The following is a 65,524-nucleotide window of genomic DNA, read 5'->3' as shown; positions in this document are numbered from 1 at the left end:
GACAAATAAAAGGGGGAACTGTCAAGATGATGACAAGAATGATGGCATATAGAAATGGAGAAAAGACGGAGAGCGAATCAGTATTAGGACAGTTTGTCGAGGAAGTCCTCCCGCAAAGAGTTATGATTGGGTTTTTAAGCTTTTATGTTAAAGTTAAAGTTAAAGTTAAAGTACCAATGATTGTCACACACACACTAGGTGTGGTGAAATTTGTCCTCTGCATTTGACCCATCCCCTTGATCAGAGCTTACGTTCCACCCCCAGTACGCTGCTTCAAGTGCCAACGCTATGGGCACATAGCCAGTGTGTGTCATGCTAAGTTGAGATGTGGAAGGTGTGGAGGGGAGCATGAATATGGACAATGTGGACATAATGAACTAGTCAAGTGTTGTAACTGTGGCGGGAATCACACAGCAGCGTATGGGGGATGTGTCATTAGGAAACAGGCAACAGAAGTACAGCAAATCAGAGTAGAAAGAAATATTACATACGCAGAGGCAGTTAAAGTAAGAAATCAAGAAAGTGCAGAACAAGATAGAAGTGACAATAGTTCAGAACGAGACAGAAGTGACAATAGTTCAAGTAATAAAAAACAAGAGGCAGCAAATACAGGACTTTCTATGGACCAGCTAGTTGTGTTCCTGGCATATGTCATAAACTGCACAGAACAGGCAAGAAATAAAACTGAGAAGATCAAAATAATTGTCAAAGCAGCAGCAAAGTTCTTAAATTTAAAAGAACTATCTTGGGAACAGGTACAAGGTGAACTACAGAGAGTAGGCGATAGGCGAGACAGAGTCATGTTACCACAATCCAACGCCATGTTAATTGTTCAGTGGAATGCCAGAAGTTTAATAGCAAACGGACAGGAACTAATGAGATATATTAATAATATAAAAATTCAAGAAACCTGGCTGAAGCCAAAATTGAGCTTTATAATAAAAGGATACATAACAATACGTAAAGATAGGAATGATGGGCAAGGAGGAGGATGTGCCATATTTATTAAAGAAGACATGCATTATACAATATTAAAAGAAAAACAAGAACTAGAAATAGTAGGGGTAGAAGTATGGAATAATAAAGAAAGATACAAAGTGCTAAACTTCTATAATCTGTGCAAGCAATTACAAATTCATCAACTAGAAAAAATAGTCGAGCACTGGAGTGGCAATATCATTTGGTGTGGTGACTTTAATGCACATAGCACAATGTGGGGTGAAAGGGATGACTGGAATGGGGAAACATTGGAAGCATTTTTGGAAGAAAAAGAACTGGTGTGTGTGAATGATGGGTCGGGAACAAGGTTAGATGTAGTTACGGGTAAAGAAACAGCAATAGATTTAACACTGGTGTCACAAGGGTTAGCAGGAAAGGTAGAGTGGGAAGTAAATAAAGACAGCACTATAGGAAGTGATCACTACCCAATCTTCCTTCACATAAACATAAACCAAAGGACAGAAAGCACTGATAAAGAAGGAAGATGGAAGTATAATCACGGTGATTGGGGACAATTTAGGGAAAGTACCGACATGACATTAAAGGAAGTGGATATAAATCAAGATATTGAACAACTGAATACAGATATTACAAAGTGCATAATAGAAGCAGCCAAAAAGAGCATACCAAGGAGTAGTATAGGGAAAAGAAGGAAGATAGTGCCGTGGTGGACACAAGCGTGCACAGACTCAATAAAAGAACGGAATAGAGCATTTAGAATATTGAGAAGAACACATAATTTCCAAGATATGATCCAATATAAAAGGCACCAAGCTAAAGTAAGGTACGTTATTAAAAAGACAAAAAAACACTATGGGAGAACGTTTTGTGAATCATTAAATAGAACTACTCCTTTAGGCCAAGTGTGGGGAATGATCAATGTCAAGGATCAGAAGTGAACATAAAAATCATGTGATGAAAGATGGGACACTGTGTGTGGTAGAAAATAAAGAAAAAGCAGGACTTTTAGCAAAGACATTTGTTAAAGTGCACAGTAATGATAATTTGAGAAATGTAGAAAAACAAAAGAGAGAAGAAACAATTAGTTTAAATATTGGGGAAATGGTGGAAGACAATGATAATAGTTTAACCAACACTATAGATATGAAATTTTCTTTGAATGAAATGGTTCGAATATTGAAAAAGGTTAAAAATACAACACCAGGAAAAGACCAGGTGAGTTATCAGATGATCAAAAACTTAAGCAGCATTGGCAAAGAAGTGGTCTTTAAATTATATAATAGGATATATGAAGAAGGGAAATTACCAGCAGAGTGGAAAGAAGCTGTAATAATTCCGATATGCAAACCAGAGAAAGACCCGGAAGAGGCAGGTAATTATAGGCCAATGGCATTGACCTCAAATTTGGGTAAAGTAATGGAAAAAATGATTAATGAAAGACTAGTCTATTATTTAGAGTCAAAAGAAATAATAAAAAACTACCAAAGTGGATTTCGCAAAGCAAGAAACACAAACGACCCAGCAGTGCAGCTGGAAGAGGAAATTAGAAAGGGACAAATAAATAAAGAAAGTATAATTGCAGTATTTTTTGATATAGAGAAAGCTTATGATATGTTGTGGAAACAGGGGTTGCTGATAAAACTAAATATAATTGGGATTAGAGGGAAAATGTAGAGATGGATAAAAGACTTCTTAACAAGTAGAAAAATATTAGTAAAAATAGAGAATGAATACAGCAGAGTATATGAAGTGGAAAATGGGACCCCCCCAAGGGAGTATAATAAGTCCAGTATTAGGCGTGGCGAAGTTGATGGAGTGGCTGTGCCAGCAATTGGAGTGTTGCTGGTTACTGGGGTTCAATTCCCACCTTCTACCTTCCTAGTCACGTCTGTTGTGTCCTTGGGCAAGACACTTCACCCTTTGCCTCTGATGGCTGCTGGTTAGCGCCTTGCATGGCAGCTCCTGCCATCAGTGTGTGAATGTGTGTGTAAATGTGGAAATACTGTCAAAGCGCTTTGAGTACCTTGAAGGTAGAAAAGCGCTATACAAGTACAACCCATTTATCATTTATTATCATTTTCAATAATGATAAATGAAGTTTTTAGTGAAGTGGAAGGGTTAGTGGATGTGGCACTGTTTGCTGACGATGGAGTGATGTGGAAGAGAGGTAGAAATACTAATCATATAGAAAAGAAGATTCAAAAAGCGGTAAATAATGTTCAAGAATGGGGAACGGCGTGGGGTTTAAGATTCTCTGTTGGAAAGACAAAAGTCATACATTTTACAAAGAGGAAAGTACAAAACAAGATCCAAAATAAACTCTATGGAGAAAATATAGAAGAGGTACAAGTATTTAAATATTTGGGTCTATGGTTTGATAAAAATATTAACTGGTCAACCCACATCAGCAAAATAGTGGAGAAAAGTAAAAAGGTGTTAAATATAATGAGGGCTTTGAGGGGTAAAGATTGGGGGGCTGATAGGCAGACATTGAAAGCAATATACATCCGTTTAATTCGATCTGTTATTGATTATGGATGCATTATTTATCAATCTGCTTCAAAAACATTATTTGGGAAAATAGACAGGATCCAATCACAGGCTTTAAGATTATGTTGTGGAGCTACTAAATCAACCCCAGTTGCAGCATTACAAGTAGAGATGAATGAAAAACCTTTAGATATGAGGAGAGATCAACTGTCAGTAGTTTATTGGGCAAACTTAAAAGGGTCCAAGCAAGGACATCCAACCCATTAAGTGCTACTAAACTGCCAAGAAAAAGAGAAGAAAAAATTGAATAGTTTCGGGTGGATAATAGGAGACTGGTGTAATAAAGCTCAAATTGATAATATTAAAGTTAGCCCTACAGTACCAATCACTGCAATACCACCGTGGATGTATGTAAACCCAAATGTAAAGATGCAATTACTAAAGAATAGAAATTTAATAGTTACCAGATAGAACAATGGATTGAGGAAACGTTTTTAGACAACATCATGGTGTACACAGATGCATCAAAAACTATAAATAATAAGGTAGGAGCAGCAGCTGTTATCCCACAAGGAAACATAGTATTAAATACAATAATTAGTGATACATTATCTGTTTTTACGGGAGAATTGGTAGCAATTTATATGGCAATTCATTGGATAGAGAAAAATAAAGCAAGGAAAGCTTCGTGTGCTCGGACTCCAGCAGTGCATTGATGAGCATAAAAAACATAGCATCAGAAACAAGACAAGATTTAGTTTATGAAATAGTTCAGGCAATCTGCAGAATAAATGAAGCGGGAGGTGTGGTAACATTTCTTTGGGTTCCTGCTCATGTAGGAGTTGAGGGGAACGAATTAGCTGATAAGTACGCAAAACAAGCAAGCACTAAAACAGAAGTAAACATAGAGATTAAGCACAGTAAAGAAGAAGTGAAGAACATCATTAAGATACAACACAATAAAAAGTGGCAGGATAATTGGAATAAGGAAACAAAAGGTAGAGAGTATTACAAAGTCCAGAGGAGAGTATGTGTAATGAGAGGAGGAATAGAAATAGGAAGGAAGAAGACGTTATTACTAGAATGAGATTAGGACATACATATCTAAATAGTTCATTGGAATTGATAGGGAAACATGCTACAGGACTGTGTGATTCTTGCCAACAGATAGAAAATGTAAGACATGTTTTAATACATTGTAGGAAATATAATAGAGAAAGGGAAATACTGGGAAATAAGTTAGCGAAAGAGAATATTAGGTTAGCAGTTGAAGATATATTAGGATTGCACTCAGAACACACAGGTTATAAAGCAATACATACATTTTTTAAAAACACTGGGTTAAATAAAAGGATATAGAGTAGGAATCCACCTCGATCCACACTCCATTACAGTAGGTGGCGGTAATGCACACCACAAGGTTGCTTGCCAACAGCCATAAAAATCAAAAGAAGAAGAAGAAGAAGAACCCCCCTCCTCTTCCAGTCTTAAAACCGCCCTCTTCCGGTCTTATGTCCTTCCGGGATAAGTACCGCACTCTTCAGGGTTAAGCTACGCTCCCTGACACATGGCCCCCATTGGAACCCTACAGAGAAGGCTAAACGTGGCCACTGGCCATTATTGTTTCTCTATTTGTATTTAGTGCATACATGTACGCATATATGTCGTGTAGTAGATGAAACATTGTTAGTAATTGTTTGTATCCGGATACATTAGTCTGAGCGCACTTTATCGCGTCTTGTGCTATCTTAGCTTGCTAGTTAGCTTAGCTTGTTAGCTGCTAACAAAGAGACGCGGACGTTATCAACACATCGCCAAGTAGAGATCAAAAGTGAGTGTAAAGTGTTGGGATTGTGTGAAAATGTGCGAAAGAACGATAGCAAAGTATGAGGAGGAACTGTGTCCAACAAAAGAGGAGAAGGAGCGACTACATCAACTACTGGACGCTGTTTTCAAGCAACATCAAGTTGTGTTACACAGAACAGGTTTGTTTACTTCTTACTCTCACATCTTTACTAACTTTATATTTAATTATTAACACTTTTCTTCAATAGGAAGATGGTTTGTCTTGTGGGGATGATGCAATGCTTTGATTTAGATTCTTCATGAAAACGAGACAGTTTGAGGTTGATGTTCCTCTCAGTTTGTAACAATGTGTGATTGATTGATTGAAGGAGTTATGAGAAGTTTGCATAGGAAAGGGTACAATTCCATCACGGTACACTTTCACTGCAATCCCTGTGTAAGTGTGCGTGTGTGTGTGTGTGTGTGTAGGTGTTGATTAATCAAAGGGTAAATGTCGGTCAAATGTCATTCATATTCATTAAAGGCCTACTGAAATGAAATTTTTTTATTTAAACGGCGATAGCAGATCTATTCTATGTGTCATACTTGATCATTTCGCGATATTGCCATATTTTTGCTGAAAGGATTTAGTATAGAACGACGATAAAGATCGCAACTTTTGGTATCTGATAAAAAAAAGGCTTGCCCCTACCGGAAGTAGCGTGACGTAGTCAATTGAACATATACACAAAGTTCCCTATTGTTTACAATGATGGCCGCATGAAGTGAGAGAGATTCGGACCGAGAAAGCGACGATTTCCCCATTAATTTGAGCGAGGATGAAATATTTTTAAATGAGGAAAGTGCAAGTGAAGGACTAGTGGGGAGTGGAAGATGCTGTGAGAGCCGGGGGTGACCTGATATTCAGCTGGAAATGACTACAACAGTAAATAAACACAAGACATATATATACTCTATTAGCCACAACACAACCAGGCTTATATTTAATATGCCACAAATTAATCCCGCATAAAAACACCTAGGTGTTTGTTATGCTAGCTCCTAGCTACTAGCTCGAGCTAGTTATAGCTCGAGCGGGTAATATGGACGGGATCCTGTATATATAACCCGCCAATACAATTCAAACACCTGCACAACACACACACTCTCTCAGCCCAAACAACCGTTCACCTAACCCAAGGTTCATAAAGCTTATATATTTAATCAAAGTTACGTACATGACATGCACGTACTGGCAAGCAATCAAATGTTTGGAAGCGCGCGGGTGGGACCTGATATTCAGCTGGGAATGACTACAACAGTAAATAAACACAAGACATATATATATACTCTATTAGCCACAACACAACCAGGCTTATATTTAATATGCCACAAATTAATCCCGCATAAAAACACCTAGGTGTTTGTTATGCTAGCTCCTAGCTACTAGCTCGAGCTAGTTATAGCTCGAGCGGGTAATATGGACGGGATCCCGTATATATAACCCGCCAATACAATTCAAACACCTGCATAACACACACACTCACTCAGCCCAAACAACCGTTCACCTAACCCAAGGTTCATAAAGCTTATATATTTAATCAAAGTTACGTACATGACACGCACGTACGGGCAAGCAATCAAATGTTTGGAAGCGCGCGGGTGGGACCTGATATTCAGCTGGGAATGACTACAACAATAAATAAACACAAGACATATATATACTCTATTAGCCACAACACAACCAGGCTTATATTTAATATGCCACAAATTAATCCTAATGCTAGCTCCTAGCTCCTAGCTACTAGCTCGAGCTAGTTATAGCAAGCGATCAAATGTTTGGAAGCGCAGCTGTGTACTCACGTTATCGCAACTGTGTATCCAAATCAAAGTCCTCCTGGTAAGAGTCTCTGTTGTCCGAGTTCTTCCATCTTGACTGCATCTTTCGGGAATGTAAACAAAGAAGCGCCGGCTGTGTACGTGTTGTTGCTGACTTCCCCCGCAAAATAGACACTTTGCACCGACAACTTTCTTCTTTGCTTGCTCAGCTTCTTTCTCCATAATGCAATGAACAAATTGCAACAGATTCACCAACACAGATGTCCAGAATACTGTGGAATAATGAGATGAAAACAGAGCTATTGTGTATTGACCTCAATGATGTCCGAATACTTCCATTTCAATGATTGACGTCACGCGCATACGTCAACCCTCAGAGGCATTTCGAACCGGAAGTTTAGCGGGAAATTTAAAATTGCACTTTATAAGTTAACCCGGCCGTATTGGCATGTGTTGCAATGTTAAGATTTCATCATTGATATATAAACTATCAGACTGCGTGGTCGGTAGTAGTGGCTTTCAGTAGGCCTTTAATAACCCATTCATGTTCCTAATACCAATTAATGTCGGGCGTATCCATATTTTTAGCCTCTTCCAAATTAATCCCCCTCCTCTTCCAGTCTTAAAACCGCCCTCTTCCGGTCTTATGTCCTTCCGGGATAAGTACCGCCCTCTTCAGGGTTAAGCTACGCTCCCTGACACGTGGCCCCCTTAGAACCCATCACTACAGAGAAGGCCTAAACGTGGTCACTGGCCATTATTGTTTCTGTATTTGTATTTAGTGCATACATGTACGCATATATGTCGTGTAGAAGATGACACATTGTTAGTAATTGTTTGTACCTGGATACATTAGGCTGAGCGCACTTTATCGCGTCTTGTGCTAGCTTAGTTTAGCTTGTTAGCTGCTAACAAAGAGACGCGGACGTTATCAACACATCGCTAAGTAGGGATCAAATGTGAGTGTAAAGTGTTGTGATTGTGAAAATGTGCGAAAGAACGATAGCAAAGTATGAGGAGGAACTTTGTCCAACAAAAGAGAAGGAGCGACAACATCAACTACTTGACGCTGTTTTCAAGAAACATCAAGTTGTGTTACACAGAACAGGTTTGTTTACTTCTTACTCTCACATCTTTACTAACTTTATATTTCATTATTAACACTTTTCTTCAATAGGAAGATGGTTTGTCTTGTGGGGATGATGCAATGCTTTGATTTAGATTCTTCATGAAAACGAGACAGTTTGAGGTTGATGTTCCTCTCAGTTTGTAACAATGTGTGATTGATTGATTGAAGGAGTTATGAGAATTTGCATAGGAAAGGGTACAGTTTCATCACGGTACACATTCACTGCTACAAAAAAGCCTGACATGGTTTCAGAAATATTTTTTAACTCACACAGTACTGGGTAGAAAGTAGCATTTAAAATACAAATATACTGCAAGTAAATAAAATATAATTTAAAATAGGTAAAAGGCTTTGTACATTATGTAGAAAGTAGACAAAAATACTGCAAGAAAGTCAATGAAAATAAAATAAAATTAAAAGGCTTTGTATATTCCCAGTTATGAGTAGCCGCAACCTGTAATGTCTTTTCAAAGCGACTTGTAAGGAAGGGAGTTCCACAATTTGGTGGTATAGCAGGCAAACGAATTGGAACCTTTTTTGGAGTGAGATCTGGGTTGAATATGACGTGTACAACTACATCTGGTGTTATAATGGTGAATATATTGTGAAGTATCGAGACAGGTACATGGGTATTTTAGTGGTGTGGTGTATCTTGTACACCAGACCAACTGCAAGAAGATGTACTCTGTCGGCGACCAAGAGCCTCCCCACGTTAAGGAAATGGTTGGTGGAAAGGTGAGCCCGAGATGGACGGTTGAGTAGAAGCCCAATCATTTTGTTTTGGCTGTCTGGAGTTAGTTTTTTAGGGCTTTTAAGGAGTGACAGTACCAAACATGAGCTCTGTAGTCAAAGTGGGGTTAAATGAGCGCTTGTGTTTGAGTCTTAAGTGCATTTCTACCCACCAGCGGGGTGATCCTACTATGTAAGAACTAGGGTTGTACGGTATACCGTTATTAGTATAGTACCGCAATACTAATTAATCATATTCGGTACTTTACTGATTCTAAAAAGTAGTACTTCTATGATTACATCAATATTTGTTGGCATCACGACATCTTCTTTCGTTTAAAAAATATATATATTATGTTTATAAACTCAGGAAATATGTCCCTGGACACATGAGGACTTTGAATATGGCCAATATATGATCCTGTAACTACTTGGTATCAGATTGATACCCAAATTTGTGGTATCATCCAAAACTAATGTAAAGTCTCAAACAACAGAATAATACGTTATTATTACATTTTAACAGAAGTGTATATAGCACATGTTAAAACAGAAAAAAGCAGATATTAACATTAAATGAACAAGTAGATTAAGGCTGCAGCTAACGATTATTTTTCTATCGATTAATCTATAGATTATTTTTTTCGATTAATCGGTTAATTTATAGATTATTTTTTCGATTCATCTATAGATTATTTTTCCTTTTACCGATTATTTTTTATTTTATTTTATTTAAAATGAAGATGAAAAAATAAAAGTAGGCCAGTTTTTTCAAAAGGCATGGCTTTTATTTACAAAAAAAAAAGTATGGCCACTCAGTCAACATTGACAACAACATGACAAAATATTCTGTAACAATGTAAACATTTAAAACTTTTAACATTTAACAAAATTAAAAGTAGCTTATTTGCTTTTTAATGTGCAAATATAAAAGTAAACATCCAGTGCAAATCTTAATATTCTGCAATAGTATAAGCATTTCAAAAGTAAAAGTATTGCTTATTTTGCTTTAAAATGTGCAAAAATAAAGATAAACATCCAATACAAAAAAGTGCAAAACGAAATATTCTGTAACAACAGTGTAAACATTTCAACAAAAGTGAAAGTATTGCTTATTTGCTAAAATGTGCAAAAATAAAGATAAACATCCAATACAAAAAAGTGCCAATCTAAATATTCTGGAGCACTGTAAACATTAAGTATTGCTTTTAAAATGTGCAAAATAAACATCCAGTCCAACACAGTACACAATAACCAATTCTACTCATTCCAGTGAGTGACTAACAGTTGTAATGAAGAAAGGTTAGCATGTCTACTTGCTTTGCTTCTTTTCTTGTTTACAATATTCCCAGCAGCTGAAAATAGGCGCTCAGAAGGGGTCGATGTGGCTGGAACTGAGAGGTAATTAGCCTTCACCTCAAACCAGGACTGCGAGTGAGCTGAGCTGCAGTTTAAGTTTCTAGTAGGTCAACGGGCTCATAGTGATGTTACTAGTAGTTGACTGGGAGGTGTTTATTATCATTTGGGGAGAGTCCGCTGCCTGATGCTCACCTGCTAAACACCTATCTGCTCGACGCTGAAGCGCTGACTACATGCGCTATGAATACGCACTGCTGATTGGCTGATAATGCTTCGTGTGTACCAATCAGATGGTTGTGTGGGTGGGACAATGCTGCGTGTGTACCAATCAGATGGTTGTATGGGTGGGACAATGCTGCGTGCTGAGACAGAGGCAGAGGAGCAAAGCAACTTGTTAAGACTTTAGCAGCTAAAGTTAGCTTTAGCTTAGAAACTCGTTCGGTACACCCCCGTACCGAACCGAAAGCCCCGTACCGAAACGGTTCAATACAAAACACATACCGTTACACCCCTAGCAGATACAAATGACACATTCATGTTTTTGTGTAATGATGACAACGTATGCTAACGCGGACGATTGACTAGTTCAGGGGTCGGCAACCCGCGGCTCCGGAGCCGCATGCGGCTCCTTGACCACTCTGATGCGGCTCAGCTACATACATGCCGACCCCCCCGATTTTCCCAGGAGATTTATGGATCTCAGTGTCTCTCATAGATTACTCCCAGGGAAAAAATAATCCTATTTACACTCTAATTACTAAATAAAGGGCGTGCCCTAATTGCACTACAGTAATTGTCCTCTATAGCATTTACATACAGCGTGCCAGTCCAGCCACATGTTGCATGTTGTTATTACTTGCACGCACAGGAGACAGCAAAGCATACTTACTCATCAGCCACACAGCTTACACTGACGGTAGCCGTATCAAACAACTTTAACATTGTTACGTTACAAATATGCGCCACACTGTGAACCCACACCAAAAAAGAATGAAAAACACATTTCTGGAGAACATCCCACCGTAACACAACATAAACACAACACAACCATTACCCAGAATCCCATGCAGCCCTAACTCTTCCGGTCTACATTATACACCCCCGCTACCACCAAATCCCCCCACACATCAACCCCCCCCCCCCTCTCCGTGCGTTGGTTGAGCGGAAGAGTTAGGGCTGCATGGGATTCTGGGTATTGGTACAGTCAGTGTAAGATGTGTGGCTGCTGAGTTAGTACGCCTTGCTGTCACTTACGTGAGCAAGCTAAAATTGCATTCTACGTGTGGTTGAGCAGGTACACTGTTAGGGCAGACTGTAGAGGGCGCCAAATGCAGTGTCATCACGCTCTGATATTCGGGAGTCTCCCGGGAAAAATGAGAGGGTTGGCAAGCATGACGCTATCAAGCGCCATTCATTCAAAACTCGCGGGCTGCACTAACATCAAATTTCCACATTAAAGTGCGTGCCGGTGCGTGTGTCGGAGACCCCTGGTTAACATAGCACAAAGCATTTAAGCTTTGTATGCAGTGTTTTTCATTTTAAAATTTTTTTTGTGGCTCCCATTACTTTATTTAATTTGTGAAACTTGCCAAAATGGCTCTTTGAGTGGTAAAGGTTGCCGACCCCTGGACTAGTTGATGGTTGATGGTTTTCTTTTCAAATGTTCGTTCATAGCCGTTGTGCTGCTATGACAGGCCATTTCCGCTCGACACAGTGTGCATACAACAACATTATTAGGCTGTGTTGAAATACTCTCACACTTTTGACGACTTTTGGCGTGCGTTTTTCCCCTCACTCGCACAGTCTGCTTTGTGCTCCGCCATGACGGTAGTGTGACGTAATTATGCGACGCGTCGACGCACAAAAACGGCGTCGACGTATTTACATAACCAATGACGTCGACGCGTCGTTTCAGCCTTAAAGTAGATTACTATTCCATTTTCTACTACTTGTCCTTAATAATTTTGACAAAATAATAGAATATAACTGACACAATGTGTTACTGCATACGTCAGCAGACTAAATTAGGAGCCTTTGTTTGTTTACTTACTACTAAAAGACAAGTTGTCTAGTATGTTCACTATTTTTTTTAAGGACAAACTTGCAATAATATACCCTAAGATTTTTTGTTAAAATAAAACCAATAATGCACTTTTTTGTGGTCCCTTTTACAGTATTTAGAAAAATATCGAAATACATTTTGGTACAGGTCCCGATACCATAATATTGGTATCGGGACAACACTAGTAAGAACAGAATTCGTTGGTTGATTCTTTAAATACCTTATTAGTCATTAGTCTCTATGATGCAGCCAAGATAGGTAATCTAATTTTTGTTTGTTATAATGTTGTCACCCACTTTGACTGTGAAGTTATTTACTTTTCTGAGGTTAGGAATTTACCCAAAGACATGTGTACTTGCAAGTACAGAGCGAGTCTTAATTTGCCAGTTTGTCATTGAAAGCCTTGCTCGTCTATAGGGTTGGGTATCGTTTGAATTCGAACGATTCCGATTCTTTGTTTCGATTCCGATTCCTGACGATTCTCGATTCCGATTCTTTTAAGAGGCAGGGTCAAAAAAAAAGTTTAGGATATTTTAAATGAGCTAGCTAACCTACAGTCTTTCTGAATGAAATAGTCTGACGTTCTCCATCAATTTTAATTCTATTAACTTTTTATGAACTTTACTATAAATTCCTCACAGGATAGTTCTCAACTAGAATATAAATATCAAATCTATGAACTTGAATATAAATATTATAAATTATGAATACATTTTCCCAGGGGTACACTTTCCTCAAGATAGCTTTATTTTTGAAAACCTCATGAAAACACATTTACACATAAGTGTATGATGCTGCAGGAAACCTCATGAAAACACATTTACACACACAAGTGTATGATGCTGCAGGTACTTAAAAATGTTACCGTGCTCCCACTGATGGGCTAACCTGGTGCAGAAAAGCAAATAAACAATAAGAAACAACTTGCAAAACCCAGTCCAGATTAGCAGCAGGTACAGTATGAAATCAGAGACAGTTTTTGTTTAGGAAAATGACCATATCCGCCTTCTCAGGCAGGATGCGTGAGCGTTCTGGACAGATAGTGTCTCCTGCTGTGGAAAATACACGTTCGCTGGGTGTGGAAGAAGCTTGAACGCATAAATAGGAGAAAGCGAGATATGACAGCAAAGGATAAGTCTTTTGTTGGTTCCACCGGACCACCACCATGCAGCAGGGTCGTCAGACATGGTGGAACGTCCTGGTACATCTGCAGCTCTCTCTCCACTCGTTTCTTGATGGACATGGAGCTCTGTTATTTTGCGGTTATTTCATTTTTTTTTTGTAAAGTAAATCCACACTTTCGACCGCCGACGCCCGCTATCCATGCTTGAGCTTGACTGACTCGCTCGGCTATGCTAACACTTCCGGCGGTGGGCGCTTCTTCGTTGGTGTTCAGCGGCTTCTTCTTCCGGTTCGGCGGACATATTTTTTTCCGGTCGGCGGACTGGTGTCGAAAATAGGAATCGAAATTTAAACTTTTGAACGATTCCGGGAGAATCGGAAAGTTAGTCCCGGTTCCACTCGATACCCAACCCTACTCGTCTAGGTCTTGAGGATTGTAGCCTTGCTTGTTTTGTGGCTGTCAGCCTCGGCTCTATGTTCTTTATGGGTACAGAAAATCATGGAATGATCACTTGAGCCGCATACAGTAGTTCCACTTGTGGTGATCTTAGACTGGTCAGAAGTAACAACAAGGTCTATGATGGTTTAAAAGGACTCACCCTGGTAGTTTGCTTAATGAGCTAAGTGAGGCAATGTTGGTGGCACAGCTTAGTGAATGTTTTAAAGGCCTACTGAAATGAATTTTTTTTATTTAAACGGGGATAGCAGATCTATTCTATATGTCATACTTGATCATTTCGCGATATTGCCATATTTTTGCTGAAAGGATTTAGTATAGAACGACGATAAAGATCGCAACTTTTGGTATCTGATAAAAAAAAAGGCTTGCCCCTACCGGAAGTAGCGTGACGTAGTCAATTGAACATATACGCAAAGTTCCCTATTGTTTACAATGATGGCCGCATGAAGTGAGAGAGATTCGGACCGAGAAAGCGACAATTTCCCCATTAATTTGAGCGAGGGTGAAAGATTTGTGGATGAGTAAAGTGCAAGTGAAGGACTAGTGGGGAGTTGAAGCTATTCAGATAGGGAAGATGCTGTGAGAGCCGGGAGTGACCTGATATTCAGCTGCGAATGACTACAACAGTAAATAAACACAAGACATATACAGTGGGGCAAAAAAGTATTTAGTCAGCCACCCATTGATTGTCAATGGGTGGCTGACTAAATACTTTTTTGCCCCACTGTATATACTCTATTAGCCACAACACAACCAGGCTTATATTTAATATGCCACAAATTAATCCTGCATAAAAACACCTCAGTGTTTGTTATGCTAGCTCCTAGCTCCATATAAGCCGCCAATCCAATTCAAACACCTGCACAACACACACAATCACTCAGTCCAAAAGACCGTTCACCTAACCCAAGGTTCATAAAGCTTATATATTTAAACAAAGTAACGTACGTAATGCGCATGTACTGGCAAGCGATCAAATGTTTGGAAGCGCAGCTGCTACTCACGGTACCTGGTATCCAGCTGGGAATGACTAAAACAGTAAATAAACACAAGACATATACAGTATATACTCTATTAGCCACAACACAACCAGGCTTATATTTAATATGCCACAAATTAATCCTGCATAAAAACACCTACGTGTTTGTTATGCTAGCTCCTCTGCTAGCTCCTAGCTCCATAGAACACGCCAATACAATTCAAACACCTGATCAACACACACAATCACTCAGCCCAAAAGACCGTTCACCTAACCCAAGGTTCATAAAGCTTATATATTTAAACAAAGTTACGTACGTGACGCGCACGTACGGTCAAGCGATCAAATGTTTGGAAGCCAAAGCTGCATACTCACGGTAGCACGTCTGCGTCTTTGTCATCCAAATCAAAGTAATCCTGGTAAGAGTCTGTGTTGTCCCAGTTCTCTACAGGCGTCTGTATCGAAGTCAAAAGTCCTCCTGGTTAGAGTCTCTGTTATCCGAGTTCTTCCATCTTGACTGCATCTTTCGGGAATGTAAACAATAAAACACCGCCTGTGTTGTGTTGCTGCTGACTTCCCTCGCAAAATACGTCCGCTTTGCACCGAGAACTTTCTTCTTTGCTTGCTCAGCTTCTTTCTCCATAATGCAATGAACATAATTGCAACAGATTCACCAACAGAATACACCCAGAATGAGATGAAAACAGCTATTTCGTATTGGCTTCAATGTGGAAGCCATACCCGTGTTCCCGGGCTACGTCACGCGCATACGTCATCCTCAGAGGCGTTTCGAACCGGAAGTTTAGCGGCAAATTAAAAATTGCACTTTATAAGTTAACCCGGCCGTATTGGCATGTGTTGCAATGTTAAGATTTCATCATTGATATAAAAACTATCAGACTGCGTGGTCGGTAGTAGTGGGTTTCAGTAGGCCTTTAAAAATGGGTGCATCTTTTCGGGACATATGTTTTCCAGTCCCCAAGAAGATGTAAACCTGTATCAACAACATGTGTACACAAAACTCACACAGTCACTAAATACATTTTACACTGTAATCAAATCTAATTAAAGTTATAATTTCACTTCCTGATTCTGACCTACATGCAACAATAAGTAAAAGTAAACATTTATTTTCAAAAACCAAAGTAGTCAACACTTGGTTTATTAAAAGAACATAAAGGCGACTGACTTTCCTTCAGCGCGTCGTAGATGGTCTCCAATTCCTAAAGAGGAATTGTTGATGGAGATACTCCATAAAACACCACTTAGTAAAACATGTTTTGGTAAAAGTTCCTTTTGTCCCAGCCAACAAAATGACCACAAAAAAAGTATTTTGCATGATGACAATAACATACTATTTAAGTGATTTTGGAATTACATTTTTTATTTCCATGATGTGGAAGTTATGGTAATGACTTAGTCATTACAAGATTGTGGTTGAATTTAGAGATAAAGTTTAGGTGTCATAGACCGTATACAGAATAAAACATTTACACACTTTACATCAGTGATGTTCAAAATGCCTCAATCAATGCTGCCTCGTACTTATAAAAAACTTTTCAAATTGCCCCCAATCCAATTTCCAAGTCTGTTTCTGTACTCATTGTGCCACTTTTGATTTGATTTTTGGAAACAAGGAGGTATTTCCTGTGTTTTTATTAACACACGAAGGAACACAAATAATGTCATTGTGTTAACAGTGTCAGTCCAAAACTATTTCTATTCTCTCTTTATCTTATTTACTTATTTACCCAACAGACGTCCAGCAGCCCCCCCACATTAAAGAGGAAGAAGAGTATCCACAGCACCCCCACATTAAAGAGGAAGAAGAGGATCCACAGCTCTCTCACATTAAAGAGGAAGAGGAGGGTACACATCCCCCTCACATTAAAGATGACGGGGAGGAAGTGTTGATCACTCAGGAGGGAGAGTGTCTTCTAGGGCAGGAGGAGGATGATCTCACCAAGTTTCCACTGACTGTTGTCTCTGTGAAGACTGAAGAGCATGAAGACAAACCACCTGAGTCCTCACAGCTTCATCACAGACCAAGTAAGCACAACATCCACATATAATTTTATTCTCAGGGCATTCAATCCATCACAACTGGACTGTTCACTTTGTCTTAGAAGACGTTTGTCCTCTCATCCAAGTAGGCTTCATCAGTTCATGCTCATAGACTTAAAGTCTTAACTCTAATCATTTGAATTTAGAGGGGAACTGCACTTTTTTGGTGAATGTTTTCTATCGTTCACAGTCATTATAAAAGACATGACGATGGATATATATATTTTTTAAAATCACATTCTCACTCATAAATGTAAATAAAAGTCCACTTGCAAAGGAGCCAATGGGAGGTCCTCAAAAACCATCCAAAAAGTGCCAACAATACTCCATTTGCATTTTGTGGCTTGAATACTAACCAAGTATTAGTGATATTGTTATTTTAAGTTCTAACGCAGACAAACTATTTATAGCTTGTGTGTCTATGTTGACATCACCGGCTGTTGAGCTCCTTCCTCGTCTCGGTGCTGGTGAAAGATTATTCCAGATCATGAATCGTGCCTCTCACCTGGATAGTAGAAGGATGAGGACATACTCTGACTAGTTGGTACTGTTTGACAGCCATTTTAGACCCGGCAATGGCGAACGACACAAAAAGACGCTAGGCTTCACCACCTTTTCCGTGCGACAATTATGAGTCATTCTTCATCTAAACGAGAATATAACAACATTCTATCAGTCTGGGTCATAGTGACAGCAGACCTTGTACAGTAAGTGATATTTTATTATGTTTGTTGGCTCATGAAGTCTGCAGTGTGTAATATTCAGTGATGTTAAAAAAAAAAGCAAGCATTGTGATGCGTTTTTAAAATGAATGTGCTAATGAGCAAATATATGTAAATATTACGTCTTTTTAAAAATGTACCTGTTACTAAATGACATATGTGTACCTACTGCATGTACATAAAACCTTAATGGAGGTGTTTGGATGTGTTTTAAGTTATTTGTAGGCAGAATAGTGCGACTCTAATAGCCTTTATTGTAAGCAGACTTTTGAGCGTATTTATTTACTATTTAAAATGCATAACAAAGAAAAAACGTGTGTTCTTGATAGGCAAAATAAATTTAAAAAGTGTAAATCTCTTTTAAGTGAAGTGAAGTAAATGAGACAATTGATGTTCCTCTCAGATTGTAACAATGTGTGATTGATTGATTGAAGGAGTTATGAGAAGTTTGCATAGGAAAGGGTACAGTTTCATCACGGTACACATTCACTGCTACAAGAAAGCCTGTGATGGTTTCAGTTGAAATATTTTTTTTAAACTCACACAGAACACAGTATTATGTAGAAAATAGACAAAAATACTGCAACAAAGTCAATGAAAATAAAATAAAAGTAAAAGGCTTTGTATATTCCCAGTTATGAGTAGCCGCAACCTGTAATGTATTTTCAAAGCGACTTGGAAGGAAGGGAGTTCCACAATTTGGTGGTATAGCAGGCAAACAAATTGGAACCTTTTTTGGAGTGAGATTCACTCAGCAACAAAAGGTTGGAGTTGGGGGTTAAATCACCAAAATAATTCCCGGGCGCGGCGCCGCTGCTGCCCACTGCTCCCCAAGGGGATGGGACAAATGCAGAGGACAAATTTCACCACATCTAGTGTGTGTGTGATCTGGGTTGAATGTGATTTGTACAACTGCCTTTGGTGTTATACTGGTGAATATATTTTGAAGTATCTAGACAGGTACATTGGTATTTTAGTGGTGTGGTGTATCTTGTACACCAGACCAACTGCAAGAAGATGTACTCTGTCGGCTACCAAGAGCCTCCCCACGTTAAGGAAAGGTGAGATGGACGGTTGAGTAGAAGCCCAATCATTTTGTTTTGGGCTGTCTGGAGTTTGTTTTTCAGGGCTTTTAAGGTGTCACGGTACCAAACATGAACTCTGTACTCAAAGTGGGGTTAAATGAGCGCTTGTGTTGGAGTCTTATGTGCGATACTACCCATAAGAGTAGTTCTACTATGTACGAACAGAATTCGTCAGTTGATTCTTTGACTGCCTTAGTAGTCATTTTTTTCACTAGAGAGATTAGTCTCAACGATGCAGCCAAAATTAGTAATTTCATTTTTGTTTGTTATAATATTGTCACCCACTTTGACTGTGAAGTGATCTACTTTTCTGAGGTTAGGAATTGACCCAAAAACCTGTGTACTTGCAAGTACCGGGGCGAGTGTTAGTTTGCCAGTTTGTCATTGAAAGCCTTGCTCGTCTTGGTCTTGAGGATTCTAGCTTCGCTTGTTTTGTGGCCGTCAGCCTCGATTCTATGTTCTTTATAGGTACAGAAAATCTTGGAATGATCACTTAAGCCGCATGCAGTAGTTCCGCTTGTGGTGATCTTAGACTGGTCAGAAGTAACGAGGTCTATGAAGGTTTAAAAGGACTCACTCACCCTGGTAGTTTGCTTAATGAGCTAAGTGAGACAATGTTGGTGGCACAGCTTAGTGACGGTTTTAAAAATGGGTGCATCCTTTCGGGACATATCTGTGTTCCAGTCCCCAAGAAGATGTAAACCTGTATCAACATGTTTACACAAAACTCACACAGTCACCAAAAACATTTCATAATGTAATCACATCTAATTAGTTATCATTTCACTTCCTGATTGTGACTTACATGCATCAATAAGTGAATGTAAACATTTATTTTCAATAACCAAATTAGTCAACACTTGATTTATTAAAAGAACATAAAGGTGACTGACTTTCCTTCAGCGTGTCGTAGATGGTCTCCAATTCCTAAAGAGGAATTGTTGATGGAGATACTCCATAAAACACCCTATATTAAAACATGTTTTTGGTAAAAGTTCCTTTTGGCCTAGCCAACAAAATGACCACAAAAAAGTATTTTACATGATGACAAAAACATACCATGAATGTCTTTTTTAAGTGATTTTGGAATTTGATTTTTTTAATTTCCATGATATTGAAGTTATGGTAATGACTTTGTCATTAAAAGATTATGGTTAAGTTTAGAGATAAAGAGCAGGGGTAATGGACCGTATACAGAATAAAATATTTACACACTTTACATCAGTGATGTTCAATATGCCTCAATCAATGCTGCCTCGTACTTATAAAAAACTTTTCAAATTGCCCCCAATCCAATTTCCAAGTCTGTTTCTGTACTCATTGTGCCACTTTTGATTTGATTTTTGGAAACAAGGATGTATTTCCCGTGTTTTTATTAACACACGAAGGAACACAAATAATGTCATTGTGTTAACAGTGTCAGTCCAAAACTATTTCTATTCTCTCTTTATCTTATTTACTTATTTACCCAACAGACGTCCAGCAGCCCCCCCACATTAAAGAGGAAGAAGAGTATCCACAGCCCCCCCACATTAAAGAGGAAGAAGAGGATCCACAGCTCTCCCACATTAAAGAGGAAGAGGAGGGTACACATCCCCCTCACAATAAAGATGACGAGGAGGAAGTGTGGATCACTCAGGAGGGAGAGTGTCTTCTAGGGCAGGAGGAGGATGATCTCACCAAGTTTCCACTGACTGTTGTCTCTGTGAAGACTGAAGAGCATGAAGACAAACCACCTGAGTCCTCACAGCTTCATCACAGTCCAAGTAAGCACAACATCCACATATCATTTTATTCTCAGGGCATTCAATCCATCACAACTGGACTGTTCACTTTGTCTTAGAAGACGTTTGTCCTCTCATCCAAGTAGGCTTCATCAGTTCATGCTCATAGACTTAAAGTCTTAAATCTAATCACTGGAATTTAGAGGGGAACTGCTCTTTTTTGGGGAATGTTTTCTATCGTTCACAATCATTATAAAAGACATGACGATGGATATATATATATTTTTAAATCACATTCTAACTCATAAATGTAAATAAAAGTACACTTGCAATGGAGCCAATGGGAGGTCCTCTATAACCATCCAAAAAGTGCCAACAATACTCCATTTGCATTTTGTGGCTTGAATAGCAACCAAGTATTAGTGATATTGTTATTATAAGTGCTAACGCAGACAAACTATTTATAGCTTGTGTGCCTATGATGACATCACCGCCTGGTGAGCTCCTTCCTCGCCTCGGTGCTGGTGAAAGATTATTCCAGATCATGAATCGTGCTTCTCACCTGGATAGTAGAAAGATGAGGACATACTCTGACAAGTTGGTACTGTTTGACAGCCAATTTAGACCCGGCAATGGCGAACGACACAAAAAGACGCTAGGCTTCACCACCTTTTCCGTGCAACAATTATGAGTCATTCTTCATCTAAACGAGAATATAACACGATTCTATCAGTCTGCGTCATAGTGACAGCAGACCTTGTACAGTAAGTGATATTTTATTATGCTTGTTGGCTCTCATGAAGTCTGCAGTGTATAATATTCAGTGATGTTAAAAAAAAGCAAGCATTGTGATGCGTTTTTAAAATGAATGTGCTAATGAGCAAAAATATGTAAATATTACATCTTTTTAAAAATGTACCTGTTACTAAATGACATGTATACCTACTGCATGTACATAAAACCTTAATGGGGGTGTCTGGATGTGTTTTAAGTTATTTGTAGGCAGAATAGTGCGACTCTAATAGCCTTTATTGTAAGCAGACTTTTGATCGTATTTATTTACTATTTAGAATGCATAACAAAGAAAAAACGTGTGTTCTTGATAGGCAAAATGCATTTCAAAAGTGTAAATCCCTTTTTAAGTGAAGTGAAGTAAACGAGACAGTTGATGTTCTTCTCAGTTTGTAACAATGTGTGATTGATTGATTGAAAGAGTTATGAGAAGTTTGAGTTTGAGTTTATTTCGAACATGCAAGCATACAACATGATACATCACAATTTCCAGTTTCTTTTCAACATGTTCGAAAAGGAGTAGGAAGAAGCAGAGCTTATTTAATCCTACCCCTTTTCTTTACATAACAGTTGCAAAACTTTTTGTTCACTTCCTGTTCACAATTTTTTCACAATAAACTCTATAAGTAATCACAATAAAAATAAATAAATAATAGTAAGAATTTAATAATAATAATTGGTGAAGTAAGTCATATTTCATATGATGAGATAAATAAGATTACTTTAAGAATGAATGAATGGATGGATGAAATAAATTGAGAATGTTTGTCATGGTTCTTCTTCTTTGTACTTTGTAAACACTTTAAGTTTAAAGAGTTTCTTGAAGTGTATCATATTAGTACATTGTTTGATTGCTTTGCTTAATCCATTCCATAATTTAATTCCACATACTGATATACTGAAGTTCTTAAGTGTTGTACGTGCAAACAAATGTTTTAAATTACGTTTTTCTCTAAGATTATATTTCTCCTCTTTTTTTTGAGAAGAATTGTTGTATATTCTTGGGTAGCAGGTTATAGTTTGCTTTTTGCATAATTTTAGCTGTTTGCAAATTCACTGTCGTGGAATTTCAGTATTTTTGATTCAATAAATAAAGGCTTTTTATGTTCTCTATATCCAACATTATGTATTATTCTAACTGATCTTTTTTGTAACACCGTTAATGAATGAAGTGTACTTTTGTAATTATTTCCCCATATTTCTACACAGTAGCTCAGATATGGTAACACTAGTGAGCAGTAGAGAATATGAAGGGATTTTTGGTCTAGAACATGTTTTGCTTTATTCATTATTGACGTGTTTCTTGCAACTTTATGTTGTATATTTTTTACGTGAGATTTCCAGTTCAATTTATCATCAATCATTATACCTAGAAATTTGGTTTCGTTTACTCTTTCAATTTCTATTCCGTCTATTTGTATTTGTGTTTGACTTTCTCTTCTACTGTTACCAAATAGCATTATTTTAGTTTTACTAAGATTCAACGATAGTCTGTTTTTGTCAAACCATCTTTTTAATTTGTTAATTTCTTCTGTTATAATTTGTATGATCTCCTGTGTGTTCTCTCCTGAACAAAACGCTGTTGTATCATCCGCAAATAATACTAACTTTAGATCTTTTGTAACTTTACAAATGTCATTTATATAGAGATTGAATAATTTACGTCCTAGTATTGATCCCTGAGGTACACCACAGGATATATTTAGCGTTGTAGACGTGTGTTCGCCTAGCTTCACGTATTGTTTCCTGTTCGTTAGATAACTTCTTATCCAGTTTAAGACTAACCCTCTGATGCCATATCGTTCTAGTTTTTTGATTAAAATATTGTGATTAATTGTGTCAAATGCTTTAGTTAGATCCATAAAAACCGCTGCCGCACATTTTTTACTATCTATTGAATTGGTAATTTCTTCTGTAATTTCAATTAAAGCCATTGAAGTTGAAACATTAGCTCTATATCCATATTGGTTCTCTTCGAGTATTCTATTTTTATTTATGAAACTTTCTCATCTGTTATTGAACAGTTTTTCAATGATTTTAGAAAATTGTGGAAGTAGAGAAACAGGTCTATAATTTGTAAATTGATGTTTGTCTCCAGTCTTATAAATTGGTGCAACTTTAGCTATTTTCATTTTGTTTGGAAATGTACCTGTTTGAAATGATAGGTTACCAATATACATTAATGGTCCTGAGATCTCTTCAATAACCTTTTTTATCGTTTCCATATCAATTCCGTTACAATCAGTTGAAGTCTTAGATTTAAATTTTTTCACGATTGTAACTATTTCCTCCTGTGTCACATTACTGAGGAACATGGAGTTGGGATTTCGCTCTATGGTATCATTATAGTCCTCAATTGGAACTGGGTCTGGAATCCTTTCTTCCAATTTTGGTCCAATATTTACAAAATAATTATTGAAGCTTTCAACTACTTCCTTTATGTTGTCATTTTTTTAAATTTTCATCTAAGAAGTATCGAGGGTAGTCCCTCTTAGTTCCATTTTTAATAATGCTATTGAGGATGCCCCATGTTGCTCTCATATTATTTTTGTTCCTGTCCAATAATTCACTGTAATATTCTTTTCTACATGATCGTAGTATGTCTGTTAACTTGTTTTTATACTTTTTGTACTTAATTTCTGCCTCTATAATTCTTTGTGCTATAAATGTTCTATATAGTGTATTCTTCTTCTTACAAGCATTTTTTAATCCTTTTGTCATCCATGGTTGATTATTCTTTCTCTGCTTGTTACTGAGTTGTATCCATGGACAATGTTTGTCATAAAGTATTATGAACTTGTTTAAGAAATGTTCATATGCTTCATCAACCTCTTTTTCATTATACACATTGTCCCAATCTTGCTTTTGTAGTTCAATTTTGAAGGCAGTCATCCTCTTCTCTGTGCATAGTCTTCGAAATGTCCTTTTGTCTTCCATGTTCTTCTTGTAGTTTCCATCATATATTGTAAAAACTGGCAGATGATCACTAACGTCGCTAATAAGTAGACCACTTGTAGTGTTATCAAAATCATTGGTAAAAATATTATCAATAAGCGTGGCACATTGTCCTGTGATTCTGCTTGGCTTTGTGATTTTAGGATATAGACTGATGCTGTACATTGTATCAATGAAGTCATCAATAGACTTTTGCTTGTTGGGGTTCAATAAGTCAATATTAAAGTCACCACATAAGAACATTATTCTTTGACCATTGTCCATGTAAGTTGCCTTGATCCATTCTTCAAATGTTTCTATACTTGACTTAGGTGATCTATATATACAACTGATGAATATGTTTTTGCTTTTTTCCTGACATATTTCAATGGTTATACATTCTAAGATATTATCTATGGCAAATGACATGTTTTTTACCACTTTGTAGTTCAGGTTCTTCATCACGTACACAGCTACTCCTCCTCCATTTTTGTTGGTTCTGTTGATGTACCGTATTTTCCGCACCATAAGCCGCACCTAAAAACCACAATTTTTCTCAAAAGCTGACAGTGCGGCTAATAACCCGGTGCGGCTTTTGTACGGATTAATATTAATATTCGTTTTCATAAAGTTTAGGTCTCGCAACTACGGTAAACAGCCGCCATCTTTTTCCCCGTAGAAGAGGAAGCGCTTCTTCTTCTACGATAAGCAACCGCCCCCATAGAGGCGGAAGCGCTTCTTCTTCTACTGTAAGCCACCTCCAAGGTGAGCATCCGCCCCCGTAGAAAAGGAAGCGCGCGAAAAATACGATTCATTTCTTTTGTGTGTTACTGTAAAGACGACCACAAAATGGCTCCTACAAAGAGACACGCGTACAACGCAGAGTTTAAACTCAAGGCGATCAGTCACGCAGAAGAACACAGAAATAGAGCAGCAGCAAGAGAACTGAACATAAATGAATCAATGGTGCGTAGGTGGAGGAAGCAACAAGATGACCTGCGCCAAGTACAGAAGACAAAACTGAGTTTCCGAGGGAACAAAGCAAGATGGCTACAGTTGGAGGACAGACTCGAACAGTGGGTTGTTGAGCAGAGAGCAGCAAGCAGAAGTGTTAGTACCATCACTATTCGAATGAAGGCAACAGCGCTAGCAAGCGAACTTCACTTGGATGATTTTAAAGGTGGTGCTTCTTGGTGTTTTCGGTTCATGAAAAGACGCAATCTCTCCATCCGCACACGGACTACTATTTCACAGCAACTACCAAAAGACTTTCAAGAAAAGCTGGCTACTTTTCGCACGTATTGTAAAAACAAGATAGCTGAAAAAAAGATCCGGCCAGAGCACATCATCAACATGGACGAGGTTCCCCTCACTTTTGATATTCCTGTGAACCGCACCGTGGATAAAACAGGAGCACGTACGGTAAATATTCGCACCACAGGGCATGAGAAGTCGTCTTTCACAGTGGCCCTAGCTTGTCATGCTAATGGACAGAAACTTCCACCCATGGTCATTTTCAAAAGGAAGACATTGCCAAAAGAGAACTTTCCAGCCGGCATTATCATAAAGGCTAACTCGAAGGGATGGATGGATGAGGAAAAGATGAGCGAGTGGTTGAAAGAAGTGTATGTGAAGAGACCGGGTGGCTTTTTTCACACAGCTCCATCCTTGTTGATTTACGACTCCATGCGTGCCCACATAACTGATGGTGTAAAAAACAAGTGAAACACACTAATTCAACACTCGCCGTCATTCCGGGTGGATTAACCAAAGAACTCCAACCACTGGATATTGGTGTAAACAGGGCATTTAAAGCTAGACTGCGAACGGCGTGGGAACGATGGATGACCGAAGGCGAGCACACCTTCACTAAAACAGGGAGACAGCGCCGGACAACATACGCCAACATCTGCCAACATCTGCCAGTGGATTGTAAATGCCTGGGCGGATATATCGGTCTCAACTGTGGTCCGAGCGTTCCGGAAGGCAGGAATCACGGAACTGCTGGACAACAACAGCGACACTGACTCTGATGACTTCGACGAGACGGAGCCAGCCATTTTGGATGCCGTGTTCGCCCAACTTTTTAATTCAGACACCGAAGAAGAAGAATTCGAGGGATTTATGGATGAAGAATAACTTCAGAAAGTGAGCTTGAAATGTTTATTTTGTGTGTTGTGTGACATTATCGTTCGAGCAACGTTGAGTTATTGATGTTGCTATTGCTCTGCACTGTACTATTTTGAGTGTTACTATTTTTGTGATTGCACATTTGCACGTTACTTGATTGCACATTACATTTTGGGAGTGAACAGAGTTGTTAGAACGCTGGTTTTTAATATATTAAAGTTTGACTGACCTCCATCTGACTGTTTTTTTGACATTCCCTTTAGCGCAGCGTAGGTGCGGCTAATAGCCCCGGTGCGGCTAATGGGTAAACAAAGTTTTGAAATATGCCGTTCATTGAAGGTGCGGCTAATAACACGGGGCGCCTTATGGTGCGGAAAATACGGTAGTTTAGTTCATATCCCTCCAGATCAAAATCTATTCCTTTTTTATCATCAATCCATGTTTCTGTGACAGCAATCACTTTGAAGGGTTCGTTGATGTGTTCCAAAAAGTTCTTAATGTTGTTGCATAGGAAAGGGTACAGTTTCATCACGGTACACATTCACTGCTACAAGAAAGCCTGTGATGGTTTCAGTTGAAATATTTTTTTTAAACTCACACTGAACACCGTATTATGTAGAAAGTACACAAAAGTACTGCAAGAAAGTCAATGAAAATAAAATAAAAGTAAAGGCTTTGTATATTCCCAGTTATGAGTAGCCGCAACCTGTAATGTATTTTCAAAGCGACTTGGAAGGAAGGGAGTTCCACAATTTGGTGGTATAGCAGGCAAACAAATTGGAACCTTTTTTGGAGTGAGATCTGGGTTGAATGTGATTTGTACAACTGCCTCTGGTGTTATACTGGTGAATATATTTTGAAGTATCTAGACAGGTACATTGGTATTTTAGTGGTGTGGTGTATCTTGTACACCAGACCAACTGCAAGAAGATGTACTTTGTCGGCTACCAAGAGCCTCCCCACGTTAAGGAAAGGTGAGATGGACGGTTGAGTAGAAGCCCAATCATTTTGTTTTGGGCTGTCTGGAGTTTGTTTTTCAGGGCTTTTAAGGTGTCACGGTACCAAACATGAACTCTGTACTCAAAGTGGGGTTAAATGAGCGCTTGTGTTAGTCTTACGTGCAATACTACCCATAAGAGTAGTTCTACTATGTACGAACAGAATTCGTCAGTTGATTCTTTGACTGCCTTAGTAGTCATTTTTTTCACTAGAGAGATTAGTCCCAACGATGCAGCCAAAATTGGTAATCTCATTTTTGTTTGTTATAATATTGTCACCCACTTTGACTGTGAAGTGATCTACTTTTCTGAGGTTAGGAATTGACCCAAAAACCTGTGTACTTGCAAGTACCGGGGCGAGTGTTAGTTTGCCAGTTTGTCATTGAAAGCCTTGCTAGTCTAGGTCTTGAGGATTGTAGCTTTGCTTGTTTTGTGGCCGTCAGCCTCGGTTCTATGTTCTTTATAGGTACAGAAAATCATTGAATGATCACTTAAGCCGCATGCAGTAGTTCCACTTGTGGTGATCTTAGACTGGTCAGAAGTAACAACGAGGTCTATGAAGGTTTAAAAGGACTCACTCACCCTGGTAGTTTGCTTAATGAGCTAAGTGAGACAATGTTGGTGGCACAGCTTAGTGACGGTTTTAAAAATGAGTTTGAGTTTGAGTTTATTTCGAACATGCAAGCATACAACATGATACATCACAATTTCCAGTTTCTTTTCAACATGTTCGAAAAGGAGTAGGAAGAAGCAGAGCTTATTTAATCCTACCCCTTTTCTTTACATAACAGTTGCAAAACTTTTTGTTCACTTCCTGTTCACAATTTTTTCACAATAAACTCCATAAGTAATTACAATAAAAATAAATAAATAAATAATAGTAAGAATTTAATAATAATAATTGGTGAAGTAAGTCATATTTCATATGATGAGATAAGTAAGATTACTTTAAGAATGAATGAATGGATGGATGAAATAAATTGAGAATGTTTGTCATGGTTCTTCTTCATTGTACTTTGTAAACACTTTAAGTTTGAAGAGTTTCTTGAAGTGTATCATATTAGTACATTGTTTGATTGCTTTGCTTAATCCATTCCATAATTTAATTCCACATATTGATATACTGAAGGTCTTAAGTGTTGTACGTGCAAACAAATGTTTTAAAATACGTTTTTGTCTAAGATTATATTTCTCCTCTTTTTTTGAGAAGAATTGTTGTATATTCTTGGGTAGCAGGTTATAGTTTGCTTTGTGCATAATTTTAGCTGTTTGCAAATTCACTATGTCGTGGAATTTCAGTATTTTTGATTCAATAAATAAAGGCGTTGTATGTTCTCTATATCCAACATTATGTATTATTCTAACTGATCTTTTTTGTAACACCGTTAATGAATGAAGTGTACTTTTGTAATTATTTCCCCATATTTCTACACAGTAGCTCAGATATGGTAACACTAGTGAGCAGTAGAGAATATGAAGGGATTTTTGGTCTAGAACATGTTTTGCTTTATTCATTATTGACGTGTTTCTTGCAACTTTATGTTGTATATTTTTTACGTGAGATTTCCAGTTCAATTTATCATCAATCATTATACCTAGAAATTTGGTTTCGTTTACTCTTTCAATTTCTATTCCGTCTATTTGTATTTGTGTTTGACTTTCTCTTCTACTGTTACCAAATAGCATTATTTTAGTTTTACTAAGATTCAACGATAGTCTGTTTTTGTCAAACCATCTTTTTAATTTGTTAATTTCTTCTGTTATTATTTGTATTATCTCCTGTGTGTTCTCTCCTGAACAAAACGCTGTTGTATCATCCGCAAATAATACTAACTTTAAATCTTTTGTAACTTTACAAATGTCATTTATATAGAGATTGAATAATTTAGGTCCTAGTATTGATCCCTGAGGTACACCACAGGATATATTTAGCGTTGTAGACGTGTGTTCGCCTAGCTTCACGTATTGTTTCCTGTTCGTTAGATGACTTCTTATCCAGTTTAAGACTAACCCTCTGATGTTCTAGTTTTTTGATTAAAATATTGTGATTAATTGTGTCAAATGCTTTAGTTAGATCCATAAAAACCGCTGCTGCACATTTTTTTACTATCTATTGCATTGGTAATTTCTTCTGTAATTTCAATTAAAGCCATTGAAGTTGAAACATTAGCTCTGTATCCATATTGGTTCTCTTCGAGTATTCTATTTTTATTTATGAAACTTTCTAATCTGTTATTGAACAGTTTTTCAATGATTTTAGAAAATTGTGGAAGTAGAGAAACAGGTCTATAATTTGTAAATTGATGTTTATCTCCAGTCTTATAAATTGGTGCAACTTTAGTTATTTTCATTTTGTTTGGAAATGTACCTGTTTGAAATGATAGGTTACTAATATACATTAATGGTCCTGAGATCTCTTCAATAACCTTTTTTATCGTTTCCATATCAATTCCGTTACAATCAGTTGAAGTCTTAGATTTACATTTTTTCACGATTGTAACTATTTCCTCCTGTGTCACATTACTGAGGAACATGGAGTAGGGATTTCGCTCTATGGTATCATTATAGTCCTCAATTGGAACTGGGTCTGGAATCCTTTCTTCCAATTTTGGTCCAATATTCACAAAATAATTATTGAAGCTTTCAACTACTTTATGTTGTCATTTTTTTTATTTTCATCTAAGAAGTATTGAGGGTAGTCCCTCTTAGTTCCATTTTTAATAATGCTATTGAGGATGCCCCATGTTGCTCTCATATTATTTTTGTTCCTGTCCAATAATTCACTGTAATATTCTTTTCTACATGATCGTAGTATGTCTGTTAACTTGTTTTTATACTTTTTGTACTTAATTTCTGCCTCTATAATTCTTTGTGCTATAAATGTTCTATATAGTGTATTCTTCTTCTTACAAGCATTTTTTAATCCTTTTGTCATCCATGGTTGATTATTCTTTCTCTGCTTGTTACTGAGTTGTATCCATGGACAATGTTTGTCATAAAGTATTATGAATTTGTTTAAGAAATGTTCATATGCTTCATCAACCTCTTTTTCATTATACACATTGTCCCAATCTTGCTGTTGTAGCTCAATTTTGAAGGCAGTCATCCTCTTCTCTGTGCATAGTCTTCGAAATGTCCTTTTGTCTTCCATGTTCTTCTTGTAGTTTCCATTATATATTGTAAAAACTGGCAGATGATCACTTGTGTTAGTTTGCCAGTTTGTCATTGAAAGCCTTGCTAGTCTAGGTCTTGAGGATTGTAGCTTTGCTTGTTTTGTGGCCGTCAGCCTCGGTTCTATGTTCTTTATAGGTACAGAAAATCATGGAATGATCACTTAAGCCGCATGCAGTAGTTCCACTTGTGGTGATCTTAGACTGGTCAGAAGTAACAACGAGGTCTATGAAGGTTTAAAAGGACTCACTCACCCTGCTAGTTTGCTTAATGAGCTAAGTGAGACAATGTTGGTGGCAAAGCTTAGTGACGGTTTTAAAAATGGGTGCATCCTTTCGGGACATATCTGTGTTCCTGTCCCCAAGAAGATGTAAACCTGTATCAACATGTTCACACAAAACTCACACAGTCGCCAAAAACATTTCATAATGTAATCACATCTAATTAGTTATCATTTCACTTCCTGATTGTGACCTACATGCATCAATAAGTGAATGTAAACATTTATTTTCAATAACCAAATTAGTCAACACTTGATTTATTAAAAGAACATAAAGGTGACTGACTTTCCTTCAGCGTGCCGTAGATGGTCTCCAATTCCTAAAGAGGAATTGTTGATGGAGATACTCCATAAAACACCCTATATTAAAACATGTTTTTGGTAAAAGTTCCTTTTGGCCCAGCCAACAAAATGACCACAAAAAAGTATTTTGCATGATGACAAAAACATCAATCAATCAATCAATCAATGTTTATTTATATAGCCCTAAATCACAAGTGTCTCAAAGGGCTGTACAAGCCACAACGACATCCTCGGTACAGAGCCCACATACGGGCAAGGAAAAACTCACCCCAGTGGGACGTCGGTGAATGACTATGAGAAACCTTGGAGAGGACCGCATATGTGGGTAACCCCCCCCCCCCCCCCTCTAGGGGAGACCGAAAGCAACGGATGTCGAGTGGGTCTGACATAACATTGTGAAAGTCCAGTCCACAGTGGATCCAACACATCAGCGGGAGTCCAGTCCACAGCGGGGCCAACAGGAAACCATCCAGGAAAACATACCATGAATGTGTTTTTTAAGTGATTTTGGAATTTGATTTTTTTTATTTCCATGATAATGAAGTTATGATAATGACTTTGTCATTAAAAGATTATGGTTAAGTTTAGAGATAAAGAGCAGGTGTAATGGACCGTGTACAGAATAAAACATTTACACACTTTACATCAGTGATGTTCAAAATGCCTCAATCAATGCTGCCTCGTACTTATAAAAAACTTTTCAAATTGCCCCCAATCCAATTTCCAAGTCTGTTTCTGTACTCATTGTGCCACTTTTGAATTGATTTTTGGAAACAAGGAGGTATTTCCCGTGTTTTTATTACCACACGAAGGAACACAAATAATGTCATTGTGTTAACAGTGTCAGTCCAAAACTATTTCTGATCCCTCTTTATCTTATTTATTTACCCAACAGACGTCGAGCAGCCCCCCCACATTAAAGAGGAAGAAGAGTATCCACAGCACCCACACCTTGAAGAGGAGGGTACACATCCCCCTCACATTAAAGATGACGAGGAGGAAGTGTGGATCACTCAGGAGGGAGAGTGTCTTCTAGGGCAGGAGGAGGATGATCTCACCAAGTTTCCACTGACTGTTGTCTCTGTGAAGACTGAAGAGCATGAAGACAAATCACCTGAGTCCTCACAGCTTCATCACAGTCCAAGTAAGCACAACATCCACATATCATTTTATTTTCAGGGCATTCAATCCATCACAACTGGACTGTTCACTTTGTCTTAGAAGACGTTTGTCCTCTCATCCAAGTAGGCTTCATCAGTTCATGCTCATAGACTTAAAGTCTTAAATCTAATCACTGGAATTTAGAGGGGAACTGCACTTTTTTGGGGAATGTTTTCTGTCGTTCACAATCATTATAAAAGAGATGACGATAGATATATATATATATTTTTAATTCACATTCTAACTCATAAATATAAAATAAAAGTGCACTTGCAATGGAGCCAATGGGAGGTCCTCTATAACCATCCAAAAAGTGCCAACAATACTCCATTTGCATTTCGTGGCTTAAATACCAACCAAGTATTAGTGATATTGTTATTATAAGTGCTAACGCAGACAAACTATTTATAGCTTGTGTGCCTATGATGACATCACCGGCTGGTAAGCTCTTTCCTCGCCTCGGTGCTGGTGAACGATTATTCCAGATATTGAATCGTGCCTCTCACCTGGATAGTAGAAGGATGAGGACATACTCTGACAAGTTGGTACTGTTTGACAGCCAATTTAGACCCGGCAATGGCGAACGACACAAAAAGACGCTTGGCTTCACCACCTTTTCCGTGCGACAATTATGAGTAATTCTTCATCTAAACTGGAATGTAACAAGATTCTATCAGTCTGCGTCATAGTGACAGCCGACCTTGTACAGTAAATTATGTTGTATTATGTTTGTTGGCTCTCAGGAAGTCTGCAGTGTTAAAAAAAAAAGCGAACGTCGTGATGTGTTTTTGAAATTGCTGCGCTTAGGAGCAAAAATATGTAAATATTACATGTTTTAAAAAATTGACCTGTTACTAAATGACATATATACCTACTGCATGTACATAAAACCTTAAAGGCCTACTGAAACCCACTACTACCGACCACGCAGTCTGATAGTTTTTATATCAATGATGAAATCTTAACATTGCAACACATGCCATTTTAACACATGCAATTTTAAATTTCCCGGGAAACTTCCGCTTGAAAACGTCTATGTATGATGACGTATGCGCGTGACGTCACGACAGCAACGGAAGTATTCGGACCCATATAAACTGCTCTGTTTTCATCGAAAAATTCCACAGTATTCTGGACATCTGTGTTGGTGAATCTTTTGCAATTTGTTTAATGAACAATGGAGACTGCAAAAAAGAAAGTTGTAGGTGGGATCGGTGTATTAGCTGCGGACTACAGCAACACAACCAGGAAGACAGAGATGGATAGCAGACGCGTTAGCCGCCGAACTCACCTTAACTTCCTCCGTCTCGCCGACCACATCTGTGATCGGGTGAAGTCCTTCGTCGCACCGTCGATCGCTGGAACGCAGGTGAGCACGGGTGTTGATGAGCAGATGAGGGCTGGCTGGCGTAGGTGGATAGCTAATGTTTTTAGCATAGCTCTGTGAGGTCCGGTTGATAAGTTAGCTTCAATGGCGTCGTTAGCAACACAGCATTGTTAAGCTTTGCCAAGCTGGAAATTATTAACCGTGTAGTTACATGTCCATGGTTTAATAGTATTGTTGATCTTCTGTCTATCGTTCCAGTCAGGGATTTATTTATTTTGTTTCTATCTGCATTGGAGCCAGATGCTATCACGTTAGCTCAGTAGCTAAAGAGCTTCGCTGATGTATTGTCGTGGAGATAAAAGTCACTTTGAATGTCCATTTCGCGTTCTCGACTCTCATTTTCAAGAGGATATAGTATCTGAGGTGGTTTAAAATACAAATCCGTGATCCACAATAGGAAAAGGAGAGTGTGTGGAATCCAATGAGACCTTGTACCTAAGTTACGGTCAGAGCGAAAAAAGATATGTCTTTCACTGCATTCTAGTCCGTCACTCTAACGTTCCTCATCCACGAATCTTTCATCCTCGCTCAAATTAATGGGGTAATCGTCGCTTTCTTGGTCCGAATCTCTCTCTCGCTCCATTGTAAACAACGGGGAATTGTGAGGAATCCTACCTCCTGTGACGTCACGCTACTTCCGGTAGGGGCAAGGCTTTTTTTTTTTATCAGCGACCAAAAGTTGCGAACTTTATCGTGGTTGTTGTATACTAAATCCTTTCAGCAAAAATATGGCAATATCGCGAAATGATCAAGTATGACACATAGAATGGATCTGCGATCCCCGTTTAAATAAAAAAAATTCATTTCAGTAGGCCTTTAATGGAGGTGTTTGGATGTTTGTAAACAGACTTTTGATCGCATTTATTTACTATTTAGAATGCATAAGGAATAAAAAATCTGTGTTCTTGATAGGCAAAATAAATAAAAGTTTGGTTCCCTTTTAAGTGAAGTGAAGTATATTTATTTAGCGCTTTTTTTCTAGTGATTCAGAGCGCTTTACATATAGGCCGTAAGGTGAACCCGTCTTTCGTTTCATCTCTTTCCCATGTCTGGGCACTAAATAATTTTTGGTTCTTAAAAAATATATTTTGCTTTTCAATGGGAAAAAAAAAGTTCTCAACTTGACATCCAGGCAAATTTTTACAATTCGTGTTAAAGTCGGGACTTTTTCTTGCTTGGCGTAACAATATTTTAGTCCCACGAGGTGACGTTTTTGTCACGTGCTTCACATTCGACCAATCAGGTAGCCGCGCAGATCCAAGATGGCGATGTCAACAACGTGTAGCGATGAAGAGGAACATACTCTAAAACAGCTGAAACATCTTAAAAAAGTTCGAAAAAAGAACAACAAAATATGCTACATGCATGTTCCGTCTGTAAGGAATGAAGACGGGAATTATTTCACTATCACAAGGTGGGATACTTACAGGAATTGTTTAAAACGGTGACTTTGCTGTGATGGCGAGTCTCATAAAGTAGCCGAGACATTCAAATCCTGTATCGATGTTGAATTTATAGATATTCCTGATTACGCTGGGCTTCACCCGACCTGTTACCAGCGGTTCATTGATAAGAAGCGTTTGGATTCTGCCGAAAAACTGGCCAAACGGCTGGATGTGGGTCAAGATGAGTCTGTGGCATCGGACAACGCTTCAGGCTCGACAAGTGACATTCCAAAGAAAAGACTAAGATCGGAGACGGGCCTGCCTATCGGTTCTGCTGGCCCGGTGCTCCCTGCCATTTGTATCATTTGCAAGAGAACGGACAAGAGAGTTTTTGTGAGAGGCAAACGGCAGAGGGACCAACTTTCACAGGCAAAAACGTTTTCAGCAGGTAAACACACACACACACACTACACGTAGCACTTACACACTTACAAACCATTTAATCATCTTTTATTTTTAGGCCAGTTGTTGAACGCTGCCAGGATAAAGCAAGACAGTAGCCTTCTCTTGCATATTGAAGACAGAGACTGTGTGGCCATGGAGGTGCGGTACCACAAGTCCTGTTACAGACAGTACACCAGGTTCTTGACAAAGTCTGATGTAACAGTAACTGGAACCGCAGGTGAAAAAGTGTGAGTTATTAAATTGCATTATCAATTATATACACATTATAAATTACAATTCATATTATAGATGCATGACAGATACAGTATCAATAATAATGAAATGAATATAGAATAAGTAAAATGTTCACTTTTTGAAAGGACTTTTCCATGATATTACTTACATTTGTTATAGATGCACTTGTAAAGGCTGTTGTATGTAGCTACAATCTTGACTGCATACCTTTTTGGCACATATTAAATGTGTGGGTGTGTGTGTGTTTGTGTGTTTTTTTTCAGAAGTGAACCAACCTTTGATGCCAGCTACAACATATTCTGCGAGAGGATCATCCGCCAAAGGATCATTGTTAATCAGGAGGTGCTGAGAATGAACGAGCTACGACGAATGTTTTTAAATACGGTGCAAAACCATGAAGATTGTGATGCTTCAAACTACAGGTAACAACAGAAGCTTTTTTTGGCAGCGATGTAAAACCCTTTTATGCTGGAAAATATCAAAGGAATAATGAATAATTAATTTAAAAAAGGGCTTTGATAGTATATTTAAACTACTAATACTTTTCAGTGTGAATATGTCTTTATTTACACCCTTGTGCTCCTCTTGCCCTGTGTTCTTATGTTGCAGGCAGGATCAATTAAAGACAAGGCTAATTCTGGACTTTCCCCAACTGGTGTTTCACTGCTTTGGCAAGGGCAACATCTGCGAACAGGTTTTTGTTGAGACATTGTCTGCAGATAAGCTGATAGACAGGCTACCTCATCCATCAGGTACAGACACAACTGAGTCAACTGAAGTAAGCAAAGGTGAAAGTGACAACAGCTGGGACGCAAACTACTGAGAACACGAGGACACTTTATATTGCAGCTACTATGTGACTCTCCCGGTATGACGTGCCCCCGGCCACCCACATCAGATGATTTTAAATGTGTCCGATGCAAAATCTGTTGTGCCACTTGAACGGTACAATGTTATTGCTTGGATTGTAGGTGCAACAGAGGAACCAACATTCAACATTCAAGATCAACATTAGCCTGTTATGTTGATATTCCACAAGATGTGATCCTAAATGTGATATCTGTTTGTCAAGACATTATGTATCTTGCATCTAGTTAAATACTTTAAAAATAAAATGTGAGGTTACAGTGCACTTGACCTTAAAATTGTTTTAATAATCATAGTTTGAGTTTGTGCCAAATTTGAGGAAAATCTATCAAATAATAATTGAGATATGGCTTTAACAATGTGCAAAGTTAAGACAAAATAATAAAAAATGCTCAAGACCTGCTGTGACATCAACACATTGTTTTTGTTCATGTAAATATTGTTTTATACCATATTGTTTACAGATTCTAAACTGTAATGCAGTGTTTGTTGTATTTCCATTTTTCGGCATTATTCAATATTTTGATTGATGTCAGCCATTTTGGGCCAAAGTGTTCATTTTATTTTATTTTTTACTTCCTCTTATAACACAGTATCTACTGAAATTTTTAATGTGTAAAACATCATTGTTTAGCAAAATGTACAATGTGTTTGTTCAATTGTACAGGTTGCTATTCACTTATTTTGAAGCGTTTTGTTCATTTTTTTTGTATGTTTCATGGTTTAAATTCAAATTAAAGTATACCAATGCTAAAATACTTGTCTCAAATGTTAGGTATATGTATTAATGTCAATTTGTGAGAGAGATTATGTTTCCAGAATGAATGTAAATACATTTACAAGAAAAACCAGCTGCATAAGATTTTGGTTTTTTTGTAATTCCTATTTTTATACATTTATGGCTCTAAAAAAAACGCCAGGATATTTTGCGGATAACTTTTAAGCTAATGTCCACAATGGCATTGTCTCTGCAGAAATGCAAAAAAAAAAGAGTAGTGCCCAGACGTGGGAACGCAAATCACTTTCTAGCCACTTTTTCCTGGTTCACCTAATGGCCTATGGAGAAAAAAAGTATTCTTGTTTAGCGCGCGGCACAAGTTTTGTTCTCAATGAAGACTTGGGGGGAAAAAAAACACATGCGAAGACACACTGGGGAAAAACCTTTTAATGTGCTTTGTGGGTTTTTGTGCAAACTCAACATGTGAAAGAACACACAAGTACAAGTACACACGGAAAAACCATGCTCCTGTCCAGTCTGTAACAAAAGCTTTTAGATGGCACACTGCTTGCAAGACCCATGAGAAGACACACTGGTGAGAAAGTGTTGAGTTGCAGTGTGTGTGAGGAAAGGTTTTCTTAAAAGAACCAGCTGGACAAACAAAGTGTGCTGCTGAGAACCTGCAGGACTTGAAATCAACTCTTTGACTTCAATGTTTATTCAGGCCCGAGCAGCAAAAATCTGTGTTTACTATTACCATATTCTCCATCTCGGATCACATTTTTTTTAGGGCCTTATATGCACCAAAACTCTCCAATTTTTGCCAGCATGTCTGGCAAAAACATCAGATACTATAGGAGCCCCGAAGCCAAACATAAAATATTGACTGTCTAGCGCCCCCTTTAAAATGTGAAAAATTGTGCCCCTCGCCCCAAATTCAAAGTATCGCCACGAAATGCGCCAGCGGCGTCTATCATGACAGGAGGAACGTAAAAGTCTCAAGAACCCATATTTGAAAGCCAAAAGGAAGTCAGCCATTTTGGTTTCTGTCAGCCATGTTTAAACCAAAAACGAGTCGTACTTGAACAAACTCCTCCTCGGGACTTTGACCAAACTTTGACCTGATGGCTCGCACCAGAACTTTCAACATTTATAACTCGACTCCACAAACTTAGATTGTAATCAGACTTGGTACAAATGACGATGATGACACCCTGTCGTGCATAATGGGTCAGTACCTGTTGGTACACATTGGTGGTGGGCGGAGCCTGGTGGCGAAAACTGTCCCTCGCCATCAACCATCAAATTGTCTTTACTTCTCTTTAGATGATCGCATCTCCTTAGACCAGAGGTGGGACCAAGTCATTGCTTTGCAAGTCACAAGTAAGTCTCAAGTCTTTGCCCTCAAGTCTAGAGTCAAGTCCCGAGTCAATACAGGCAAGTCCCGAGTCAAGTCCCGAGTCAAGACAGGCAAGTCCCGAGTCAAGTCCAAAGTCAAGACTGGAAAGTCTCAAGTCAAGTCACAAGTCCTGCATTTTGAGTTTCGAGTCCTTTCAAGTCCTTTTGACCACAGACTAATATTTTTACACACATTGTGTATGCTTTTAAACCACTGTATTTATTTATTAAAGCAAGTGCATTTGAAATAGCAGGAAAGAAAATAGTACTGACATTGCAATTCATAATAGCACTATTAACCAGTCATTTTAATAGTTTAAACAATTTTAAACATTTAACTCATTCCTTTACAGAATAAACACATTTGCAAAAACAAGTGCAATTGTACTTATTTGTACAAAAGTGTTAACATTGTATTTCCATGGCATATTGCATTGTAACTAGTTCCACAGCAGTTTCTATTCTGTTCTTACCTTATCTCATTGATCTCATCTCATACTGTATGTGTGTTGATGTGTGCATACACATGAAAAACATAACAAATACATGAACATAACAATGAACAGAGTTGTACTTTTTAGATGTCAGGGCCCTATGCAATATACACAATTCTTAATATAGTATATATTTTAACTGACCTTTATTTGACTGTTTGTCTTTTTGTAGGTGGCTAAAATATGCGGTGCTGCTGACCGCCGTCTAACGTTACGTTACTGTGTGTGATACATTGACTAACGTAACGTTAAGTCTAGGTACCTCATGCAACCCTGCTTAAAAAATCACTTGACAAAAAGTATGAATAAGGTAGCAAACTGCAGTGGACGCAACATATTGCCGTGTTTGAAATGACATAACCATAAACATCTTATAAGTAGACGCAATATTGGTTGCTGTGACGCGAGCAATTTGCATCTTGAAGTGGTGATGAGGAGCCGGCGAGCAGCCTAAACTGACAGTTGACAGCTAGAAAACAAAGATGCCGGGCTGGTGTTCAGCGTTTTCCTGCTCAAATGAGCGGACTGTTGAAAATAGGAATCGGGGGATTACTTTTCACAAGTAAGATTTAACATTAATGTACTATTGGTTGTATTTTATGAAAATAACATTACCACAGAGTTGAGAAGGAGCAAAGATCTTCAATATTTGTATGTGAAAATCACAAATAAATCTTCTGGGGGTGGATGACGCCCCTACAGGGGTTTGGTTTACAAACTTTCTGCCCCACCTAAAACAAAATTCACCAGCCGCCATTGATTATAATGCATTCTCATTTTAGGCAAAATATAAGACAATACTTTCTTAACAGTATAATTGTAACCAGGAATAAGTCTTCAAGTAACAATATTCAAATACTAACATTGTTGGGTAAAACAGAATTTGGTTTTATTCTGAATCCAGTGAAACAGATTGGTGGTTTTAGCTGATATAAAGACTTTCAGGTGTTTATATATGTTTAAGTATTTGGCAGACGCTTGTATCCAAAGCGACATGCATAAAAAAATACATATATAACAATCACTGTAAACATGATCATTTAAGGGAAGAATGTAATACAAAATATCAATACAAAGTGTCACGACAGAATAAACTCTCTGCTGCTGCAGCAACAGAGATACGGTCTATAAGATATATAGATATCTAATGTATTCATACATTGTTTATGTAGCATGTACATATAACGTAATCATATTGTTTCTTCAATTTAAAAATAGCTGACCGTTTTTTTCCCCCTTCTCTGGGATTATATTCCCAGTTTTAATCTCGGACGTCTGGTCACTTATAGCGTATAAGAATATTCTATTACTGTTAAGCAAACTATGAATAATAAAACGTGTCCGTTATCATAGCTACACGTATGACAAAAAAGCGCGTGAAAATGAGTGGTATTCAGTGAGGTAAAATGAATTAAATGCGTTGACAGTTCATTGCTCCTGCCAAATGAATTGCACTGAGTGGAGCGGATCACCACTCTAAGATGGCGGCCCCGCGTCTCGTCTGCGCCAGTAGGCAGTAGCGCTCGATGCTGCGTACCTATATAAGATGTCTATGGTTATGACGTTAGCAGTGACTTTACAGCTTCACTGATTTAACTACACAGCAAATAAAAGTCATGTTACTTAGCCAATAAACGGTATCTTACATTCAAAACTTACCCTTCTTTGTGCATCTTCAAATGTCGAACGAAGTTGGAAGTTGTTGCGTCTCCGTCTGTAATATTCGAACTGCGTGATTTGCATACGGCAATTCGTTGACCAAGTCGTAGTTTTTATACCCGAACGAAACCAACTTTGGTATAAATCTTTGTCACTGGCGCGTTGTTTGACAACTCTTGTTCATTGGTTGTCCTGCAATTTGATTGGATCAGGGGAGGGTCCAAGATGGCGCCGTGAACGGTCTTACATGCGGGAGCAGCATCTAAAAAAAGAACATAATCCTGTGAAAACGGCTCGTATATGATTTAAAAGAGACTTCATAGTTTCCCTTTAATATTTAGTTAATTTTGTGTTTCATTTGGCTGGACTTAACAACTGCTCCTTTGAACTATGTCGACGTCTTCTGGCACGAAAAGGAAAGGTGTGGCGAAGAAAATGGTGGAAAATGCTACAACTTCTAACCCGCTATTTGGGAACTGCCATGACTATATCATCAATGGGGACGGCATGAGAATGCATGTCGTGAATGAAGAAGTTTTTCCTTCCCTGCCAGTAACACCGGAGAAGCCTCCCACCAAGAAAGGTAAAGATGAAATGGGCAATAGTGACATTGTTGCTACGCTATCCGTGTTAATTAACGCCCGCTCGGACGAGCTGAGCGCCCGCTCGGACGAGCTGAGCGCCCGCTCGGAGGCCCGCTCAGATGAGCTGAAGGAATTGATCCAGGCCAATGCCATTCAAATTGCTAGTGGAAATGCTAAAGTGGAACAAGTTTGCAAACAAGTAAGCGAGATTATGGGGAGAGTTTCTGGGCTGGAACTGGCTGTGGAGGGGGACAAGAAGCTAATCAACGTACTTCAAGAACGCATCACAGAAATGGAGAGATATTCAAGACGATGGAACCTGAGACTGCATGGTGTGGCCGAGCGTGTGGAGGACCGAGATGTACGTGAAGAGGTGATCCGAGTCTGCCAGGCTCTGCTGCCGTCTGATGCTGAACGGCTCCCGAATGTTATCGACACCGTGCACCGCGTTGGAGTGAAGAAGCCAAGAGGTGGCAGGTGTGTGTTACTGCAGTTTTCCTCCCGGGTGCACAGAGCTGCAATCTGGGCCGCTGCAAAGAATTCCTCTTACCTGCGAGGCAACGGGCTGCGCTTCGCCGAGGATCTCTGTAAAGTCGACAGAGAAGCAAGAATGAAGTTATGGCCACTGGTGGATGAAGCTCGCAAGGCAGGAAAAATTGCCTACTTTGTAGGTGGTCGGGCATTTATTGAGAAAAAAGAAATCCCTCTTCCAGTTTGAAGATACACCTTTCAGACATTAACTTACTCTGGACTTTACTTTGTTAAAAGAGAATGGATAGATGAAGAGTTACAACTTACGCACGAGCCAGTTTTTTGCACTTTTCTGAATATTAATATGATGTTGTTCCCGCAGCGTCTAGTTGCTTTGTTTCTAACTCAAAGCAATTTCTAATTCTAAATCATTTTTGTTTAAGCTTGTCTTTATCTGTAGTTTCTCTCAACGCCAGGGGGTTAAGGCAGAACTTGAAGCGCAAAGCTTTATTCTTATTTCTTAAACAATGTAAAACAGATTTATGTTTTTTACAGGAGACACACAGTATGAATGATGATGTAAAGTTCTGGAGATCTCAATGGGGTAATGAGATATATTGCTCTCATGCATCACAGCGCTCTGGTGGAGTTGGCACTTTCAGAAACAATATTACAGGAGTCCTATTGCATCACAGTGACTATGATAAAAATGGCCATTATATTTGTCAGGTTTTTGAGATTCAGAAAATTAACTTTATAGTTGCTAACATTTATGGATATAACTCGGTGCCCGACAATACTATTTTATATAATGAGGTGGAAAATAGAATCCTACACTGGCTTGCCAAATTTCCAAATGCTTACATACTTGTAGGAGGTGACTTAAATACTGTCATTGACAATTCACTTGATAGATGGCCACCAGGCTCTCAAAATAGTGTCAGCTCAAATCTAAAGTTACTAATGCAAAGGCTTGATCTAATTGATGCCTGGAGATATAAAAATCCTGATAAGACATCCTTTACCTGGTCTAACAAGTCAGGCTCAAGAAAATCTAGAATCGACATGTGGTTAATTTCTAAATCACTGCAAAACAATGTTACTGTTCAAATTCTCTCCACTCCTTTGACTGATCATAGAGCTATACAGATTCACATTTCTCTACATCCCTCTCACAATTGTTTAAAAAGTTCATACTGGAAACTCAATAGTTCGGTTTTATGTCATGAAGCAGTTAAAATAAAGATTAAAGATCTAATAGAATTGTTTTTTAATAAAGCCAAAACCCAAAACAATTATGGTAGTAATTGAGAACTCTTTAAATATGAGGTAGGTAAATTTATTAGAAAATATTGCAGTAATCTAGCTAAGAATAAGCGTTCTGAGGAAGAAAATGTGATTTCCATCATTACTGCATTATCCTCTTTATGTCCAGATAATATGTCAGCAGAAGAAAAAGAAAGTCTCTTAGAAAACCAAAATAAATTAGACAAAATGTATCAATCGAAAGCAGAAGGAGCCTTTGTAAGATCTAGAAAACAATGGCTGGAGGAAGGTGAACAAAATTCTGCGTATTTCTTTCGTTTAGAAAAATCGCAGGCTCAAAACAACACCATTGATCAACTGAAAATAAACGATTTGATTTGCAATGATGCAAAACAGATTGCAAATTATTGTTCTCAATTTTACAAAAAATTATACAATAGTCAATACTGTGAAAGTGATGCTATTTCGTTTATGGATGCCTTAACTGAAACTAAGTCAATCAGCACAGCTGACCAGGGATTCTGTGACCGTCCAATCTGTCTCAAGGAAGTAGTGGAATCAATTAATAGTTTAAAAAATAACAAATCTCCTGGGGTGGATGGTATTACATCTGAATTCTATAAAATATTTTCAAAAGAGCTAGCTCCTTTCTTACTAGAAGTGTTTTGTGAAAGTATTGATACAGGTGCCCTTCCTCCAACTTTAACACAAGGCCTCATTACCCTTATACCCAAACCAAACAAAGATTTACTGATTATTGATAATTGGCGTCCAATTAGCCTCCTAAACAATGACTATAAGATTGTAGCTATTATTTTTGCTAAACGTTTAAAATTGGTTCTGGATGACATAATTGATGAGACACAGTCAGGATTTATGAGAGGGAGACACATTTCGAATAATATCAGGCTTGTACTTGACATACTGGATTACCCAGAGGTCATTAATGATGAAGGCTTCCTGCTTTTCCTGGACTTCTACAAAGCTTTTGACTCGATCGAACATGAATTTATCTTCCGGACACTTGACAAATTTGGCTTCGGCAATTTTTTCCGCAAAACAATCAAGACTTTGTACTGCAATGGCAATAGTTCAATAAAGCTAAAATCTGGTACATCCCCAAGATTCGAATTAAAACGTGGGATACGGCAAGGTTGTCCTATTTCTCCATATTTATTTTTGTTAGCCACCCAATTGCTATCGGTTCATATAAAATCTAGCTGTTTAAAGGGGATCTCTATATTAGACAGAGAAATAACTATCAGCCAACTGGCTGATGACACAACACTCTTTTTGAAGGACTCTTCTCAAATTCCTCTTGCCTTGGATGTAATTCATGTTTTTTCCTTGGCTTCTGGTCTCCGTCTGAATGTGAATAAGTGTGAACTAATGGCTGTGAAGAGATGTGAAATGATGTCTATATGTCAAATTCCAGTTAAGGATAGTATTAATTACCTAGGAATACTTATCACTAAAAATCAGAGTTCTAGATCGGTCTTGAACTTTAATCCAATAGTAGAAAAAACTAAGAAAAGATTTAACCAATGGCTACAGAGAGATTTATCCTTAAAAGGCAGAACCTTGCTTTCCAAAGCAGAAGGTATCTCCAGGCTTACGTATGCGGCTATTTCTTTAGATGTTAACCAAAAAATATGTAAAACTATTGACAAAATACTTGTTGACTTTGTTTGGAAAAACAAAATTCATTATATTAAGAAATCTGTTATAATGAACAATTATAATCAGGGTGGTCTAAACTTTCTGGATTTCACTACACTAAACAACACCTTCAAGATTAATTGGATACGACACTATTTGAAAGACCCTACCTCAATTTGGAACTTCATTTCTCATCATGTATTTTGTAACCTTGGAGGCCTAAAATTTTTGCTATTGTGTAACTACAGCATTGATAGGATTCCTGTTGCTCTTTCAAACTTCCACAAACAAGCCCTTCTGGCATGGTCTCTTATATACAAGCACTATTTCTCACCTACCAAATACTTCATTTGGAACAATAAAGATATATGTTACAAAAGGAAATCTCTTTTCCTCAACAATTGGTTCAACAATGATATTATTTTAGTGAGTCAGCTTTTCAATAAGGAAGGTCAACTTTTTAATTACCAAGAATTTCTCAACCACTTTAAGGTCCCTGTAACTCCCAAACAATTTGCCATTGTATTTGATGCCATTCCAACGGGTGTTGTTATGTTGTACAGGGCTTACTCATCTCCTCTTTCTGCTGTAAAAATTGTGAATGATCCACTTGACACTCCTGTGGGGAAACTTTGCTTTGATCAGAAAAATAACAGAAAAATCCGCAGCTTATTCCAAAATGATTGTGTGTCTGTCTCCTATGTAATTGCGCTCTGGAATAATATTGTGAATGACATCTGCTGAGTCAAAACATGGTCCCTTCCTAACAGGTATTTACTTACCAACAAAGTCAAAGAGATATCTTTTAAAATCATTCATCGTTATTACCCTGTAAAGACTGTGATGGTTAGATACAAGAAGGACATTGATGTTACCTGCACCTTATGTAACATGCATCCAGAGACTGTTTACCACCTGTTTTGGACTTGTGAAAGCACTCGATCACTATGGCAGGGCATCTGTCGCTTCATCCTGGACAATATTCACGACACATTTGTGCTTTGTTTTAAAGATGTGATATTTGGTTTTACACTATATGAACAAAAATTTGAAAAGGAATTTTACCTTTGCAACCTCATTATACTATTGGCTAAGTTTTATATTCATAAATGTAAGTTTCTCAATACCCGACCTGTCTTTTGTGCCTTTAAAAAAGAGTTAGAACTGTACATTAAGACACTCTCTACCTCTAGCAACCAGAAAGCTGTGAAGACGATTATGCTGTGTTCCAAATTTGAGTTGTTTACTGAAATTGAGTGAGCCTATGGCTTTGCACTTTGTTTATATTATATATATGTTTTTTTTGCATTCTATTTTAGTTACTTTGAATTTATAACCCCCTGGCGCTGCTTTGTATTATTTTTGTACTGTTTTGTACTACTTTTGTACTTATTTGATTGTTGAAATGTTGAAATGTATAAATAAAACTTAAAAAAAAAAAAAAAAAAAAAAAAAAAATTTGATTGGATCAATGTCTGTGTGATGAAAACAATGTAGATCTAATTTGATTGGCTGTTGTACTGCGAGCACACACGCTGACACGCAGCACACACGCTGATAGACAGACACGTACAAAATGAAAGCTACGGAGCGCTCCCAAATAATTTTTTAAGCTTTAGGTTTTGGGGAAAGTAGCAAGTCATGTCAAGTCAAAAGGCTCAAGTCCAAGTGAAGTCACAAGTCATTGATGTTAAAGTCTAAGTCGAGTTGCAAGTCTCTTTACATTTTGTCAAGTCGAGTCTAAAGTCATCAAATTCATGACTCGAGTCTGACTCGAGTCCAATTCATGTGACTCGAGTCCACACCTCTGCCTTAGACTATAAACATGGGACCCATTACCTCCCTGCTTGGCACTCAGCATCAAGGGTTGGAATTGGGGGTTAAATCACCAAAAATGATTCCCGGGCGCGGCACCCCTGCTGCCCACTGCTCCCCTCACCTCCCAGGGGGTGATCAAGGGGATGGGTCAAATGCAGAGGACAAATTTCACCACACCTAGTGTGTGTGTGACAATCATTGGTACTTTAACTTTACAAACTGATATGAGGCCTTTAGGTCGGGGTCTGATCATGACTAGTCATTGATATCGACACCAACATCGCCTCATTGTGGTGGAACATTATAACAGTCATAACTTTCTTCCACATGCTTCAATCTTCCCGATTTTTTTTTTTTATGGTGGGTCGAGATCATTGTCATTCTACATCTTGTACGCAATTTCAAAATTACATTTTTCATACTCGACACATTTGCTAACAGAATCTTGTTAATATGCTCAATAAGGTTCTTTTCAAATGTAATACAAGTAATAAGTAAGACTTTATTTGTACACCTAAGTAGATTTGTTTTCAGGTGAAAAATAGAAGATGATACCTCACTAAAAAGATTAATTGTTTAACAATTCATTTACAATGAATTAATTTCGATCCAGAACACACATTGTTATATATCTTATTATATTATAATAATTATTATAATTTAATTTAAGTTTGTGTAAAATAGTTTCACACAAAAAAGTGTGAATACATGTAATTTGTGGGGTTGAATTATAATTGATAACATACAATTAGGTATAGCAAATGCATTTTGTGTATGCATATTATGTTTACTAGCCAACTATTCAAATGATATTTTGAATAGTTGAATATGATGTTTTTGTATCTGTGATAGTACTTTATTGATTCCTTCAGGAGAGTTCCCTCTGGAAAATTAAAATTCCAGCAGCAGTGTACAAAATTGAGATCGAATTTAAAAAGTAAATAATGGGGGTATAAATGGAAACAAAATAGAAAAATATTACAATAGAATAAAAATAAAAATCAACAATGAGAATAACAATATAACAGTAAAATAAGAATATAACAAGAGAAACTAGGCACTAGTGACCATGTTATGAAAAAGTATTGCACTGTCACCCTCTGCATACCGATAACGGTATGCAGAGGGTGACTTGCATCATCCAGGATGCTCACTAGTTTTTTCACAGTCCTCTTCTCTTCCACCGTCACCAGTGAGCTCAGTTTTATTCCGATCGTAGAACCGGCCCGCCTGATCAGTTTCTCGAGTCTGGAGCTGTCCTTCTTAGATGTACTGCCCCCCCCCCCCCCCCAACACACTACGATGTAGTACAGAACACTGGCAACCACAGACTGGTAGTACATCCACAAGAGTTTTTTTTACAGATGTTGAAGGAGTGCAGCCTCCTCAGGAAGTACAGCCTGCTCTGTCCTTTCCTGTACAAGTGGTCTGTGTTAACAGTCCAGTCCAGCTTATTGTCCACCCACACCCCGAGGTACTTGAATGAGTCCACGGTCTGTACATCGACTCCCTCGATCACAATAGGTTGTGACCTTGGAGTCGACCTCCCAAAGTCAATGACCAGCTCCTTGGTCTTTGACGGATTGAGCTGCAAGAGGTTCCTGATGTGGCACCAGACAGCAAAGTCCCTCACCAGCCTCCGAAACTCCTCCTCTCTGCCGTCCCTGATGCACCCGACGATGGCTGTGTCATCCGCGTACTTCTGGATGCGACACAGCTCTGAGTTGTAGCAGAAGTCAGCGGTGTACAGGGTGAAGAGAAGAGGGGCCAGGACCGTTCCCTGCGGTGCTCCGGTGCTGCTGATCACAGTGTCAGATGTGATGTCCTTCAGTCTGACGTACTGTGGCCTATCGGTGAGGTAGTCTGAAATCCAGGCAACCAGGCAGGGGTCCACTCGCCTTCTGTCCAGCTTGTCCTGGAGAAGGCGGGGCTGGATAGTATTAAAGGCACTCGAGAAGTCCAGGAACAGGATCCTCACAGCGCCATTTCCCTTATCCAGGTGTGAGTGGGCTCGGTGCAGCAGGTAAAGGATAGCATCCTCCACACCAACGCCTGCCTGGTACGCAAACTGCAGGCTGTCCTGGGCATGTTGCACCTGTGGTCTGAGGAGACTGAGAAAGAGCCGCTCCATTGTCTTCATTATATGAGAGGTGACCGCCACTGGTCTGTAGTTGTTCAGCTCACTGGAGCAGTTCTTTTTGGGAACTGGAACGATGCACTCTATAATAGTAATTTAATATACATATTGATATAATGTCATGTAATATGACTTCAACATTGTTCATGTTAATATAATCATTTATTTGCTAATCAGTTCTACTTATGAGTAAATATTTCATTTTTTTATTGAACAATTAGATATACATAAACAATGTATAGACACATTAAGGTAATCATTTATTTGCTAATCAGTTCTACTTATGAGTAAATATTTCATTTTTTTATTGAACAATTAGATATACATAAACAATGTATAGACACATTAAGGTACTTTCAATACAATATGAGTCAATGCTTTTTCTATATTTTACTCAGCAATATAAAACACATCACATTATATCCAATCCTCCTACAAACAAAATCTGTTAAAGAAAGTAAAATTAAATATGAGAGACCATTCCTATAAGATTAAAATAAAAATATATATCAATAAATAAACTTGTGCTTAAAGGCCTACTGAAATGATTTTTTTTTATTTAAACGGGGATAGCAGATCTATTCTATGTGTCATACTTGATCATTTCGCGATATTGCCATATTTTTGCTGAAAGGATTTAGTATAGAACAACGACGATAAAGATTGCAACTTTTGGTATCTGATAAAAAAAAAAGGCTTGCACCTACCGGAAGTAGCGTGACGTAGTCAGTTGAACATATACGCAAAGTTCCCTATTGTTTACAATGATGGCCGCATGAAGTGAGAGAGATTCGGACCGAGAAAGCGACAATTTCCCCATTAATTTGAGCGAGGATGAAAGATTTGTGGATGAGTAAAGTGCAAGTGAAGGACTAGTGGGGAGTTGAAGCTATTCAGATAGGGAAGATGCTGTGAGAGCCGGGGGTGACCTGATATTCAGCTGGGAATGACTACAACAGTAAATAAACACAAGACATATATATACTCTATTAGCCACAACACAACCAGGCTTATATTTAATATGCCACAAATTAATCCTGCATAAAAACACCTGCGTGTTTGTTATGCTAGCTCCTAGCTCCTCTGCTAGCTCCTAGCTCCATAGAACACGCCAATACAATTCAAACACCTGATCAACACACACAATCACTCAGCCCAAAAGACCGTTCACCTAACCCAAGGTTCATAAAGCTTATATATTTTTAAAAAGTTACGTACGTGACGGGCACGTAGGTACGGTACGTGTTATGCTAGCTCCTCTGCTAGCTCCTAGCTCCATAGAACACGCCAATACAATTCAAACACATGATCAACACACACAATCACTCAGCCCAAAAGACCGTTCACCTAACCCAAGGTTCATAAAGCTTATATATTTTAAAAAAGTTACGTACATACGCGAAAAAAAGCCAAAGCTGCATACTCACAGTAGCACGTCTGCGTCTTTGTCATCCAAATCAAAGTAATCCTGGTAAGAGTCTGTGTTGTCCCAGTTCTCTACAGGCGTCTGTGTATCCAAGTCAAATGTCCTCCTGGTTAGAGTCTCTGTTATCCGAGTTCTTCCATCTTGACTGCATCTTTCGGGAATGTAAACAAAGAAGCGCCGGCTGTGTACTGTTGTGGCTGACTACGTTCGAAAAATACGTCCATTTCGCACCGACAACTTTCTTCTTTGCTTGCTCAGCTTCCTTCTTCATAATGCAATGAACATGATTGAAACAGATTCACGAACACAGATGTCCAGAATACTGTGGAATTATGAAATGAAAACAGAGCTTTTTCGTATTGGCTTCAATGTGGAAGGCATACCCGTGTTCGCCGGTCTACGTCACGCGCATACGTCATCCTCAGAGGCGTTTCGAACCGGAAGTTTAGCGGCAAATTTAAAATGTCACTTTATAAGTTAACCCGGCCGTATTGGCATGTGTTATAATGTTAAGATTTCATCATTGATATATAAACTATCAGACTGCGTGGTCGGTAGTAGTGGGTTTCAGTAGGCCTTTAAACGTGCTTATTTAAAACCACTTAAATTATTCTAATACATATAATAACTTAAGGGCTTTTTCTATTTTGTACAATCTTCCAAGATTGAATTAATAAATTCAAATCCCCACAATGTGAGAATTTGGATTTAACTTTAAGAAAGAGACGTTTGTTTGTGGGAGCAAATGTTTCACACTTTTTAAAAATTGAAATAAATTCACGACACGATCAATCCACGCATGCGCGAAGAATACGTCATTTCCTGGACTTGCAATTTGTTTTATGAGAGCTCCTGCGACATCACGCTCTGTGATATTTGAATGTTTTATTAATGTTTTGTATAAAAATAGATTACCTAGGAGTAAATGGGAACAACAATAAAAAACACGTGGAAGGGTAGATTTAATGAAATCAGGCAGTAATATCGCTACAATTTCTACCACTTTCACTCTTGTCATTGCAATGAATGTCGCACGGGGGCGCCACTGAACCCCATCATTAAAGGTTTGTTTGAAATACTTTCCATTTATTTTTTAAAAACAAGACACTCTTTTATATCACATTGTTATTAAAATAAATATTACATAAAAGAAAAGCATGCTAACAGTAACAGCAGGCAATATCTTATATAGAGCTACCTCTTCGTCCACTCTGCTTTGACGTCATTCCCAGCTTCCGGGGTAAACGGAAAGCAGTGTCACGCCAAATTTCTTCCCCCTACGAAAACCTTCCCCTCCATATACTTCCGGGGCTGCGTCCAATAACATCACAAAGTTGCCGGGGGTCCTCAACCGGCATGCGACGGTCCTGTTTCGCGCCTGTACAAAAAAACCAATAATCAATTTCTTCAGATTCCAGCAGCTGTCAAAGACGAAGTATCCTTCCAGCGACGGGCAGTCAAAGCCGAAGTGCTATCGATCGCTGTCAATGACGTAAGAGGAAACATGACCACGGAAGTAAATGGGGGGGTTTTGTAGGGAGAAGAAATTTGGCGTGACAGCAGCAGAACAGAGCAGTATTGCCTTGTAACGTCAAGTGTGCTAACTGTCGTGAAAGCACATCGACGGAGAAAGAAGTGTGCAGGACGCTAATACGTCAGTCTTATTATTTGTTCTCCAGTTTGAAATATTTACGGCGTATAAAATACATCTTTGATTCTTTATTTAAGGATAAAGTAGTCTCGATGCGCTAGAAGCATTGTACCGCTTCTCCTGCTATATTTGCTTGTTAGTTAGCTTAGCTCGCTAGTTAGCTTAGCTTGTTAGCTGCTAACAGAAGACACAGAAGTTATCAACACATCGCTAAGTAGAGATCAAGTGTGAGAGTAAGGTGTTGTGATTGTGTGAAAATGTCTACATTACAAATGTTGAGAGCGTTGGTGGATCAGCGACTAACTGCTGCCGTTGAAGAAATATTTGTAGTGTTAGAAAGAACGATAGCAGAATACGAGGCGGAACTTTCTAGAACAAAAGAAGAGAACAATCAACTACTGGACGCTGTTTTCAAGGAACATCGAGTTGTGTTACACAGAACAGGTTTGTTTACTTCTTACTCTCACATGTTTACTAACTTTATATTTGACGAATAACAAGACAATGACATTTGGAATATATAATATAATCACAATGACCAGTGGCAGTGGTGGAACAAGTCAGAGCTGGGCCGGGGGCGGGCCCCATGACGGGGCCCCCTAAACCCAAATAATAAAGCTAATTCTAACATCATTTTACAACACACACATGCCTCTCTGGGTTTACCGCCAACAATCTTTAACCAGGTTTTAAAAAGTTTGCCAGCCATTTTTGCTGAAATTTGCATTTTCCTGACATGTATTTATTTTCTCACTTTCACCACAGCATCAACCCATTCACAGGATGTAGAAAAATTATCAAAGGGGATCTGATTTTTTTTAATTTTATTTTGCCTATCATTCGCAATCCTTATGTAAGACAATAATATGTTTTTATATTTTTTATGCATTCGAAGTCCTAAACAAAAGTTAGCAAATTCTTAACTATCCTAATTCTAACAATGGAGTCGATGGGAGCGCCTCTATTCCGCTCACTAAGCCCCCTAAATGAGAATTAGTTGATTAATACAATATACCCAGAAGTTATTATTTTAAATGCTATCTCTTTAAAACATGCTGTACAAATGTATATTCTTTGTAAATATGCCTTATAATAGCCACAAACTGGAGAATACACTTTTAATTAGGATAACATAATAGTTTAAAGGTTTTATGGAATTTTCCAGGGTGTACCCCGCCTTCCGCCCCCTGTGACACAAAAGGGACAAGAGGTAGAAAATGGATGGATGGAAAAAGACACATAGTGAAGTGAAGTGAATTACATTTATATAGCGCTTTTTCTCCAGTGACTCAAAGCGCTTTACATTGTGAAACCCAATATCTAAGTTACATTTAAACCAGTGTGGGTGGCACTGGGAGCAGGTAGGTAAAGTGTCTTGCCCAAGGACACAACGGCATTGACTAGGATGGCGGAAGCGGGGATCGAACCTGCAACCCTCAAGTTGCTGGCACGGCCGCTCTACCAACCGAGCTATACCGCCCATAATAGAATGATATTTATATCCTTTAGATGCATGAAAGATAAACTTGAGTTAATGAAACATGTAGAATAGATTGTGTTTTACACCCTCTGTTGTTTAAAAAGGGTACAGTTAGGGCTGGACCATTATGGCAAAAATAATAATCACCATTATTTTTGATTGATATTGTAATCACGATTAATTACACAGTTATTTTAATATGAAAACACCAATATTTATTTTACTACCAAAACTCAACTTTAAATATAGTTTTAAGTAACGGATATGAGTTAGTAACGAATAAACCACAAGTAAAATAATAGTAAAAATAAATTTAAATAACAATGGCAATATAAAAAAACAATACAATTCAGTTTTATGTTATCATTGTTTTTAGTTCCATTTTTTACCTTTTACACTTATTTTTTTACTACCATTTAAGTGTGTGCTTTTTTTTGTCAAAAAAAATGTATGCAATGTCCGTTAATTAAATGCAGAATCTCTCACATTTATTGGTGAAATACATATTTGGACAATTTTGACCAGTACTTTAGGTCAAAGCATAATAATTGTGTAAATGCATCAATAAGTTAAAGGCCTACTGAAATGAATTTTTTTAAATTCAAACGGGGATAGCAGATCCATTCTATGTGTCATACTTGATCATTTCGCGATATTGCCATATTTTTGCTGAAAGGATTTAGTAGAGAACATCGACGATAAAGTTGCAACTTTTGGTCGCTGATAAAAAAAAAAAAGCCTTGCCTGTAGGGTTGGGTATCGTTTGAATTCGAACGATTCCGATTCCGGTTCTTTGTTTCGATTCCGATTCCTGACGATCCTCGATTCCGATTCTTTTAAGAGGCAGGGTCAAAAAAAAGTTTAGGATATTTTAAATGAGCTAGCTAACCTACAGTCTTTCTGAATGAAATAGTCTGACATTCTCCATCAATTTTAATTCTATTAACTTTTTATGAACTTTACTATAAATTCCTCACAGGGCTGTTTTCAACTAGAATATAAATATCAAATCTATGAACTTGAATATAAATATTATAAATTATGAATACATTTTCCCAGGGGTACACTTTCCTCAAGAGAGCTTTATTTTTGAAAACCTCATGAAAACACATTTACACATAAGTGTATGATGCTGCAGGAAACCTCATGAAAACACATTTACACACACAAGTGTATGATGCTGCAGGTACTTAAAAATGTTACCGTGCTCCCACTGATGGGCTAACCTGGTGCAGAAAAGCAAATAAACAATAAGAAACAACTTGCAAAACCCAGTCCAGATTAGCAGCAGGTACAGTATAAAATCAGAGACAGTTCTTGTTTAGGAAAATGACCATATCCGCCTTCTCAGGCAGGATGCGTGAGCGTTCTGGACAGATAGTGTCTCCTGCTGTGGAAAATACACGTTCGCTGGGTGTGGAAGAAGCTTGAACGCATAAATAGGAGAAAGCGCGATCTGACAGCAAAGGATAAGTCTTTTGTTGGTTCCACCGGACCACCACCATGCAGCAGGGTCGTCAGACATAAGTATCGGTGGAACGTCCTGGTACATCTGCAGCTCTCTCTCCACTCGTTTCTTGATGGACATGGAGCTCTGTTATTTCGCGGTTATTTCTTTTTTTTTTTGGAAAGTAAAGCCACACTTTCGACCGCCGACGCCCGCTATCCATGCTTGAGCTTGACTGACTCGCTCGGCTATGCTAACACTTCCGGGGGTGGGCGCTTCTTCGTTGGTGCTCAGCGGCTTCTTCTTCCGGTTCGGCGGACTTTTTTTTTTTTTTTTTTCTTTTTTCTTTTTTTCCGGTCGGCGGACTGGGTATCGAAAATAGGAATCGAAATTTAAACTTTTGAACGATACCTGGAGAATCGGAAAGCTAGTCCCGGTTCCAATCGATACTCGATACCCAACCCTACTTGCCTGTACCGGAAGTAGCGTGATGTCACGGGTTGAAAGGCTCTTCACATTTCCCCATTGTTTTCAATGCAGCCAGAGCGATTCGGACCGAGAAAGTGACGATTACCCCATTAATTTGAGCGAGGATGAAAGATTTGTGGATGAGGAACGTCAGAGTGAAGGACTAGAGTGCAGTGCAGGACGCATCTTTTTTCGCTCTGACCGTAACTTAGGTACAAGGGTTCATTGGATTCCACACTTTCTCCTTTTTCTATTGTGGATCACGGATTTGTATTTTAAACCACCTCGGATACTATATCCTCTTGAAAATGAGAGTCGAGAACGCGAAATGGACATTCACAGTGACTTTTATCTCCACGACAATACATCGGCGAAGCACTTTAGCTACGGAGCTAACGTGATAGCATCGGGCTTAAATGCAGATAGAAACAAAAGAAATAAACCCCTGACTGGAAGGATAGACAGAAAATCAACAATACTATTAAACCATGGACATGCCACACGGTTAATGCTTTCCAGCTTGGCGAAGCTTAACAATGCTGTTGCTAACGACGCCATTGAAGCTAACTTAGCAACGGGACCTCACAGAGCTATGATAAAAACATTAACTATCCACCTACGCCAGCCAGCCCTCATCTGCTCATCAACACCCGTGCTCACCTGCGTTCCAGCGATCGACGGAGCGACAAAAGACTTCACCCGATCATAGATGCGGTCGGCGGCCCGGAGACGGAGGAAGTCAAGGTGAGGTCTGCGGCTAGCGCGTCTGCTATCCATCTCAAAGTCCTCCTGGTTGTGTTTAGGGCTGCAACAACTAATCGATTAAATCGTTTAAAATCGATTATTAAAATAGTTGCCGATTAATTTAGTCATCGATTCGTTGGATCTATGCTATGCGCACGCGCAGAGGCTTTTCTTTTAATTTTTTTTTTTACTAAAAATATTTGTATCCTTATTTTTTTTTTAATAAACCTTTATTTATAAACTGCAACATGTACAAACAGCTGAGAAACAATAATCAAAATAAGTATGGTGCCAGTATGCTGTTTTTTTTCAATAAAATACTGGGTAGGATAGAAATGTAGTTTGTCTCTTTTATCCGATTATTAATCGACAGATTAATCGATTATCAAATTAATCGTAAGTTGCAGCCCTAGTTGTGTTGCTGTAGTCCGCCGCTAATACACCGATCCCACCTACAACTTTCTTCTTTGCAGTCTTCATTGTTCATTAAACAAATTGCAAAAGATTCACCAACACAGATGTCCAGAATACTGTGGAATTTTAAGATGAAAACAGAGCTTTTTTGTATTGGATTCAATGGGGTACCAATACTTCCGTTTCAACGATTGACGTCACGCGCTTACGTCATCATACATAGACGTTTTCAACCGGAAGTTTAGCTGGAAATTTAAAATTGCACTTTATAAGTTAACCCGGCCGTAGTGGCATGTGTTGCAATGTTAAGATTTCATCATTGATATATAAACTATCAGACTGCGTGGTCGGTAGTAGTGGCTTTCAGTAGGCCTTTAATTATGCTTGTGTGAGGTGCTTTTTTGAAACCTTTATTTTGTTAGTGCAGTCAGACCTATTATTGTGAAGGGGGGAAGTGTGCTGCTGTTCTCAGCTTCATAACATTCACATTTTTCAGCATTTAAAACAAAATTCAGCTTTTTCTGAAATTCCCAAATTTCCATGAAATTCCCATTGAAAATAATGGGACATTTTTCAAAGTTTCACAACTCCAACATTTTTCATCCGATTCAAACCGTTCCAACTTCAAACTGTTCAGCCTATTCGGTAATCACGGGCTTTCCCTTGACAAATTCCAAAAATTCCCAGAATTCCACCTTTTCCAGGACATTTTTTCCCCATTCAAAATGAATTAGCCATTTTTCAAAATTCCACCATTTCCACATTTTTCAACCAATTCAAACCATCCCACCCTCGCCATATTCCACTAATTCTGGAAATTGAAATTATCTGTTTTCCGAATAAAAAAAAATTCCAGAAATTCCAAGAATTCTCGTTTTTTCAAACCCTTTTTTCTGTTGACAACATTTTTCAAGTCACTTCAACTGTTCCACCGTCAAATCATTCCTCTTAATCAGGACAGAAAACAAAGGTGTTTTTTGAATTGAAAAAATTCCCGCTTTCCCCGAAATTCTCAAAAAATTCCATGAAATTCCCATTGAAAGGAATACAATGAAAGTTCCACAACTCCCACATTTTTCATCAGATTCAAACCGTTCCAACTTCAAACTTTTCAGTGTGTTCAGGAATTTTGTGCTCCCTTTCAACACTTATTAAAAGAAATTCCCGGATTTTATAGAATTCCTAGTCTTTAGGGACGTTTTCCCCATTCAAAATGAATTATCCATTTTTCAAACTTCCACAATTCCCACATTTTTCAAACCATTCCACCTTCAACACATTCAATTCATCCTGGAAATTCAAACAACCATTTTTCCACAATCAACAAATTTCCCGGAATTCCCGTTTTTTTCTAACCTTATTTCCAACCTTCTTTAGTGCGATGACTCCTTTCACATTGTTCAACCCATTTCAACCGTTCCACTGTAAAAACATTCCTCTGAGTCAGGACAAAAAAACAAGTTGGTTTAAGAACTTCAAAAATTCCCTGTTTTCCCAAAATTCAAAGTCTTCAACATTCAAACCATTCCAACATTCAAACTATTCTTACATTCATACTACATTCTGTCAACATTTCAGTTCAACTTCACCATTGGAGCATTCACACGCTATATTTTCAGGAATTGCTTCATCTAGTTATTATTATTATTATAATTAAATGTAGCTTACCACATTGAATGTGTGGACTGCATGAATGATGCCTTCTCAGTTCTCACTCTAACGCAATTTGAGTGTCTAGAAACGCATTAAATTAATCTAACCCATTATTACTATTGTTATACTGTGGGTAATCCAAGATGGCGGCGCGCATAGACACAGCGGTTCAGAGCTCTCTTTTTTGGTGCAAGTTTTTGATATTTTTGCTTGTATGGTGTGTGTGTCTGTCCACATCATAAATTGGGACTACGGAGTGAGCAAGACGTCACAACTGAGTTTCTTCGCTTACACGAGATACCGCCGGACATAACCAGGACACCGGGCTCTCCGTGGATTACATTTCCCAGGAGAAGGAGGCAGAGGGACAGGAAGCAAAAGTGGGGCTGCAAAGCTGGCGTGCTAGCTAGCCTCCGCAAGCTGCCATTCAAACCATCGCTTCCCAGCATTTTTTTTATCGAATGCAAGATCCCTCGCTAACAAGCTGGACAAGCTGAAGCTGCAGATTGCGACAAATAAGATGGTCGGGGACAGCTGCATTCCGCTCATCACGGAGACGTGGCTTCACTCGCTCATCCTGGACACGGCTATCGAGTGAGCACAACACATCGGCATGACAGAACCAAAGACTCTGGTAAGAGCGGAGGAGGGGGGCTATGCATCTACGTCAACAACAGCTGGTGCACCAACACCAAAGCTGTTACCAGTCACTGCTCATCAGATTTGGAGTATGTTACTGTGAAATGCAGACCCATCTACCTTCCAAGGGAGTTTAATGTTGTCATGCTAACTGCTGTTTACATACCACCGGCAGCTAATGCTAGTGCGGCCCTCAGGGTGTTACATGACTCCATTAGCAGTCAACAAAGTGCGTACCCTGAGGCGGTGCACGTCATTGCTGGGGACTTTAATCATGCAGAATTGAAAACTGTGCTCCCTAAATTCCACAGGGCTAAGCCACTACCACACTTGGGCCAGTCCGACCACCTGTCAGTGTTGTTAATCCCAGCATACACCACCCTCAGGAAAAGTGATCCCCCGACAACTAAAACTGTTAAAATCTGGCTTGAGGGCGCCTCTCAGCAGCTCCAGGATTGCTTTGAAAGAACAAACTGGGGCATCTTTGAACAGCTGTACCTGGAGGACTACACTTTATCTGTGCTGAGCTATATCAAGTTCTGCACGGATATTGCTATGACCGAGAAGCGCATCCGGGTCCATCCAAACCAAAAGCCCTGGATGACTGGTGAGGTCAGTACCCTGCTGAAGGAGAGGAACAAGGCCTTCAAGTGTGGTGATGGGGCACAGTACAGTGCTGCCAGAGCCAGCCTGAGGAGAAGCATCATAGAGGCCAAGACAGCATATCAGAAGAAAATAGAGGGACACCTCAGCAGCAACAACACAAGGCAGGTGTGGCAGGGGGTGAAGCACATCACTGGCTACAAATCCAACAACCTCGCTGTGGCTGACAGAGACGCCTCGCTGGCGTAGGAACTGAACATCTTCTTCGCTCGCTTCGAGGTGGAGCAACCACATGCAGTCACATCACAACCCTCAACCCGTGACAACGTCCTCATGTTGGAGGAACATGAGGTGCAGCGCACACTAAGGAGGGTGAACCCAAGGAAAGCTGCTGGACCGTATGGCGTACCTGGACGTCCCTCTGCCAAAAAAAATGCAGTAAACAGCCTGAATGATTACCGTCCAGTGGCACTTACACCAATCATTATTAAGTGCTTTGAAACTCTAGTTCGGGGGCACATCACCTCAAATCTGCCACCTGCATTGGACTCTCACCAGTGTGCGTACAGGGCCAACAGATCTACAGAGGATGGTATCGCAACAGCCCTCCACACTGCTCTGAGCCACCTAGAGCAGCAGGGGAGCTATGCAGGGCTACTCTTTGTTGATTTTAGCTCTGCGTTCAATACCATCCTCCTCCACAGACTGGTGCCCAAACTGACGGGGCTGGTACTGTCTTCCTCCATCTGCCACTGGATCCTGGTCTTCCTGACAAATCGCTCTCAGAGGGTGAGAGTAGGCTCCCACCTCTCAGCATCAGCACCCGCTCCCCCCAGGGCTGCGTGCTAAGCCCCCTACTCTACACCCTCTACACTCATGACTACACCCCTGCTCATGCCAGCAATACCACTATTAAATTTGCAGACAACACCACAGTAGTGGGACTCATTTCTGGGAGGGATGAGTCTGCCTACAGAAATAAAGTGGAGCGGCTGACTGGGTGGTGCAGGGAAAACAACCTGGTCCTTAACACCACCAAGACGAAGGAGCTGATCATGGATTTCCGGAAGAAAAAAACGATAAACATCCAACCACTGTACATCAATGGGGACTATGTGGAAAGGGTCTCTAACTTCAGGTTCCTGGGGATCCAGATTGAGGAAGACCTGTCGTGGAGTATGAAAACCTCAGTGACCATCAAAAAGGCACAGCAGAGACTTTACTTTCTGAGACTCCTTAAAAAGAACCACCTGTCACAAAAACTGCTTGTCTTTCTATCGCTGCTCAATAGAGAGTGTGCTGACATACTGCATGTGTGTATGGTATGCCAGCTGCACGGCGGCAGAGAGAAACGCACTTCAGAGGGTCATAAAAACCGCCATGAAGGTCATTGGCTGCTCTCTCCCCTCCCGAGATGAACTGTACAGTGCCAGGTCCCTCAAAAAGGCCCAAAACATTTTAAGGGACCCATCTCATCCTGGACATAAACTTTTTGAACTGCTGCCCTCGGGCAGGAGATACAGGACAATAAAATGCCGGACAAACAGATTTAAGAACACTTTTTACCCGGGAGCAATAGTGTCGCTGAACACAAGATAAGAATGACTGTGCATGTGAGCTGTGTGCTTGGTATTTTTATTTATTTTATGTATTTTTATCTATGTTCTTATGTTTTTATGTGTTATTATGAATTTGCACTAAATTAGTTTTGCTTACAATTTCGTTGTGCAATGACAATAAAGATATATTCTATTCTATTCTATTCTAATAAGGTAAACATGTTATATTTTGAAGGAGTAGTCAGTAATCTGATTACTTCTTCCCAGTTTAACTGTAACAACACTATCTAAATGAAAGCAAAACAGATGCCATCTTTTTTGGCCCACATGTTGACTGTGCTCATGCTTTTTTTTTTGAGCAGACATGTCACTAAAGATAATTGTGAAAATCACTGTACTTATTGTCCACCAGCAGGGGTAGCTCATCACTAGTACTACCGCGTGGAGGCTGGCATGTGGTACATTATTCTGTGTGTGTGTATGACTTATTCAGAGGGAGAACAGCACACTAGTATGGATTGCAGGAATTACTTTTAGGATGTTTTTATATGAATAAGGTGGATTGGACGTTGGCCTGGGAAGGCATTCCCCTGAAGGTCTTCTCCATGTGTCAGCTGGAAGTACCCTGACTGCTGTGAGGGGAAACTGATGAGATTGTGAGATCATATGTTGGTGCAGGAGAATGTCTCATGTGACTGAGCAAAGCTGGACTTTTCTAAAGAATGTTTGTTTTCTCCTGTCCCGCAGACGTCGAAGAAGAACATCTTCCTCATGAGCATGAAGAAGAGGTACCACATTCCCATCACATTAAAGAGAGAGGGGAGGAGCCACAGCCCCCCCACATTAAAGAGGAACACAAGACATCACAGACCCATAGTGTTAAACTGACCCTTCACATTAAAGGTCAAGCGGAGGACCCACTGACCCCTCACTTTAAGGAGCAAGAGAACCCGCTGACCCCTCACATTAAAGAGGAAAAGGAGGACCCACTGAACCCCTACTTTAAAAAGGAAGAGGAGGACCAAGAGCCGCTGCACATTAAAGAGGAGGAGGAGGAACACCGCATCAGTCAGCCAAAATGTTTGGAGGAGTTCCCAGTGACTGGTGTCCCTGTGAAGAGTGAAGCTGATGAGGTCAAAGGTGAAAGTGAGGAGAAGAGAGAGGAGGAGCCTCCAAGCAGCAGCTCAACACAACACATGACAACAGAAGCTGATGGAGACCACTGTGGAGGATCACAAGCAGACAAGCTCTTAGCTCCACTATCAGATAGTGAGGACACAACGTCACACTCTCCTGACACTGATGATGAAGACTCTAAAGATGATAAGACATGTCACACTGACAACACTCACTTGAAATGTTCTCACTGTGACAAAACCTTTAAATACCATAGTATTCTGAAAAGACACATGAGAAGACACACTGGAGAAAAACCTTTTTCTTGCTCAGAATGTGGTAACAGTTTTGTAACAAGTGGAAATTTGACATTACACATGAGAACACACACCGGAGAAAAACCTTTTATCTGTTCACTCTGTGGTAAAGGTTTTGTACAAAGTCACAATTTGAAAATACACATGAGAACACACACTGGTGAAAGACCTGTTATCTGTTCAATATGTGGTAAAAGTTTTACACAAAGTCAACATTTGAAAGTACACACTAGAACACACACTGGTGAAAAACCTTTTATCTGTTCAATCTGTGGCTCATCTTTTACAAGGAAGACATATTTGAAAGTGCACATGAGAACACACACTGGAGAAAAACCTTTTTCCTTTTCAACCTCTGGTAAAGGTTTTACACAAAGTCAATATTTGAAAGTACACACGAGAACATACACTGGTGAAAAATCACATTCCTGTTAATATGCAACAAAAGCTTTTGTGACTGATCAAACCTTGGAAGACACATGAGAACACACAAGAGAAAAAGTGTTGAGTTGCAGTGTGTGTGGTGAAAGATTCTCTTATAAGTACCAGTGTAAGAAACACAAGTGTGCTGGTGAGAACAGCAGCGGCAAATGAAATTGCAGGATTTGAAATAAACTGTCAAGACTTTAATTTTGACTTTCTAACAACATCAGCACATATAACATGTGTGACATTTTTGTTTGTGTAACAATCTTTTTAACATGCTTCTACGTTTATAGATTGGATAGTTTGAAATATGGAAGTATTACATGTTTGTGTTTGTAATTGTTAATAATCCCATAGATTAGCCCCTATTTATGGTATACATATGTACTGGTTCACATCTGAAACATCTTCTGGACCACTTCAGGAAGCATATTATTATTCACTTTATACATCATTTGAACAGTTGTCTTTTATTAACTTTTAAAATGTGTGACTTTATGAATCATTTGTTGGGTCTCTATATTCAATTTTATTAATTATCTTTTGTAATATGGTGATTGTTTTTTATGTATGTCCCCAGACCTTTATGCAATATAAAAGTGAGAGAAAATGGCTGAATTGTTTGTGGAATGATGTTTTTTTTACAAACTTACATTCGTGGATAAAACAAAAAATCCTATTATTGGGTTTTAGACATTTTTAATGTATGTTTTCTTTTTAAACATCCCCAAAACAATATCAATCAAAGTTCGGAGTGTCAGGCAAAAGCCAATATTGTACATCATCCCACAGAGATTTACTTTGCATACTGTTGGAGCCAAATGTCCTTATTTGTTTATATTGTTTTTATTTTGTTTTCTCTAGTTGATTGCTGGCCTCTGTTCTTGCTGAATTTCCTTTTCGGCAGATTGCTCCGCCCACTTCCTCTTGAGTACCAGGAAGTGTTGACAGGGATGGGACCGTTGCTATGGTGCGGTTGCCACGGTAACGTCATTTAATTGGGTTCAGATGGGAGCACTCGGGGGGGATTGCATGTAGGACACGAAGAGTTTACGGCCGTGCCGTGTGTGGTCAGTTCTCGCTGCTGTGACAATGTTCCATTAAAGGTCAGCATACATTATGTTCTATAGCCTACATTTGATTTCATTTTCATAGCTTAAAATAAATGGATTGTCATATCCAAACATATTTCCACAGTACTGGACATTGAATCATTTGCACACGTCAAACTAGTCAACACAGTCGCCCTCAGTATCAGCTTAAAGGTAAAGGCTGTACAACTACCGTAACTCAACCTGTACTACTATCATAAGTCAACTTAACTACTACCATAACTCAACCTGTACTACTATCATAAGTCAACTTAACTACTACCATAACTCATGTTTCCTTTGATGTAAAGGTTGCAGAGCACTGTCAATAATGAAGGCATTTATATGATGTACATATTTGTTTTACATTTGTTCATACTTTTGAATACACATAAATCCCTCTTAGTTCATATTTGCTGGTTCACATCTGAAACATCTTCTGGAAGCATATTATTATTTACTTTATACATAATTTGAGCAGTGGTGTTTTATACAAGATCAATTACTTTTAAAATGTGTGACTTTTGAAGTAATGTTGTTGGGAAATATACCAAATGAAAAAAGAGAGGGAGATATAGGCAATGATTTAATAAATGTCTGTCAAAAGAACCCCCAACAATTGCAGAATGGGAACAAAAAAATCTGATTTTTTTTTACAGTTTGGAACAAATTACATTCTTGCTAAGATACGTCACCAAAAAAATAAAAACTTACTGAACATTTTTTATTAAAAAAAAAAGATTATTACTAATAAAATACACTTGTATATGTACTTACCATGTATAATTGTGTGTACTTTATACACTTTGGAGGTGTAACAGAAAAACAATGGCTCCACATAGGCTGTGTCCACATGTTGTCTGCTCAGTATACATCTATTAATTGTTACTTCATCAAACTTGATGCCAAATACTTGCGCATTTGGCAATGACTGAATGTCTGACTAAAAACAAAAATATAACTTTTGTATTAGTACATGTTAGTACATTCTTTGTACAGCAGATGGCGCCCTTGTATTATGAAAATTATCAAAGAGGAAGAAAAAAGTTTGGAGGTCTTGTGACTGACATCTTTTCAGCTTTACTGGATCACACTTGGGAGAGTTCTGCATCATAATAAAGTACATTCAATACTTGTTGAAATACCCTTTTAAAAGACCTAAAAATGTAACGCTTGCTCAAACGTAATTTGGAGTAGTAAACAAGACGTAATGAACTTCAATATGATTTATGTAATTTTTAAATAACTGCGATTTGTTTGTTTTTTTATTCTAGAAAAGATGTGTCAGTAAGTAAATATTTTCCACATCACTTGATGTTAAATATCATAATGTATAGTTATGGGCTGATTTCAGCTTTTAAAAGGGTATTTCAACAAGCCAACAGTACTAAATAAAGTGTATTATATTTTAAACTTTTCAAATTTCAATCCAGTAACTTTAAACCAGAAAATATGTGTCAATATTTTTAAAACATACTGCAAGTCACTTTTTTGCAGGCATCATGTTGTGATTTAGGGGTTATATTTAACATAAAGTCTATTTTTTAACACGTTAGGAGTACTTATAGTGCGACAAAATGCTTGATTTACAGGACAAATATTTTAACATATTTATAAACAATACAAAAATATATAATATAAGACTACTAGATAATGTAACAATAGCCAAA

The 65,524-nt window shown here is 38.6% G+C and overlaps 2 protein-coding genes across 7 annotated transcripts; both read left to right on the top strand.

The window, feature by feature from the left end:
• The first annotated feature begins 4,979 nt into the window (after positions 1-4,979).
• On the top strand, positions 4,980-37,343 carry LOC133664618 (involucrin-like). 5 transcript variants are annotated; one of them, XM_062069398.1, is made up of 9 exons: positions 4,980-5,435; positions 16,673-16,783; positions 16,861-16,963; positions 20,261-20,551; positions 32,013-32,261; positions 35,184-35,498; positions 35,571-35,742; positions 36,013-36,171; positions 36,359-37,342. In XM_062069398.1, the coding sequence occupies exons 1-9, from the start codon at positions 5,337-5,339 to the stop codon at positions 36,570-36,572; spliced, it is 1,713 nt and encodes a 570-aa protein (XP_061925382.1). In that variant the 5' UTR covers positions 4,980-5,336; the 3' UTR covers positions 36,573-37,342. The 5 variants fall into 5 exon arrangements, with proteins under 5 accessions (XP_061925382.1, XP_061925381.1, XP_061925379.1 ...); XM_062069399.1 differs by lacking the exon at positions 4,980-5,435 and adding an exon at positions 5,446-8,182 and having other exon boundaries at positions 36,359-37,343; XM_062069397.1 differs by having other exon boundaries at positions 16,673-16,963; positions 36,016-36,171; positions 36,359-37,341.
• Positions 37,344-51,787: 14,444 nt separating this feature from the next.
• Positions 51,788-63,853, top strand: LOC133664665 (oocyte zinc finger protein XlCOF8.4-like). 2 transcript variants are annotated; one of them, XM_062069491.1, is made up of 3 exons: positions 51,788-52,341; positions 61,652-61,836; positions 61,870-63,853. In XM_062069491.1, the coding sequence occupies exons 1-3, from the start codon at positions 52,155-52,157 to the stop codon at positions 62,770-62,772; spliced, it is 1,275 nt and encodes a 424-aa protein (XP_061925475.1). In that variant the 5' UTR covers positions 51,788-52,154; the 3' UTR covers positions 62,773-63,853. The 2 variants fall into 2 exon arrangements, with proteins under 2 accessions (XP_061925475.1, XP_061925474.1); XM_062069490.1 differs by having other exon boundaries at positions 51,789-52,341; positions 61,652-63,852.
• Positions 63,854-65,524: the final 1,671 nt, after the last annotated feature.

Source organism: Entelurus aequoreus, linkage group LG14 (genome assembly GCF_033978785.1).
Source record: "Entelurus aequoreus isolate RoL-2023_Sb linkage group LG14, RoL_Eaeq_v1.1, whole genome shotgun sequence".
Taxonomy (NCBI): Eukaryota; Metazoa; Chordata; class Actinopteri; order Syngnathiformes; family Syngnathidae; genus Entelurus; species Entelurus aequoreus.
Note: the sequence above shows the minus strand (reverse complement) of the source record. Positions and strands in the feature narration are given on the sequence as shown.

Bases quoted from the DNA above. Each gene is read 5' to 3' on its own strand.
- LOC133664618 (XM_062069395.1), top strand. From the start codon at position 5,312: ATGTGCGAAAGAACGATAGCAAAGTATGAGGAGGAACTGTGTCCAACA. The intron at 20,552-32,012 runs GTAAGCACAACA...TTTACCCAACAG, and splicing joins ACAGCTTCATCACAGTCCAA to ACGTCGAGCAGCCCCCCCAC. The intron at 35,743-36,012 runs GTGAGTTATTAA...GTTTTTTTTCAG, and splicing joins GGAACCGCAGGTGAAAAAGT to AAGTGAACCAACCTTTGATG.
- LOC133664665 (XM_062069490.1), top strand. From the start codon at position 52,155: ATGTCTACATTACAAATGTTGAGAGCGTTGGTGGATCAGCGACTAACT. The intron at 52,342-61,651 runs GTTTGTTTACTT...CCTGTCCCGCAG, and splicing joins AGTTGTGTTACACAGAACAG to ACGTCGAAGAAGAACATCTT.